The sequence below is a fragment of the Pseudorasbora parva genome, chromosome 11 (genome assembly GCF_024679245.1).
Source record: "Pseudorasbora parva isolate DD20220531a chromosome 11, ASM2467924v1, whole genome shotgun sequence".
Classification (NCBI taxonomy): Eukaryota; Metazoa; Chordata; class Actinopteri; order Cypriniformes; family Gobionidae; genus Pseudorasbora; species Pseudorasbora parva.
Genome location: NC_090182.1, coordinates 577009 through 649097, shown reverse-complemented (window position 1 = coordinate 649097; position 72089 = coordinate 577009). Strand labels below are relative to the sequence as shown.

General features: G+C 40.3%; 2 protein-coding genes across 2 annotated transcripts; both read left to right on the top strand.

The window, feature by feature from the left end:
• Positions 1–28593: 28593 nt before the first annotated feature.
• Positions 28594–47890, top strand: LOC137092919 (NLR family CARD domain-containing protein 3-like). Its single transcript, XM_067457464.1, has 9 exons — positions 28594–28673; positions 29078–29273; positions 29803–31630; positions 32856–33026; positions 38181–38354; positions 38569–38739; positions 45497–45670; positions 45764–45937; positions 47677–47890. Exons 2-9 carry the CDS (start codon positions 29093–29095, stop codon positions 47888–47890), a joined length of 3087 nt encoding a protein of 1028 aa, XP_067313565.1. The 5' UTR covers positions 28594–28673; positions 29078–29092.
• A 68-nt stretch (positions 47891–47958) lies between these two features.
• Positions 47959–51566, top strand: LOC137092502 (ribonuclease inhibitor-like). The gene is made up of 3 exons (XM_067456764.1): positions 47959–48117; positions 49170–49686; positions 51328–51566. Exons 1-2 carry the CDS (start codon positions 47960–47962, stop codon positions 49390–49392), a joined length of 381 nt encoding a protein of 126 aa, XP_067312865.1. The 5' UTR covers position 47959; the 3' UTR covers positions 49393–49686; positions 51328–51566.
• Positions 51567–72089: the final 20523 nt, after the last annotated feature.

Genomic DNA, 72089 nt, shown 5'->3' with positions numbered 1-72089 from the left:
CCGCCATTTTTAATTTTCCAAAAAACCTACTTTTTCGAACTCGTCCTAGACGGTTCGTCTGATTTGCTTGAAAATTTAACCAGATCATCTTCAGACCATGGTGACAAAAATTTATGGAATTCAAGTTGATTCTTCAAATCGTTTACGATAAATCTGCGAACAACTTTTACGTAGAGGTTGCAAAAGCACACCAAAGGCCATATCTCTGCAACGCTTTATCGTATTCAAACCAAACTTGGTACATGTTATCACAAGCATGACTTGAGGCAACATGCAGCGTTTCGGCGCAGTGCACCCTACTGGTCCGGAGATACAAAAAAGGGATATTTTGGCTTATAACTTCTAAACCATTTATCCAAAAATCATAAAATGTATCTCCTTAGATACGGGGAGTCATGTCGAGTCAACTGATATCCAAGTTTACTAGGTCTGCCTTTTTGGCTGTCGGCCATTTTGATTTATGTGCTAAAATGCTGTATTTTATGAACGCATGAACGGATTGTTACGAAACTTGGTATGGGTCATCAGCACGATGCCCTGAAGTAGCCTGAGAAGTTTCGAAACAGCGCCACCTAGTGGAGAATTTTTTTCCCCAAATGCTTATAACTTTGGCTGTGGTTGACATATTTGGATGGGAGTAACTTTTTTTGTCTCCTGAATCCTTGCCGAGTCCAACGATACCAGACTTGCCAGGTTTCGGCGTATGGTTTGCGCAGCGTTGTAATTTAGTGCTTAAAAAAACATTAGCTGATATCTTCAAAACCGCTAGTCCGATCGAGACGAAACCAGCCTCAGAAGTTCGGAAACATAGGTCGATAGATGTACGCTAATGCCCAAATCTCAAAATATTGATAGTAAGGGGTAGTAAAATCCAATCAAAGTCAGGTGTCAGTCATTTTTTACGTGTTTTTTCATGTAAATGTTTATAACTCCAAAACAAAATGAGATATTTTTACCAAACTCAACACGTATGTGTATGGGCTCATTCTGAGGACAAATAAAAAAAATGGTGGCACTGTGCCTCTTGGTGGCGCTATAATAGAACAAAACATGAAATTCCCATTGACTTCAATGCAGTATTAGGGAATAAAATGCTAATGTTACACTTAACAAATGCATTAGTGTATCATTACAAAACTCGGTATGTGTCTTCTGCTCCATGCCCTGAAGGTACTCAAAAAGTTTTCGGGCAGCGCCACCTTGTGGTCAAAAGTTGTAATAAGGTGTACAAAATGCTAATAACTTTTGATTAAATTAGCCTATTGTAATGAGACTGGTCACATTCAATGGCTCCTGCTGAGAACATAGATACCAATATTGTCCATATTTGGCAAACCTCTCTACCCTCTATCTTGTTATTGGTTAAAAACACTGCAACAAAGTTGAGCTATGATGCAAAATTGACTCTTGAGGCTGTATCTCTGCAATGCTTTGACATATTGACACCAAACTTTGAATGTGTCATTTCCACCTCAGTTTGACTACACCACATCAGTTTCGTAACAGTGCCACCTTTTGGTCGAAAATGATAAACCATTAAATCATTATTATTCACTGTATTTAAAATTGTACTGCTTTTTTGCCTAAAATCAACTTAATAAGTCTTTAATGGCTCATTGTTCCAGTTGGTCTTACACTCCCAGCTAGCTATGCTGGCATGTCTTAGGGTCTTCTTTTCGCTTGGCCCCCACAATTGCTGCTTGCAGCTATATTTATTATTATTCTTCTTCCGCTCACAAGTCTATGGCAGCCCATAGAACCGCTCGCGGGAACATGATGAAATCTGGCACACATATAAAGGACAGTCACAACTGTCAATATATCAAATTTTGAGTCTCTAACTCAATCCCTCTAGCGCCACCAACAGTCCAAAGTTGCGTTCATGTTTATGCTAATAACTCCTGAACTAAAAGGGCTAGAAACAAAATCCAAATTTTCTCTGACTCCTTGGCTCAAGCCGATTCGATTGCACCCTATGACGTCGTTTTGCGTCATAAAAATTACCCGCCATTTTTAATTTTAAAAAAAACCTACTTTTTCGAACTCATCCTAGACGGTTCGTCTGATTTGCACGAAAATTGAACCAGATCATCTTCAGACCATGGTGACAAAAAGTTATGGAATTCAAGTTGATTCTTCAAATCGTTTACGAAAAATGTGCGAACAAATTTTACGTAGAGGTTGCAAAAGCACACTAAAGGCCATATCTCTGCAACGCTTTATCGTATTCAAACCAAACTTGGTACATGTCATCACAAGCATGACCTGAGGCAACATGCAGCGTTTCGGCGCAGTGCACCCTACTGGTCCGGAGATACAAAAAAGGGCTATTTTGGCTTATAACTTCTAAACCATTTATCCAAAAATCATAAAATGTATCTCCTTAGATACGGGGAGTCATGTCAAGTCAACTGATATCCAAGTTTACTAGGTCTGCCTTTTTGGCTGTCGGCCATTTTGATTTATGTGCTAAAATGCTGTATTTTATGAACGCATGAACGGATTGTTACGAAACTTGGTATGGGTCATCAGCACAATGCCCTGAAGTAGCCTGAGAAGTTTCGAAACAGCGCCACCTAGTGGATATTTTTTTTCCCCAAATGCTTATAACTTTGGCTGTGGTTGACATATTTGGATGGGAGTAACTTTTTTTGTCTCCTGAATCCTTGCCGAGTCCAACGATATCAGACTTGCCAGGTTTCGGCGTATGGTTTGCGCAGCGTTGTAATTTAGTGCTTAAAAAACATTAGCTGATATCTTCAAAACCGCTAGTCCGATCGAGACGAAACCAGCCTCAGAAGTTCGAAAACATAGGTCTATAACTATATGCTAATGCCCAAATCTCAAAATATTGATAGTAAGGGGTAGTAAAATCCCATCAAAGTCAGGTGTCAGTCATTTTTTACGTGTTTTTTCATGTAAATGTTTATAACTCCAAAACAAAATGAGATATTTTTACCAAACTGGACACGTATGTGTATGGGCTCATTCTGAGGACAAATTAAAAAAATGGTGGCACTGTGCCTCTTGGTGGCGCTATAATAGAACAAAACATGAAATTCCCATTGACTTCAATGCAGTATTAGGGAATAAAATGCTAACGTTACACTTAACAAATGCATTAGTGTATCATTACAAAACTCGGTATGTGTCTTCTGCTCCATGCACTGAAGGTACTCAAAAAGTTTTCGGGCAGCGCCACCTTGTGGTCAAAAGTTGTAATAAGGTTTACAAAATGCTAATAACTTTTGATTAAATTAGCCTATTGTAATGAGACTGGTCACATTCAATGGCTCCTCCTGAGAACATAGATACCAATATTGTCCATATTTGGCAAACCTCTCTACCCTCTATCTTGTTATTGGTTAAAAACACTGCAACAGAGTTGAGCTATGTTGCAAAAATGACTCTTGAGGCTGTATCTCTGCAATGCTTTGACATATTGACACCAAACTTTGCATGTGTCATTTCCACCTCAGTCTGACTACACCACATCAGTTTCGTAACAGTGCCACCTTTTGGTCGAAAATGATAAACCATTAAATCATTATTATTCACTGTATTTAAAATTGTACTGCTTTTTTGCCTAAAATCAACTTAATAAGTCTTTAATGGCTCATTGTTCCAGTTGGTCTTATACTCCTAGCTAGCTATGCTGGCATGTCTTAGGGCAGGGCTATTCAAATCTTACCCTGGAGGGCCAATGCACTGCAGACTTTAGCTCCAACCCTGATCAAACACACCCACCTGTGATTTTCTAATGATCCTAAAGACATTGATTAGCATGTTCAGGTGTGTTTGATCAGGGTTTGAGCTAAACTCTGAACCGCATTGGCCCTCCAGGGTAAGATTTGAATAGCCCTGTCTTAGGGTCTTCATTTCGCTTGGCCCCGACAATTGCTGCTTGCAGCTATATTATTATGAATGATTTTATACTAAAACCACTGATTAGGTGCTAACATTCTCTGACTCTCTAAAACATAATCCAGCCCATTCACAGTCATGTTCTCCACCAGATTACATATATTGGATCAAAGTGCTATTGTCCTGTAATTCCCAGCTATCGATTAATCTTTTCCTGGCTTAACTATGGGAATTATTATGGCATGTTTCCATGATCTTGGTAGCCCATTTATCCATATTTTATTAAATAAGTCCAGGTCAGCTTTAATTATTATATCATCTGCATAATATTAGCATAATATCACATATTCCATCTTTTCCTTGTGCAGTTTGTAAAGCTCAGCATATTACTCTAAGTTCCTATAGCTCAAATGCAGCATCCAATGCTCCTCTCCCATCAGGTTGTGTATTATATATATATATTGATTTTGCTTTAACATTTCTTGTTTTTTCCTTCTATAATTCTCATCTAGATTTTCGTTACTATAAGCTTTTTTAAAGATGTAACTAATATAGCTGTTCTTTCTTCTCCAGTTATTATTACCGGTATATTTCTGGTTGTATAGATCTCAATCATCTTCACTAACATACCCCATACCTCACCCACGTCTGTTTCCTTACCTATAGAAGAACAATAAGCTTTCCAGTGTTTCTGTTCTGCCTGTGTAATTATTCTCCTAGCCTTTGCTTTCTCCTTCCGATATTCTTGAACTGCCTCTGGTGTCGATGTTCTTTTTAGTATTATAAACGCTTTATTTCTGTTTTTATTGCATTAGATCATTCCTTGTTCCACCATTGACCAACTTTCTCCCTTTTATTTCCTTGCCCCATACTATAACTCATCAGTTCTGTTTTACAGATGTCATTATATTTCTCCCATTCTGCTTTCTCAAATTTCCATCTGTTGAATTGTTGCCACACTCCTTTGCATTTCTAATCCTACCGTGCAGATAATTGGATAATGATCACTTCTGATTGTTGATTGCCCGAATATCTCCCATTGACATTTCAAGTAAAGAAGAATCCATGAGATCTAAATGAGATGTAAATGAGCCCTCTTGTCACTCCCATCAGGTGAGTACTGCACAATCTTTAGAGGCAATTTTCTATCTTTTGAGCGTATGTAAAATGCCTACCTTCAAATGGCCACAACTTCTCCAAATATTATCAGATTTCCATGCGTTACCCATCGTTTGAAAGCTTGGAGACTATTGTAAATTATAAAAGTCATTAGTCACTTTTGACCCCTAATGTCTGAATTGTTGCACACTGTTGCAAGACCTGGGAACCGGGGCTCACCCTACAGGAGGCCTAAAGCGGCCTAGATCCTGTCAACCAATGGTCGGAACCCTAGGTCACTCCCTCAGGGGACGCCATCTGAGGCGTGCTGAAACTCAGCGAGCCCTCCTAAGTCGGGCTGACAGTGGCTTGTCTGCTGGCTGATGAGGACTGGATATCTAGTCACTACCTGGGGACTCATCCCCAGGGAGGCCGTAAGGGGCCTGCTTATGACGAGGTTTCTGCTGCAGCCGAAACCTCGTCATAAGCAGGCTCCTTACGGCCTCCCTGGGGATGAGTCCCGCAGGGAGGCCTACTGAGGCCTACCACCTGATCCAGAGTTAACTGCCCGGACTGCCTCGGCTGGCGTCTCCCCGCCAGTCGGCCTTCTGTAGACGGTCCGTCCCAGCGGCCCGTAGAAGCCTTCTGTGACGGTGCAGTCTCCCAGGCAGCGCCTACCAGCGTGGACCTAAAACACAATACCCACAGCAGTGCACTCAGCATAAAACACTTTGGACCCTCTAAAGCGAGAGGAGTACAACTTACGCCACCTGCCTCCAGGGCGGCCGTCTGGTCGTCCAGCAGTCCGGCGTCCGCGCAAGGGCGTCAGCCGTGACAGTGTTTCGGCTCCAGGAGAGCATCCTACCAACCAATGCTTTCCGAAGGTTGCGAAGTACAGCTCGACCCGAGCCCTAAAAGGTGAAGCAGAAGTCATAGAGCAAAAAGTGAACGATATTGAACACACACAACCGGCCATTTCCTGAACCAAGCCTTGGGGCTGCCCAGAAGTGGCGGCCGCACTAGCTCTGGGGGGCGAGGCTAGCAAAACCAGTCTGACTGCGCACCGCGAAGAGACGCCTACCCCGTTCCCACGACCACTGGTTGAGTCGCGATTCAATCTGCTACACACCTTTTTGCATTAATAACAACCCCCAAATGCAGAAGGGGGGTGGGCATTGGCCGGACGACCCTACTGCGGGGAGGCCGGGTAGGGATACAAAGCTCCTGCGGGACTACCGACAGGAGTCCGGGGCAACTGACAAGGCAATATGCCACCGCGAGACGCCACCGCCATCCCATCAACAGCCTAGGCCAACTTGATGCACTAGCATCGGTCTGATAATCCCACAAACAACGGCACTAAAAAGGGCTGGGACAGACCTTACTGTAGTTCATGCGCTAGCCTAACCTCACATATTCATCTAGATATTTCACTAGCAGAGGTGCCAACGCTACCCAGAGGTGGCTACAGCTAAAAAGTTCGCCAGGAGAACATACATCAGTTTATATCGCCGCTACATGCCGCGGCATGTGCGGTGGCCTCTACTGCTCATATTACACATATCCAGAAGAGAAACATTTTTTTTTTTATACAAACATCGTTCTAGCCACCTTTACCGGGGAACTACAGGCCCACTTCTCCAACTGTTTCATTACTTCACTCTTTTGCAGACAAAACATTCCTCAGGGAAGCATAGAGTCCAAACATACAGCATTGAAAAGAAAAATGTTTGCCCTAAAAGGGGACTCACCCGCTGTCTTCAGTGCCTCATCGCTTCATGTAACATGCATGCTTCGGCGCACTAACCTGAGGGTGGGGCGCTCTCACACACCGGCCTGGCAGGCCGTCAGAGTCTCACATCCGCGGCCTGGTGTAAAGCGCGCCCGGGGAGAGAAAAAAAAACAACAGAAAACAAAGGAGGGGACACAACATCACTTCCGCGCCCTCGGGGGCGGAGACTCACCACCTCCCTTCCGGCGCTGGAAGCGGCTCTTCTCCCCGATGTCCCTCCTCCTGTTGTGGGTGTCCCGCCTCTTCTGCGTCCTACTCCTCCACGGAGGGGGCGCACGAGAGGCCACGCTGCTGCGTTGGCCCAGTCGATGATCCTCGGCTCTCGAAGGGCCAGGGACACCCTCCTGCCTGGGCGCCACCCCGGACCTCAGTGCAGGTATCTATCCCACTGCGCCTCCTTGTTCCATTTGCACTCTGTGGTCAAAGTCCGGAACTCGATGATGTAATTGGAGATGGGTCGGTTGCCTTGACGAAACTCAGTGAGCCTCTGCACCGCCTCACGGTCCACCACAGCGCGGTCGAAAACCAGTCTCATCTCCTCCGAGAGTGCAAGGAACAAGGTACAGCATTGATGTTGGTTTTCCCAAACCGCCGTTCTCCAAAGTGCCACACGTCCTGTCAGCAGATTAAGCACCAATGCCACTCTAGAATTCTCTGTGGAAAATGTTGTAGGCTGTAATGAAAAGAACAGTGAGCATCTGGTTAAGAAGATCTACACAGATCACACAACAAGTGCTGATCCGTGGCTCGTGCTGGCTGTTGAATGGGCGGTGGAGCGGGCGCAGTGGGCTGTCTCAGTTGTTGGATTTGAGTGGAGAGCTCGGACGCCTGCGCCACAAGAGCCTGAACCGTCTGAGCGGTGGCCGTCACCTGCTCATCCTGGTGATCCATTCTCTTGTTACTGGTTGTGAGGTACTCCTGCAGTTCTTCGACTCTGGCTGGATCCATTTTGTGGTCAGATCGTTCTGTCGCATACTGAAAGGAAACTGATAGATCCAATAGCGATTAACTCACAAACTGCACAATGTTCATCAGAAAGTCCGAAGACCAGAGAATAAACTCAGATCGAAGGAGGAAAAAGGGCAAAGTGAACAGGCAGTTCAGGGCATCAGAGAACAGGCAGACAGCAGGACAAAGTGGGATTGTGACGCAGGGAAGCAGCGGGCAGATGGGGAGGCAAGAATAGTGTCCAGAATAGAGTCCAGAACAGAGGCAATCTCCCGGGAGACAAGAAGGGAACACCAGGAACCGCAGGAAGCCTGCAACGAGCGCTGTAAGTGACACGTTAGACTTTTTTATCCCAGAACTATTTTGTGGCAGAAATGATGACACTGAGATACTCTCACTCTACAATCTTTCAACGTTGATATCTGATGTGTACTGTATAGGCTAGTGACAATGCTCTATATGAGTAGCGTGGGGGCTTTTTAGTTCATTCATTACTATATTAAAGGATGGTTCTTACTAGAGTCTAGTGCCCCCATTAATGTACTCTGACTTTAGGAGTCATACAGGCCTGGGAGTAAACACCCACTACTGGCCTAACTAACCTCTTACACTCCTTGCCATTATTTGGGATTTCCGCCTGGATTTGGCCTACTCAAATTGAAAAGCTTCCCATACACACATACAGTGGTCTAGGTTAAAAAAAACTTTGGTGTCATTTTACAGGAAATGGTGTCATTTTATGTAAAGTTACATTTTTTTTCCCATAAATTCTTTTTTGAAAGTGTGTAACTCAGGCCCTGCGTGCTCTAGGAACCTGCAGACAGTTTGGGCTATTTCCACTAAATTACAGAAAATAGTGGAAAAAAGAAGTTTGTCTGTGTCCTGTTGAATGTGTCACAGAGAGGCATGAAATCCCTCTCTAGAACTTTTTCTTTCATTGTTCCTGGTTGGTGGAACAATCTCCCGTCCTCCACACGCACAACAGAATCACTCGCTTCATTCAAAAGACAGGTAAAAACCCATTCCATGAGCACTTAATCTTACATTTAAAAAAAACCTTTCCTCCTCTATTTCTCCTTTATTCTTCCCTTTTCTGTTTTTTGCTACTATGAGCAGTATACAAATCTTGGTGTTTGGGGCACTTTTTGTGTTTCGTTGCCTCTTCTTGACGGATCGCTTCCTGTTCTCCTGAGTTGTAAGTCGCTTTGGATAAAAGCGTCTGCTAAAGGCATAAATGTAAAATGTGACAGATTTATTCAAATGGGTCTGAAGGGATCACCCCCCCCCCTTTCCCACCCCCTTCCACCGCCATATACAGGGATATAAATGCAATATTCCAATGTCATTAAATTAATTATACATGCTGGACACATCCCAAAACTGTCTGTAACTGTCCTAGAGCACACAGGGCCTGAGTTACACACTTTCAAAAATGATTTTATATATAAAAATCAAAAAGCGGCTAATTGTTTGGGGGGGTTATAACAGCTTAGACAACATATACTTATATGTTTATCACGTTTAGCAGTGTTTTATGTAACTTTAAAGGGTTTCCTGTAAAATGACACCAATATTATGAACCTAGACCACTGTATGTGTGTATGGGAAGCTTTTCAATTTGGGTAGGCCAAATCCTGTAATGGCACCAGAGTAATTCAGTGTAAATACATAACTTTGTGTAAAAGAAATGCCAAAGTGATGCATATCTCCAGAAAGTAGAGACTCTAAGCTTTCAAATGGTACCACATATGACATCATAGCTCCTCCACAGACATTTAAAATGGAAAATATATACATGACGATGTCATTCCCGTCCCTGTACGGGGTCCTCGGAGATTAAGAGGCTAAAGCATCCTCTCATAACAATCAAGTTTTTCAAAAATGTTCTGCCATTCATGTCAAATCTTGGCTAGAACCTGTTTTGCTTAGCTTTGATAGAGAATCTTCTGTTTTGAAAAAATGGCCCTTATGGGCAGGCAGCGAATCCTGAGTGGCTCAAAATGCCCCTCAGAATAAGCTACCACCTTTATTGCATTACACTATAGTAGGGGTGACCCTGAATACAACATACACCCATCCTGCAGCTCTTCTGTCAGAAGTTGATTCAAAATTGAATTTGCGCATATATAATGTATGCGACCAGTGTGAGATACCTGAGACGTGGCGCTGAGCTTCGCATCTGGTTTGAACCCCTGTAGGCATAATCGGCTTATGAACATGCATGTAAACACACTCAAGATTGTTCTTTTCCTCACTAGGCAGGGTTTTTATGTTTATTTATAAAAATATTATTTTATACATTTGTGTGGTTATCTGTATTTCGATCGCAGCTTTAAAATGTTATGAGAAAACATTTTTACCTATGTTTATCCACCACATTACCTTTTATTTAAACCAAATTAAGAAAGCCACTTCAGTTTGTCTGTCAGTTAGCAGGCAGTTTTGGTCACTTTATTAAAAGTTGTTTCTGTGTGCAGTGTGTAAATGAAAATAAAAATAGTTTAACCTGTTAAGCTGAATCCCAACTTTTGAAAAAATCCTAAGAAATGCATACTCAGACTAAAACACATACAGTTTGTGAATCCTTTGCACTAAAAGCATAATTATGGTCATTTGAAAGCATAAACCTGGCAGTTTACTGTAAAGTCTAAATGATAATATTTTTTTATAATCAAACATAGCTATAATAAGCTTCAAAGTTTTGTAAAGTTTTTAGAAATGTATTTGTATGAAATATCTTTATGAAAATAAAATGAAGTTGGCCTCGGAGGAATCTAGAAATGCTCTACAGCTAAAGCCACAAGTCTGACCATGTTATATTTCAGATCTGAAGACGATAAGTCTAAAACTCTGAATTTTATTAAATTTTGTTTCAAAGATTTTATCAAAGATTGTTTCATGTGATTTTATTTTGAGATATCTCTAAAATATCAATGTCTTCTCAGCTTTCATTCAGTGTATTGCCTCTATTGTTTAGAGGTGCAAACTGCCCCATTCAGTTTGTCTCCCCAGCACACATTCACACTTCTGCAGACTGGTTATGGCTCTAATTATTATTCTTTTGTCTGCATTATAATTACTAACGATTCTCTATTCAAACTGTTCTATTCAAACCTCATTTCTAAATCAAACCTCTCACTTTACCCTCACAGAGACTCTATCAAATGCATTTCGTCCAAATAAGCATTTCAGTAGTTTTACATTTAGAATATGTTCATAAAAATTAAGTATTTGCTCAGTGGCAGGTGTATCTAGGTCAAGCTAGCATGTTAGCTTAGCACACCAGCAAAACAACAATTTATAAGATTAAAATCATGTTTTATTCACAACTTACTTTATATCACTTTATACTTTATAAGTTGAGTGTTTTATATAACAATCTATGATCTTATGTAGCTTCGGATCAAAAAATCTGACAGAAAATACACAATGCTAAAAGCTATGTGGAATAGCATTGCATTATAAATATAATCTATTATGAAACCACCCAACATGGCATAAAGAACCCATATAACCCATTAACCCTCCTGCTGACTAGTGTCGTGCCCCTCCCAACCCATTCACACACACATAGATGATTCGACTATCAGTCGACTATAGAAATATTCGACAATTCTGATTCAAATGTGTAAATCCTTAGTCGGGGACACCCCTACACTATAGAAAAACTCTATCCCACAATTTCTGCTGCTCTAACGGCACTGCTGTGGTAATTAATGACTGCAACAAGTAAGGGTCTTGTTTTAAAGCAGTGGTTTTCAAACTTTTTTTAAAGCGACCCTCTTTTTTGTTTTTTTGTTGTCGCGACCCATATATAAGCTTACAACCATTTACATTCAAATAAGTCAAGCCAAGCATAACAATACTTGTATACAATGGGCCATTTGACTGTATTCTCCATTAAACCACTAGATGGCACAAATATTCAGCTCAGCACTTTTCCACACAACTGCTTTTGATCCTTGATGCGTTCGCAACGCAAAGTTGATTCTGCACTAATTTGATAGCTAGGCATATCTATGGGACGCTATTAACTGGTTAACTGTTAACCAACAAGACTTTTGAAAGAGAGAGATAAACAGGTAAGTCACGTATAAGTCACATTTGATTGCATTCATAATAATACCAGTAGGCTAAATAAAGCGAAATATTGTACTACAAACATAGGTTATTTGAGTTCCCCTCACTCCACAACAAATCCTTCAAATTTAACGGTATTCAGAACAGAAGGCTATAACTATATAAAGTCAAAACAAAATGCTAAACCATGATTTATTATAGGCTTTGGCTACTAAACTCGCGTCCCAATACTGATGGGAAAAAAAAACATCCTCTTCACATGCGCAAAAATGTGCTTGAGAAATTGCAGGTACACGCGGAACCCAACGCATATAGAGTGTGGCGCGGGTCTCGCGGAACCCAACGTATATAGAGTGTGGCGCGGGACTCGCGGAACCCAACGCATATAGAGTGCGGCGCGGGACTCGCGGAACCCAACGCATATAGAGTGCGGCGCGGGACTCGCGGAACCCAACGCATATAGAGTGCGGCGCGGGACTCGCGGAACCCAACACATATAGAGTGTGGCGCGGGACTCGCGGAACCCAACGCATATAGAGTGCGGCGCGGGACTCGCGGAACCCAACGCATATAGAGTGCGGCGCGGGACTCGCGTAACCCAACACATATAGAGTGTGGCGCGGGACTCGCGGAACCCAACGCATATAGAGTGTAGCGCAGGACTAGATTTGATGGCTGAGTGCGGGCGGTACTCGTGTGTGTGCGGATTTCGGGAGAACAAAACTATTTGTATGACTAGGCCTACAGCAAAAAAAAAATCTAAAAAGAAAACATCTAGAAACAAATAAAATGTTATCAGAGTATAACAAGTTTTTGCCGCGTTGTGCAATGTAACCAATATATTGGTTAAACAAAGCTGATACAACAAATGTTTTTTTCTAGAATGCAATGGCCAAACAGATGCATTTAAGAGAAAAATCCCTTCACCTCTCAAAAGAGTTTTTGTGCAGTGCTGAATTCTGTATGCTGACAAATCCTCTGATTATAACAAAGAAAGTTTAGACATATAAAAAAAGATTCATTGTGCAGTCATTTTTATTGATAACAGAGCTTTGTGAGATCGCGTTGAACTGAGATGGTAGCTTTTTTGGAATTACGAGAGCACTTTGCGCGTATTCTGCCACGCCAAACCACGCAGAAAAAAAAACGATTTATACTTGTATGCGGCCAGGAGCGGGACAAAACATGCATGTTGCGAGCGGGTCTCTATTTGGAAACACCTCAGGAGCAGTGCTCACGCTGAATGGCACGAAGTGTTGGCTACTACTGGCTGTTTAAACTGAGCTATGTAACTTTTTATATATTTGGTTGGCTATTTTATTTTGATAATGAACTGGCTGCGATGTCAAGTTTGCAATGCCATCACAGTTCGCATGTTGTGTGCGTGTGATCGAGGCGCCAGTGCGTAAGAGCAAAGGAAACAAATAAAATCTGTAATAGTCATACAGAAGAGAAGGACATTATTTAAAATAGCAAAAGTGTTTACTTACATATTGCTATAAAATAGCCTAAAGAAAACATTTGCTTTCTGTCTTCTGGGTGTCCGTTCCGTGAACTTGTTTGGAGGAGCGCTGAAACACTGAACACTGAAATTTTTTCAAAGTAAAAGCTCCAGGCCCCTGGACCGGACACCCAGCTAAGGGCATCCGGGGGGCGCCGGTAGGCAGGTTCCGGGACAGCCGGTGGCTTGCCTTGGGGCGGACCGCCAGCCCACTCCTGACTTCCAACTACGAGCTTTTTAACTGCAGCTACTTTAATATACGCTATTAGAGCTGGAATTACCGTGGCTGCTGGCAGACATGTTTCCAATGGGTCCTCGCTCATGGGTTTAGGATACAATCATTACAATTACAGGGCCTCGAAAGAAACCTGTATTGTTATTTTTCGTCACTACGTCTCCGTGTCGGATATGGGTAATTTGCCCGCCTGCTGCCTTCCTTGGATGTGGAAGCCATTTCTCAGACTCCCTCCCTGGAATCAAACACTGATTCCCCGTTGCCTGTGGTCACCATGGTAGGCGCCGAATGTAACATCGAAAGTTTATAGGGCAGACTTTTGAATGAGCCATCGCCGTCGCGGAGGGCCCGCAATTGGCTCAATTTATATAGAGCCGCGGCCAGGGGACTGACGGATGGGTTTTGGATCTGATAAATGCACGTGTCCCGACCCCCCAGAGGTCCAGATTGGCACCCTTTGCATTGCATTAGCTCTGGAATTGTCTCCGACCATGTGCACTTAGACCTGCATGGCTTAATCTTTGAGACAAGCATATGCTACTAGCAGGATCAACCAGGTAGCCCTCGGGAAAAAGAGAAGGAGACAGCCACTCATAGGGCGTGTGCGGAACCCTCCTCTCTGGTGGGGGGAGAGTGGGTTGCCCACTTGATTGAGGCCGTAACTGGGAAAGGTTGCTCTCTTTGTGAGGGCATGTGCGAAGCAGCTCCAAACCTTCGTTTCTGATGGACCGTCTGAGTCTGAGTCTGACCGGAAAGCACCCCTCGAGAGCACCCGGCGGCACACAGAGCCTCGCCCTTGTTCATCCAATTTCAACGTCTGATTTGTTGTGCCCTCTCCTCGACAAAACCCGGACGGCCGTTTTAAGTCCCAGGGAGGTGCCTGGCCTGCACCTTACTTTGGCAGGTCATTCCTGGAGGTCTCTAGCCCAACCCACAGCACACCTCTTTTACCAGGCTTTCCGGCTCGCAGTTCCCTGGGTCCTGGGTCAGGACGTCCAGTTTAACCCCTCTCCCGGACAAAAGCCTGACGGGTCATTTGGAGTCTGACTTTGCTCACGCTCACCTTCCAGAGAGGCCATTGACCCTCTCCTCGACAAAACCAGGATTGCCCATTTTGAGTCTGTCTTTGCTCGTGACCACCCCCTGGAGGGAGTCGCTGATCCAGCTGTGCCCAGGATGAGGCACCCTCCCTGGGCAGGCCATGGAGTTCTAATAGCCTGGAGCTTTTCACCGAGTTCAACTTTCTGACTCTGTTTATTTTCAAGAAGGCTTTTCCTCCAGGGACTTCTGATCTTTGTCTCGGGCCCCGGACAGTACGTCCTCTCCAGGGGGAGGGCCTGACCTGCTCGGATGTAAAATGTATTAGCGGGTCCTTACTGGAAGTCTCAGAAGGATCATGGAATAATGCTGAAAATTCAGCTTTGATTACAGGAATAAACTACATTATACAATATATTCAATTATTTTAAGTTTTAATATTATTTAGTGTGCTTCATTTATACAGCCCTTTTCACAAAACTGATTGTTTCAAAGCAGCTTGACAGTGATAATAGTAAATGAATGGAAGAAAGATTGTTGTGGCTGTACATCAGCTCTAGAAGAAAGTTATTGTCCAGGTAAAGTACATTACAGGTCAGTGGGAGTGTTCTTATAGAGCCTTTAATGAACACCATTAGGCCCAGGGGTTGATGCTGATCTTGCCCGCTTTACTGTATTCTCAACTTCTCTCCATGTAGGAGCATTGACTCTACATGACTCTGATTGTCAGATTAGGTCTTCCTCAGATGCTCCTCAAGGTCTTTCACAGGTGCTTTAAGGGTCCCGTTTTTTTCCTTGACAAAGAGGTTTTTGACAAACTTAAATGGTCCGTGTTCAAGGCTGTCCTGTTTCACTCTTTCTTCTTATGATGCTTCCTCAGACGCTCTGCTCTTCTCACTGTTGATTGATATTGCCCTGTAGTGCTCAAGACCTTTCCTTTCCTCTTCTTTAGCCTTCTTCCAATATCAGGATAAATAAATACTGATAAAAAAACAAAAGAAGTTACATTTATTTATTGTGACTGATTTCACTTGACAAGCACAACACAGCCGATGCACACAGAGGCTCTGTCCCAAATGGCTCCCTAAACAATCCCATCTTCTTACGAGTCCACACTTTCATCTGTCAAGTAAAATATGAGCTTGTGCAGTTCAGTCAGTCTGCTATTTTTTTCCAAGCATTACTCCTGATCGGAGACTTCTGTAAATATTGACTTTATACGTTGATTACGCTTCACCTAAGTCTGATGGTGCAACACAAAAATATTTAGTAGTGTGTAAGTTGTAACTTAGTGCTCATTTCCATCTAAACTAGGCTAATGTCACAGCCACGTTCTGTTTTGTTCATGGACTTTCAATGTGTTTTCATTTGTCACATGGTTCTTTGTTTTGTTTCCCGCCACTCATCAGTTCCCATGGTTACCATCATTAGTCTAGTTCTGTTCAGCTGTGTCTTGTTCATTATCTCGTTTCCGTTTGCTATTTAGTTCTCCCCTTTCTCTCAGTCCTTGTCTGATCTCTGTTATGTATCGTTGTGTGTACCTGTCAGCTTTGATTAAATTATCATTTGCTCTTTATTCATCTACCGTTGTCTTCCTGCCTACACACACCTGTGACAGCTAAGCTGTAACTTACACACAATTGGAGCAACCCGGCCCCTGAATGCAAGTCCAGGTTTTCTGTGTTCACTTTTATTTCCTGTTTTATTGTATACAAGTGTAAACCGCTCAGTAACCTTTTTATTTAAAGGCTTAATTTATGTCCCATATAGCGGTCTGTCGCAGTACAGCTACAAGCAGTATCAGTAATGTGTGGTGTGTGTGCGTGCGTGTGAGTGTGTGAGATAGTTATAGAAATGTGGTGACTGAAGAAAACAGCACCTTTGACCTAAAACCTCTTCCTGACACTTTCTGCTTCCCGTAGTGACGTGCGTGCTGTTTGCACACTTCATCGCAGCTGTAGTGAAATAAATGCAAAGTTTGTCAAATACACAGATATTTTTTAGAGACATAGTCATTCAATACTTTATATACAGATTAATACAGTGTCTGATTATAAAAGAGTAAAGTTCAATGTAAGCCTATACTATTTAAATACCAATGAAGTGGCATCTACGTTATCATCATGACTTTTATCATGAGACAATATAACATCACGACTACATGAAAGGAGCTTTTACTGATATATTTCATAATAGTTCTTCTTGTGTCCCTCCATCATCACCAGGATACTATTTTTTTGTGATCACACACAATATTTAAAAAATATAGAAACATAAATTGGTTAAATAAGCGACATTGTGCGGTTATATTTTTATTATACCTTAGGTGTGTTCATGCCATGCTAGAATTACAGTAATTATACGATTAAAACTTGAATAAATCATTCCTGTCCTCATCCACATCTGTTTTCTGAGCAATTTTCTACACTTCTGCACAGCTCATATCTGATCTCTTCTCTGGACGGCCACTGAATATCAGTCTGTATTTAAAGGCACGTACACCAATGATACAGGGACACACAGTCTTTTGGTTTCCAGGCCATGAAAATGTGGCCATTCAATGACTTCTCTTATGTCGGGAAATAAGATACAGCCATGACATCTAAAAAAAGGATTTTATTCCTGACTGAGCCTCAAAGGAGAAACCGCATTAATGTTTTTCTTGTTTAGGGAAGAAAACTGTTTTTGGGGATAGACTTCCAATTAATAAAAAGAAGCTGGCATGTAACAAAAATAATCAAACCACCCAATTGACTCCAAAGGTGTAGGAAACAAAGTAGTACCAGAATTACAAAATAAATAAATAAGAAGGCTCTTCAAAATGATAATCTCAAAAATAAATACAAGGTGTTTAAAACAACGGTAGGGGCTTGTATGTGCCCAAAGGAATACATAAAATACAGCATACATGAGAAATCTGCATATTTGACCACATGAATACATTACATACATTACACTTTAACCCCTTTTGTTTTTTGGTGGACAAAATTCAATTCTATTTTGCAGTCACAAAAATCTTTAACTTAAGAGAAATAACTTATTACCTTCTATTTGTGCAAGAGTCTTTAATGAGTAAAATTACAATGCCCAGTTAAATGAGTAACCTGATTGCTGTAACTCGAGTAGGCTTAATTTATTCAAGGCCTAATCGTTTACATTTCATTGATCTGGAACCCAGTGAGAAAGGGGAGGTGCAAGCTTTCCATTGTAATAAAACCACAAACAAATTGGCACAAGAGTTATCAAACTCCTCTCTGATACTGTCAGATTACATGGGATCCCATTGGAGAAGTTATTTTACTGGTAATGTAATGAAAGTTGTGTGTTATGTTAACCTCAGGCATTACCTCCACAAGGTTTATACTCCACAGAGATCCAAATGTTCAAGTGTTTGAATGGCACCATGAATGCCAATCCCCAAACAAACACTGATCTGGTGCTCTAAACACAAATCTGGCTTTTTTGAACAGTATTATTTAAAGAGATTCCCCCAGGGGAGCTGGGTGTGATAATGAACACAACAAAGCAGATTGTGTAAACGCAATTGCAACAGCAGCTTAAGGTGCAACTGTTAAAATTCAATAACAATAAATTAAGTGAATTTAAAAGAAATACTGAAAAGGTTTACACACAGAAGTCCTTCAACCAGGCCTTGAGAATCTGTTCTTGGGCTAATGGATGGACCTTACACAAACATCCTGAAATTACTTTAGATACTTTAATTGTACATCTGGCTTATTTTCTCTTATCTTGAGGACCAGATGACAAAATAAAAATAAAAATACTCTACCCTATTCTCCCCTAAACCTTAGAACAACACCACCACCACCACCACCACAGGTGTAACCTCGTTTATGTAATCTTTCAGAATGCTTTCGCTGTTAAACATTAAAGTCTTCAGATGGAAAAGCAGATAATGATGCAGAATCTCTTACCACAGACTGGACTCTGTACTAAAGATTGAATCATATCATGTGACAAACAGTCATAAAGGATCACACAGGTGAGTCTTTACAGCGATCTCAAACTGAAAGTGTTTCACAGACTGGGCCGTTTCTCAATATGCGTTATTACTTCTTATCTGTATTTGTGTTCTTTTTGCTTCTCAGATTCAAAGTTCACATTAAGTCAAGAACAGTTCAGTTCCCCTGATGTGTCCTTGATCTGCCCCTTTTATCGAGGATGCATGGAGAAGGGACTTTTGCGGACTTGAGACAAACCAATTTCCCAGAATGCATCTCGCACCAACCAACAAGTGTCAATAACATATGAGAACCTGCATAATTTAGAAATACTACCGTTAATATGTCACAATGTAGTTTTAAGAGTTCAGGCAAGTATGTATTTGGTTAAAGCTCAAATCTGTTACCTCGGCTTGTCATTCTGGCTTTTGCCGCTGGCTCTGATGTCCTTTGGTGGTTAAACATGAGATATAATTCATCTTGTGTAGATCTAATGAGTGATCTTTGGTCTCTTCAATATATAATTAGTTCCCTTGTAAATCTTTTTGGCTGAGGGCAAAGAGAAGTTTCATAACTTTATATTTTTAGGCTATTTAACTTTACCATTGTATCCTACTATAGCACTGACTTTGCTTGACTGAATTGTTAGCTTTATTTCGTATTGTATAGCTTCTTATACCTTTTACTTATTCTTTTATAATGGCTATTGATAAATAAAACTGACATTTAACAAAAAGATACTGGGTTGTATTATGTATATTTTGTTATAAGGAAGAATAATCATATATGTACATTTATTGCCTGAAAGACATATTCATGTTTAATATTTTTAATATGTAAAAAAAAAAAAAAAAAAGAGGCAGGGTTGTTTTATACTTTTTGTTATAAATATACATGGAGTGGCGCAATATGGCTGCCGTCGCATCATCCAGGTGGATGCTGCACATTGGTGGTGGTTGAGGAGGTTCCCCCGTTCTATGTAAAGCGCTTTGAGTGCCTTGAAAAAGCGCTATATAAATCGAACGCATTATTATTATTATTATTATTATTATTATTATTATTATTATTATTATTATAATGAATATACACAATTGCCTGATCCACATTTGTGTGACTATTAATGTGTTTATATGAAAATAATTCATTTGCAGAATCACCAGACTCGCTCCTCCTGCCCTCAGAGTTTTTTCTCTGAAGTGTAATTTGCAAAGTCCAAAGTTCATTTACTTTACTATTGAGAAACGGCTCTGGATTCTGTTCCTGTAGGACAAGACCGTCTGAACTCCTGAAAGTAAGCTTTAATACCTTTACACTTATTATGGGGAATATTTGGATTTCATATGAGTTAGTGGGATAACGATAATGTTTAAGTCATGACTTATGTTATAAAATGTGTCAAAAGTATAACAAACGATCAAGAAGTAACCATGAAAAAAAATTGTGGACATTAATTTTGTATAAATAAATAATGCTTTTTCTAAAAAGGTTTATTTCCAGTTGGGATTTCGTTTTGTGATGATGCGAATTTAAAAGTTTTCTTTAGACAATCTGGAATCAGGGCCAGTGTTATGAGATTTTGGTGGAGTATAGATAGTCAGACTTATACATACTGTATCGCGTGTGCACCTGGTAATGTTAGTTCACATCTCATTTGGTGGTTTACTTCCATGGCTGTAGCACAGATGCCCGGTCCTCTGTATTTGTCTGAGTTGCATATAATAAAGGTTGTGAAATAATTGTCCAATTATTAACTCTATTTTAGTGCTGCAATGATATTGCACAGCACAAGATCTTATTGTCTGAGCTTTAATTTTTTTGTCCCTGCTCGTCAGTGTCAAAATGTTTGAGATGAATGAAGTGTAATAGTTTCAGTGTCACATAGACTTTTGTTTAAACTACACATTTTCATAGCAGTTTCATAGCAGTTTATAATTTTTTAATTTTTTTATAGCAGATTATTTTAGTGCAGTCATTGAATGCATTAATTTTGCTTAAAGGCACAATATGTAAGATTTTTTTGATGAAAATACCCCTAAACCACTAGAACAATATCGTGTACTTCATCCCAAATGTTTCCAACAATGTTTAAATGCAGAGAAATCCTCTATTTTGACCAGTGTTACGGCCCGTTTTATTGCGTCGTACCCACCTTACCCTCGATATCCAGTTTTACTGTGGTAGAAACAATGGAAACACCAAAGATGCTTTTATATAACATTATATTGATTATATTTAATATATTAAATTAATTTAAGTTCATACAACAAGATTACTACAAATCATTTCAAACAAATTAGATTTTGATGGAAAAATGTAATTCAATTTCGTGGAAAAGTTTCCTTAATTTAATAAAGTTTGTTCACAGGTTTTTATTTTTTAATACAATTGTAGGCGGGCTTTATGTTCACAGAAGCTGGGCACAAATTCCAGTTAATGGTTATAAAGTATGATATAACATGTAAGTAGCTAAACTAAACACACTAAACATTCATATTTGACAGTTGTTTTAGAATAGAAATGTTAAACTATTGAAAATAGGCCTGTAATTGATGTGATTCATGTAATATAGTAATTAGCATTCATCAATGTGAGGTGAAATGAACATTAACAGAGCTCTTTTCATCATATTAGGAATGAGATTAATAATGAATGTGCACATATTGTGAATAAATGTAATAAACTGAGTTTCCAAGCTTTCAATCAATCAATCAGCTTTATTTTTATCGCGCTTTTACAATGACTATTGTTTCAAAGCAGCTTCACAGTGTTCAACAGGACAATATTGCAACAAAATTTTATTTGGCTGTGCAGTCATTCTGGAGAAAACAGTGATGTTATCAGCTTATTTTAATTTATCATAGAGAGACAATGTTGGCAGATCAGTATTATAGTTTATAGAATTAAATAAGACCTAATTAATTAATTTTATTTGAATATTTAGTTGAATAACTCTGATCATAATGTTAGTGTCCCCAACTGAGCAAGCCAAGCCAAAGGCGACCAAAGGAATCGAAACTCCATCAGGGCATGATGGAGAAAAATAAACCTTAGAGAAACCACACTCAATTCTCCTCTGGCCTATTAACACACCATGGAGGATTATTATTCTGGACACCGCACAGCTCAGAAATCATTAGATCGGAATATTCAAAATTTCAGGGTATCCCGGAAGAGACGGGTTTATTTAGGATGGGGCGTCGATTACACAAGAGTATGAAAACATGAAAGATCGGAGTTATTGCGCCGGAGATGGGTTTACTGAGATTGACGTGCCAATGAGACAAATTCAGAGGAGACACCAATTGACACGGCTCAGCAGACACTCCAGGATGTGTTGGTCATGTCCACACACAGGTCCACCATCTGATCCGGACACGCCCCACACACACACATACATGCACGCGCACACACACACACACATACACACACACACACACACACACACACACACCATGCAATCCGGACCCACTGCAGTAAACCTCGGGATAAACAGAGAGACTAACATTAGCGTGGATGCCGTTCTTCTTATGATGTAACGAGTACATCAGGTGTTATGGGAAGTGTTCCCGGTTCCGGCTGACCTAGTTAATGCAGCCTAACAATCAGTCAATTGATCTGAATAATGAGAGTTAATAATGTTCTATGTGTATGCCATAGTAAAGAGATGTGTTTTTAGTCTAAATTTAAACTGACAGAGTGTGTCTGCTTCCCGAACAATGCTAGGAAGACTATTCCAGAGTTTAGGAGCTAAATAGGAAAAGGATCGACCGCCTGCAGTTGATTTAGATATTCTAGGTATGATCAACTGGCCAGAGTTTAGAGACCGCAATAGCCTTTCCTCATAGCCTTCAGTAAATTAACTTGTCTAAGAAACGGATTTATAAAACATAAATATCAGCTGACCCGTCATAGGTATGGAAGCTACATCATATATATTGAAATATTAAAAGTAGTGTAGGAAATGGCAAATGTAAATGATATCATTTTAATTTTGCACCAAGTGTTGCACATATGTATGGGGAAATATACATTTAAATAAAGAAATCCATTGCCAGTTTAAATACTGAATTACCATTTTTGCATATTACATTTATCAAATAAATAAATAAAGTAGTCAAATAGTTCCAACAGATTTTGCTCTGATACCAAAATTGTTACAGAGAAGCGTAAAGTTGTAATGGTAGCGTGACATCCCTGATTGCACCAGATTTGAAAAAAAATGAATCATTCTAGAATTACTGGGCTGATTTTGTAGGGGAGTGAATACATAGAACATAATAAACATATTACAAGCATAGATACATACAATAGAAGAAAGACAATATTGAAATAAGCAGGTCTTTGTTTTCAGGTAAATATAATAAATATATTTAATTATTCTTATTGTTTAGCTGAACATTGGTCATTAGTAGTTATTTCTCCTCCTCATGTATCCCAGGTGACAAAATGCTCATATATGCTCCAGAAATTTAATCTGTGACCTCAAAATATTTTTGGGAGCATTTGTGTATAAATTAATCTACTACACTGGACACCACGACAAAGAAACATAAACATCCTCATATTTTAACCATTATTATGAACTAGAGTTAGTGAACAAGTGTTAAAAAGATCATCCACTGTTGCTGTTCCTCAGTCAATCCAAAGTAAAATTTAATGACAGTTTATGGTCACTTTGAAGACATTTAAATCATATATTAATATTTAACATTAGCCTGACAAGCCAGACCTACATCCAGATGTTTGGTCTGGAAACTCCCCATTGACGGCTCATTCCGAGGGGCAGGATAAACGACTGTCTTTCAAACTCCCTCTGCACGCGATAGGATAGCGCTACAACCAACCAGAGCAACAAAGATGAAGCAGAGCTCGTTGATGATTAAACATTCACCGTATCCGGTCGGCAAAACTCTGAACACATCTTCAATTCTTCAGAATGACTTCAGTGCCGCTCTTTGTTCTTTTCTCAGAGAAAAGCGCTTCCAGAGTCGCGGTCAAAGCTGATTCGAAAGACTGCCGTTCGCCAGTTACTCTAGACACGATGTGTTTGGCCCGACCAGAGTTTGGCTTTTACAGCTCAGAAGGGTATTGAGAGTTGCTAGACGACACTCGCGGCAGATTAGATTTGCTGCCGCTAGGGGGCGTCTAGATTTCTAGTCTAATTTAACATGGCTGTAGTATATTTTATTTTTCTTATTGTTTAGCTGAACATTCATTCACTGGTCATTAGTTGTTATTTTTCCTCCTCGTTTTATTTATTTATTTATTTATTTATTTATTTGTTTGTTTGTTTGTTTGTTTGTTTATTTATTTATTTATTTATTTATTTATTTATTTATTTATTTATTTATTTATTTATTTATTTATTTATTTATTTATTTATTTATTTGTTTGTTTGTTTGTTTGTTTGTTTGTTTAAAGGGACAGTGCATATTGATGAACATAAATGTAAATATGCCAAATTTAGCCCAGAGGCTCTGAACTCTGATGATATTAATCTCAGGGACTCATTGTCATGTCCAGGTCATGCTGAGCATCTGATGGTCTTCAGCGACACAAAGATCCAGCGCTGAGCTGTTTTCAGAGGCAGTTTCTCTGCAGTAATGTCAGAGGAGCGAGGAAAGGACGCTCTCTCTAAGATGAGTCTCTCAGAGGAACAGAGGTAAGACTGCCACTGGGTTCACTCAATCATTTTAAACACTACTAGAGCTTCAGGTTTGTCCTGTAAAGAGCAAAGCCTGACCAACAACGAGTGTTTCTCTCACTATTGCCGTGTCAAATGCTCTGCAAAACAATGGAGAACTTCCTATAAATGTTTAAGATTGTCACAGGTTAAAATGTCTTAACTGGTTTCATATTTAGTTTACAGGAACATTTATCACAGTTAAATATGTTTAATGCACCATAAATGTAAAGTCCTCCTGTTCAAACCCAGATTGAAGTGTATTGTATTACGGTTTAAAGGTGCACATTAGTGGATAGTAAATGTGAATAATTTGGAAACTTTAATCAGAACAAGTCAAATAGACTTGTCAAACAGAGCTTTATACACTCTAAAAAATGCTGGGTTAAAAACAACCCAAGTTGGGTTGAAACTGCACCGACCCAACAATTGGGTTGTTTTAACCCAATGGTTGAGTTGTTTTAACCCAGTGGTTGGGTTAAATGTTGCTTAAGACAACCCAATTGCTGGGTAAGAACAACTCAACCATTGGGTTAAAACAACCCAATTGTTGGGTCGGTGCAGTTTCAACCCAACTTGGGTTGTTTTTAACCCAGCATTTTTTAGAGTGTAGACAATATCACAGTTAATATCTAACTAATGTACAGAGCTTCTGCCATGACTGGTGATGTTTTGAGACTGTGAACAAATTACTTTAACAAAATTGTCACTTTTTACAATCTAAATAAGTATTTGTGGGTATTTGTAAAATAAATGTAAAAGGGTTTCTTCTTTCTCAGCCTCTCATTTACTGCACACAGTTCACTTATATATAGATATAGATACTAGATGAGATTTCAGTTTTAGTATTTTACATATATTAGTCTGTACATTAGTCATCTGGTTATCTGGTTTTTATTTGTTTTTTTATTTGGTCAGTTATTCAGGTCTTGGATCGGGAATTAATTAGTGTTAATCTGGGCTTAATTAAACATGAACCCTGAAGTATCTCCTGTTGTGATGTGTTTTATCTTTCTGCTCTGTTTCATTAGTGTAAGATCAGGCTCACATGTGTCCAGCTCTGTGTCTCTGAAGAGTGACTGGTCAAAAGAAGGTAAACCACCAGACTTCAGTGAGAGAAAACCATCAACTAACAAAAGGTATTTCATGTGTTTCTGATTGTTGGAATATTTCACCAAATATGTATCTTGAAACTTTATTGCTCAAATATTATAATGTATATAATTTTAATGTTTTGCTGATTCAATTGGAACAATATTTGATATTCACAGATGAAAATAGATACAATTATACATTTGTATATAATGTACATAATTATATATTTGTATCCAAATAATAATAATAAAAAATCTGTATTAAAAATCTGTATATTTTCTCATCTATTACCACCCACTGCTACTTATACCAATGACAGAAATAAACACAGTTATAATAGCAAAATATGAGGGAGAGCATTGCTATAGTGTGATGACATTGTGTTGCAATAGAGGTAGCACATTAAAGTTAATACCTAATAAAAACTAGTTGGCACTAGGGCTGGACCAGAATATTCGGTCAGTGGGTTGGTATTCAATTTTCAATTTTGGGATTCGAATATTCGTGGGTTTTTTTGTTTGTTCTTTTCACACACCTGGCATCCCCCTTGAAACGGTTCTCATTAACACTTGCATATGTTTACACTATAACATTCTCTCTCTCTCTCTCTCTCTCTCTCTCTCTCTCTCTCTCTCTCTCTCTCTCTCTCTCTCTATAATTTTTTATTTTTTTTACAATTATTTTATAGCCTAGAAGAAGCGGGTTGCTTGATTGGTGGGTTCATTAGCCTATTATTCTTAATGAGAAACACAACAACAAAACAGTTCAATGACAAACTCACTTAAATAGACGCTTTTACATTTCTCTTTGAAATAAAATCTTGCGTGATCGTAATGATATGATTTTTACTACTATAATATATCAAAACGATGGTGCCGCGGTGGGAAGTGAAGTCACCGGTGTTATGCCTGAACACTGATAGCACCAACTATCCCAGCAAACCCATTACCTATTATCATCAATCTAAATGAATCTACTGCAAAACATGGGAGCTTGTTACTGGGACGTTACTGGGACGCTTTTGAGTCCGTTCTCAGAGCACATAAGCCCTGCCCACTTGTCCAGATTCCTGCCTTTATCAGAGAGAAATAATGTCAAACGGCTTTGTATCAATATCAACGATATTGCCTCATCCTATATATATCATTTATGAAAAACATTTTAATATATGGTACATAGTCGATATACCGCCCAGCCCTAAAGCCCATTTAATTTTGGTACGCCATCGGTTAGGGATGGACATTTTTGTCAATTTTTCATTTCGAGTACTGATAGATTTTAATAGGGGTGTAACGATTCGTTTTAACAACGATTCGATTCGGTTGAAATAAAAAAGTCACACTGATTTAAATTTTTGGCTAAAAAGTTACTGAATTGTTTTCAAGTCACTGAATCGTTTCGGATCATATCGTTCTAAATGAACCAATATCCTCCTTAAATAGTATCGACAACTTCAAATCGCGATACGAATCGAATCATCGTTAAACGAATCGTTACACCCCTAGATTTTAACAAATGAGTACTTGTTTTATCAATAATCGGCTAAAAAAATATTGCGTTATCGGATAATACCATCTACCCGTTCCCCGTCCCCGCCAGAGACAATACAGCCGACATACACCATAAACAGCTTGCGATTCAGTACGTGTCATTTAATGAATGAAATGTTAAAGGTTGTTTTTTCTTATCATAGTTGTTCTTACACTAATAAAAAGCATTAGCTTAAAGCTGCAGACCATAACTTTTTGCATTCAAGCGGTTAATAAACAGAACTGCATGCGTCTTGTGGAAGAACATTGCAGCCGGATCTACTTCTCTCTGTTTTTGTCTATGGCGAGTCACGCAGAGACTGTGCTCATCCGCAGCAGCTCCTACCAGTCTGGTCTGAAATAGTCCCAATATAAACACTTGAACACCAAAAAAGTTACGGACAGCAGCTTTAAAGTTTTTACGTTAATGTTGTTAATAATTTCCACACTGCTCTTATCTAGTGTCTGAAGTGTTTCAGATCTGTCAAATTAAACAGAATCCATTTTAAGTTCATGGTGAGGATTGTAGGGATGATCAATGTTGATTTTCATGCTAATGTCACATAGCAAAGTGTCTTGCCTGTTTTTTTCATAAGGTCAGATGTTTCTCTTTCTCTCTTTCTTTACTGGTCAATGTCAAGCTACAATATCTGTCTTCAGCTAGTCAGCTTGATGCTTTCCATCTAAACTGCTTATATCTCTTAATCCTAGTAGTGAATGTTTTATGAGCAGTAGGGTAAACATATTCATCCACACAGTAACAGAGCTGAAGCACAGCCAAAACAATGTTCTTCCTCAAAATGCATGTTTTTTTAACTACTAGAGGAACAAAACGCTAAAATGTAAAAGGGTTTCCTCTATTTCTTAGCCTTTCACTTTCAGATAGATAGATAGATAGATAGATAGATAGATAGATAGATAGATAGATAGATAGATAGATAGATAGATAGATAGATAGATAGATAGATAGATAGATAGATGGATGGATGGATAGATAGATAGATAGATAGATAGATAGATAGATAGATAGATAGATAGATAGATAGATAGATAGATAGATAGATAGATAGATAGATAGATAGATAGATAGATAGATAGATAGATAGTCTGCATACATTAGTCTGTACGTTAGTCATCTGGTGTTTGTTTACTCCTAAGATTTCATTAGTTTTAATTTGATCAGTTATTCGGGTCTCAGATCAGGAATTAGTTTGTGTTAAACTGGGCTTAATTAAACATGAACCCTGAAGTATCTCCTGTAGTGACGTGTTTTATCTTTCTGCTCTGTGTCATTAGTGTAAGATCAGGCTCACCTGTGTCCAGCTCTGTGTCTCTGAAGAGTGACTGGTCAAAAGAAGGTGAACCACCAGACTTCAGTGAGAGAAAACCATCAACTAACAAAAGGTATTTCATGAGTTTCTGATTGTTGGTCACACACTGTTAGAGAATATTTTGCCAAATATTTATCATGAAACTTTATAGATTCGTTCCAATTTAGAAACAGCAGTGTTATTAAAAAATCTAAATGGAGCATCAGCAAAAAGTTTGAAATTATTTAATTTGAATTATAATTACATTTTTTGTAGTGTGCAAAAAAATTCAATGTTGGTGTGCTGATATAACTGTTGCTCAACATAACAAAATACCCATCGTCAGTGCAGAATTCATAATATATTTATATTTAATAAGATACACCATAAACTTAAAGAGCTAATGTTTTCTCCTTTTAAAAATGTTTGAAAATATTTTGTATTGGCTAACAGGCTTCAGCGTAAGACATTAGACTTAGACGTTCAGACTCACAGGAAACATAAGAGTTTCAAACACAATCTCCTCGGGATCTTCAAGGTAGGAAAACACATTTTCATACATGTTTATATTTATAACAAACTGAACGACATTTCTTAATTTTAAGAACCAATAAAATAATAATCTAAATCTCTTTTTTGAAAACATGTTATTTTTTTACTTTTGTGTGTTAAACATCAGCCAACTGACATGTTTGGTTTTTAACTGGTTTATTTTACAAATGTTTAATCAATGAGTAAATATCAATCAACCAATCAAAACTTTTATTCAGGACACACATGGTCCAAAAAACACAACAAACATAAAACCAATACAGTAATACCAATACAAACACATAAGAAGAAAAAAAATCACATTTATATACATAAATAGTTCTGACCAAATATGGATGTGGATCTGGTTAAATTGTGTTCTGTCTCTTATTTTTCTTGCTTTGTTTGTAGGATCTTGAGGGCAAAATGTTCTCATTTCTGAAGAGTGAATTGGAAAAGTTTAAGAAAATATTACAAAAAGAGAACACAGAATCCTTTGTGAAGGACTTTAATGAGAATAGATGCAGTATCAAAGCAGCAGCTCTTGATCTCACACTACATTACCTGAGAGAGATGAAGCAAGATGAAGCTGCTGAGGCTCTAGAAGGTAAGAGACTCATGGCCATCTGTCAGATCGACACTTACTATATCAGTTTCAGTTTATTAGAGGATAACCCCTTGAGATGAAACATCTCGTTTTCAAGTGGGTCCTCAAAATAACATCAGACAATTACACACTCACACACACAAAAACTCTTCCACAAAATCAACCACCCCAATCAGTCCCCCCTCTGACCACAACATATTCATATAAACAGCATGAAGTAATTTCAAAAACAAAATATTACAGGAGAGAACCATATTTGATAAAGTCACCAGGACAAACAGATAGATACATATAACCCAAGTATACATAATAATAATAATAATAATAATAATAATAATAATAATAATAATAATAATAATAATAAATTTAAAAATAAAAACAAAAACAAAAAAAACATATATAATTCATCTTATATAGGAAAACATTTACAATGATCACATGATTGTAAATAAGCTAACAGAGCTGACTTATATAAATGTAGGAGAGAAGACTAAGACTAAAACTATCTGTTTTCTGTTCCTGTGTTTAGATGAGCTGTTCTTTATTCATCAGCTAAAGTGTGGCCTCAAGAAGAAGTACCAATGTGTGTTTGAAGGAATTGCGAAACAAGGTGACTCCACACTTCTGAATAACATCTACACAGATCTCTATATCACTCAGGGTGGCAGTGAACAGGTCAACACTGAACATGAGGTCAGACAGATTGAAGTTGCTTCCAGGCGTCATCAATCACAAGAGATACAGGTTGAATGCACAGATTTGTTTCAAGCATCTGAACAAGACGAGGAGATCCAAACTGTTCTGACAAAAGGAGTTGCTGGCATCGGGAAATCAGTCTCTGTGCAAAAGTTTGTTCTGGACTGGGCTGAAGGAAAAGAGAATCAAGATATCAGCTTCATATTTCCTCTTCCATTCAGAGAGATGAACTTAAAGGAGAAAGAAGAACTAAGTTTGATGGACGTTATAACTCAATTTTTCCCAGAGACAAAAGGACTGAACCTTACAAGAAGGAATCAGTTTAAAGTCCTGTTCATCCTTGATGGATTGGACGAATGTCGCCTTCCTCTGAAGTTTGACTGTAATGAGACGTGGCGTGATGTATCGGCACCAGCATCTCTGGATGTTCTCCTGACGAACCTCATGAAGGGAAATCTGCTTCCTTCTGCTCTCATCTGGATCACCACCAGACCAGCCGCTGCCAGTAAGATTCCTCCTGAGTGTATCGACCGGCTGACAGAGATACGAGGATTCAGTGATGAACAAAAGGAAGAGTACTTCAAAAAAAGATTCACGGATCAGAATCAGGCCAACACAATCATTGATCATGTTAAAAAATCAAAGAGTCTCTTTATCATGTGCCACATCCCAGTCTTCTGCTGGATTTCAGTCACTGTTCTCCAGAACATTCTGGAGGAGAAGAGAAATAATGATGTGAAAAACACTCATGCTGATGAGATCTCTCAAACACCGCAGGAATCAAACACTGAAGACACTCCCAAGACTCTGACACAAATGTACACACACTTTCTCCGCTTTCAGATCCAGCAGAGCCGCCGGAAGTATAATGGAGAATACACACCAGATATTTCCTGGGATAAAGACGCCATCCTTTCACTGGGGAAACTAGCATTTCATCAGCTGGAAAGAAGCAACCTGATCTTCTATGACACAGACCTGGAAGCCTGTGGTATTGATGTCTATAAGGCATCAGTGTACTCAGGCATGTGTACCCAGATTTTTAAGGAGGAAACAGGGATCACTCTTGGCACCATGTACTGCTTTGTTCACTTGAGCATTCAAGAGTTTATCGCAGCCCTTTATGCACATCTGTTTCTAGACATCAACAAGACAAGTGTGTTTGATCATGAGTCTACAGAACAGGAAAACACCAATGAAACCATGATTGATTTTCTCAAGACTGCAGTGGACAAGGCGCTCAAGAGTGACAATGGACACCTGGACCTTTTCCTTCGCTTCCTTCTCGGTTTGTCACTCCAGTCCAGCCGACGACTCTTACGAGGACTGATAACACAGCAAGACGACAGTGACCAGAGCAACAAGGAAATAGTTCAGTACATCAAGCAGAAATTAGAAGATAATCTGCCTGCAGAGAGATCCATCAATCTGTTCTACTGTCTGAATGAACTGAACGACCAAACTCTGGTGAAAGAGATTCAGACCCAGCTTAGCAAAGGAAGTCTCTCATCTGACCTTTCACCTGCCCAGTGGTCTGCTTTGGTCTTTGTGTTGTTGACCTCAGAGGAAGAGCTGGAGGAGTTTGAGCTTCAGAAATTCAAGAAATCAGACGAGTGTCTCATTAGATTATCAGCAGTCATCAAAACCTCCAGAAGAGCTCTGTAAGTCAAATCATTTTTTGTTATGTTTTGGTTCCAGGCTATAACAGACACACACACACACACACACACACACACACACACACACACACACACACACACACACACACACACACACACACACACACACACACACACACACTGCCCCTAAACCTACCCATAACAGGAAACATTCTGCATTTTTACTCTCTAAAAAAATCATCCTGTATGTTTTACAAGCATTTTAAAAACTGGGGACATGGGTAATGTCCTCATATTTCACCCTCTCCTTGTAATACCTAAGTCATACCCAGGTCATTATACACCTTTGTGGCCTCATAAAACATGCCCCCCCCCCAATTGAATTTATAATTACATTCATTAACCTTAATTATAAATGTAACTACATAAATTAATTACAGATGTGATTACATGCAGCTAATTTATAAAATGTAAGTACAATATAAAAAACATGTATGTATACAACAAGTGCATTGTATGAAATTATTAATTTAAATCTAAGTACACAGTAGTTAATAATTCTCCCACCTGTTCCCTCTTGATTTCTTCCCTTTATAAGCTCCTTGTGTGTGTCAGTCTTTGTCTGATCCTTGTATTGTCTACGTCTCCGGTTTCCCCGTGATTCCTTTTGGTATGTTTGAGTCTTTGAATTATGTTTTACGATTATGTGTTTTTCCCCTCGTGGTTTTTTGTATTTGTATTTGTTTTATTTTTATAATAAATGATCATTTATCGGCACTTGAGTCCTCGCACAATTTTCCTCTGTGTTGAACGTGACATATAAATGCCATATTTACCTGTGGGAAATATACAGAAATTGAATATCAAACATTTTAGAATCTTTAATGCATAAATAATAAATTAAACATAGATGAATCATTATAAAAGCTAACATTGTCTTTGTTCCATTTGTTCTTTGATTAACATTAATGAAAGACAGCATTAGCCACTACCGTCCATTCAATTCACATGTATTTGTATAGCACTTTTCACAATACATATTGTTTCAAAACAGATTGACAGAAAATACATGCATCTACATTGCAATTTAGAGTGATTTGTTATCAGAGGAGATTGTGTCGAATTATGGATTTCAGAATAGTGCATATACACAGTTAGCTAACAATGTATTAATAAACAATGTAATAGTGTAAGACAAATATATTTAATATTTGTATTTTTAAAAATGTTACAACTAATTCTGTGATGTAATTTATTTGTCTTTTAGGCTAAATGATTGTAACTTAACAGACAAAAGCTGTTCAGCTCTGGCTACAGTTCTTGGATCGGATTCCAATCTGAAAGAGATGAACATGAACAATAATAATCTGCAGGATTCAGGAGTGAAGCTGCTCTGCTCTGGACTGAAGAATATAACATGTGAATTAGAGATACTGAGGTAAGTTGTGATACAACAGAAGATATTTTTTACATGTTCTTTACTTTTAAATTAATTTCATTCGTGACAACTCTCAGAATAGGTTTTATCATGTCTTTGAATTTGGCAATGATAATGTGTTTGATCTTGGCTAGATCTGCTACACTGCTGCTGTTGATTATTGCTGCTGCTGCAGAGCAAGTATGTACTTGCTACTGCTAATAGATACACAGACACACTGATGTGATCATGTAAAATACATTGCATCCAGAGAGTATATCACTGTTTTTATTTCTTCAAAAACTGATTAAATTCATTATTATCCTTAAAATTCTGCAAACAATACCCCATAATGACAGCATGAAAGAAGTTTGTTTGAAATCTTTGTAAATTTATTTAGAATAAAAAATATATAAAAGTCACATGTACACAAGTATTCACAGCCTTTGTTATCTTGGCTGTGAGCTTAGAGTTGTTGTCCTGTTGGAAGATGAACCTTCACGCCAGTCTGAAGTCCAGAGTGCTCTGGAGCAGGTTTTCATCAAGGATGTCTCTGTCCATTGCTATTCATCTTTCCCTTAATCCTGCCTAGTTTCCCAGTTCCTACCGGTAAAACACATCCCCACAGCATGATGATGCCACCACCATGCTTCACTGTAGGTATGGTATTGGCCAGGTGATGAGTGGTGCCTGGTTTCCTCTAGACATGACGTTTGCCATTTAGGCCAAGAGTGTAATGTTTTATCTGAAGTTCCTTGATTTCACCACTAGATGCCGTTATTTCTACCTAGGTTAATTCTCCTTGATTTAAATTATTGTAATGCTCTCACCTGTGTTGAATCACACCTAATGAAAAACCTTATTTAAGGCCTCACAGCCTTTTGTTCTAGTTAAGTACTGATGTTAGCCTCACCATTGTCATGCCTAAGACTTTTTTCTGCTTTCTGCTTTGTTTTTGGATGCTGGAGTAAAGAGGAGTAAAGAGGCAAAGATTAAGACTCCGATATTTTACTGTCTTTAATACCTCTGGCTTTGGGTTCAACCTCCTTCAGTGGTTAAGTGGTTAGCGTCACCGACACACACACTGGAGACCCCGGCTCGATCCCCAGTTGGATCGTAACAAAGAGTTCAATCTTTGTTTCATCAGACCAGAGGTTTTTTTCCTCTCTCATGGTCTGAGAGTCCTTCACGTGCCTTTTGGCAAACTCCAGGCTGGCTGTCATGTGCCGTTTCCTGAGTAGTAGCTTCCATTTGGCCACTCTCTCATTCAGGCCTGATTGGTTTAGAGCTGCAGACATGGCTGTTCTTTTGGAAGGTTCTCCTCTCTGCACAGAGAAATGCTGGAGCTCTGTCAGACCTGACTAAGGCTCTTCTTCCCTGATTACTTAGTTTTGTGGAGTGGCCAGCTCTAGGAAGAGTCCTGGTGGCTCCAAGCATCTTCGATTGGGACCTTCAATGCTGCAGAAATGTTTCTGTTCCCTTCCCCAGATCTGTGACTCAGTACAATCCTGTCTCGGAGGTCTGCAGTCAATTCCTTGAACTTCATGGCTTGGTTTGTTCTTTGACATGCACTGTTAACTGTGGGACCTTATATAGACAGGTGTGTGCGTTTCCAAATCATGTCCAATCAGCTGAATTTACCACAGGTGAACTGCAATCTAGTTGTAGAAACAAATCATAAGGATGATCAGTCAAAACAGGATCACCTGAGTTCAATTTTGAGTTTTTTTTTAATTTTATTTTTATGCAAAGATTTCAAACAAAAAATAATAATAATGTTGTCGTTATTGGGTATTGTTTGTAGAATTTTGATGAAAATGAATTTAATCAGTTTTGGAATAAGGCTTTAACATACAATGTGGAAAAATGAAGCACTCTGAAAACTTTCCGGATGCACTGAATGCTGCTTCTGTTGCACAAATAGGCATTCATAAATCCAGTTGCAGATAAAGACAGGTTTAGCAGAGGGAGGTGGAGCGTTTCAGTAGAACTATGAAATGCAGGGATAGCCTACTGCTACCAATGAACCAGACTATTTAAATGTTGAGCAAGCAATCTCATTGGCTGCAGGATCAGCAGAGGCTAATCAGCTTGTGTCATGGTGTGATATAGATCTGATCCCATTTGGACAATGGGAGCATAGTTTATGATCCTGCCAGGAAATCATATAAACAGATGCTTGACATAGTGCATCATCAGGGATTACGGCTCGCCTTGAGAGCATTCAGAACTTAACCAGTGCAAAGTTTGTTCATTGAAACCAATGAAACATTGCTTTAAAATAGCTGACTGATGCTGTCACTCCAATATGCTGTTAATTGGATAGGTGCTCTTAACGTGCTCGGCTCGGCTCGTAGTTACGATCATTTTTAAGCATGTTTAAAAAGTTCGGGGAGTCGGCCTGATTTTTACCAGGATATGACTGTACCCTATTGCCCAATCATGCACAAGCACATGAAATAGGCTCAATCTATGAGTATTATTAGCTCAGTGGCTGCAAGCATACAGCGTACACACACACACACACACACACACACACACACACACACACACACACACACACACACACACACACACACACACACTCAAACACAGTCTTTCTCTCTCATGCGCACCCTTCTCTCTCCCTCTGGTTGTTTCGTTTGAAAGGAATGGCTACTGTTCTCTGCTTTTCAACAAATCCTTTGCACACATTTTTTCTTTATTTTTTTGTATCTGATGAAGATAGCAGCAATATTGAAAGCTTGTGTAATCGCAGCCGGCTCACGGTGCAAACAGTCGTGCCGTGTACCAGCTGATTTGATGCGATGATCAAATTAAATGACTCGTAGCGTCTGCAATATCTCACGACCTCCCGAGTGTCTGAATTCGCACAGTGTACGCCTGCCTTAAGTATCATCAGCGTCCGGCGTGATATTGGATGTTCCGCTTTTCATCTGCTGAGTCTTGCATTGCAGCCGTGGTGCGGCTTGGACTTCTGCGCCGACCCCGGTGTGTCCACAGAAGTGCTCGGAAAACTGTTTGCCTCCTGCATTATGCTGCAGCGATCCCTCCATCTGGTCTTTGGGAAATGACTTTTACAAGAAGAACATTTCCAACAAAGATCATTTGATTTCAAAAAGACTTTATTCAAATTAACAAAGCCGAGTTTCCCCTGCAGGAGACAACTCCAGTTCTTTGGTTTACCTAGCATATATACATAGCTGCTTTCCCAAAATGGTAACAACCTTCAGCTAGTTTTCCAGTTGGTTTCCTGGTTCACACGTCACCACATTCCAAGATCTTTTTCTGTCCATCATGCATCTTCTATATGTCATTTTCAAGCACGTTGTCAAGGTCTCCATGAACTTAATACAGGGCAAACACAACCTCAGCAAACAGCCAATATCTAATAGTGTCTTATATACAGCTTATTTTACATTAAGTTCAATAATAAAAATCTTCTACATCTTCAGCTGTCATGCCTCGAAGACGTCATCAGGACACTGTTGAATTGGGAATATGTGGCAATAGAGCCTCTAGTGCTGGGAGAAATAATACATATATATATATATATATATATATATATATATATATATATATATATATATATATATATATATATATATATATATATATATATATATATATATATATATAGAATGTAGGCCTATGCATGTGTGTATGTGTATCACTTTAGTTTTGGTTCTAATTCTCTCTATTCACTTTTGACTTTTGCATCAAACTTCTAATTACTGTTCAGGTATATCAAGATGTAGAATATGGTCACTCATTATAAGGCGTTATGTGCTATATGAGTTCTAATAAACAGCATATATAGTGATATACAAGCAAATAGTTATTAACTGTGTTTTGCGCGCGTGAGTTACTATTGCCATTGGCAGCTGACAAACAGCGACAAACTCAGAGAAAGAAAATACAGGCATCTGCCAGAAGTCCTCCACCGCACTAGCCCACGCTTGTGTTCGTGCTTGTTTGCACCACCTGTAGGCTATACCGCGATGTGTGAACGCGTTCATGTGATTGGCTTATAAATTAACAATCCCCCACGTGGGGTGTGTTCTTGGGATTGGCTAAAACAAGGGCGATATCTGATTGGTTGCTGATCATTTCCTGTTTAAAAAGGGCATTTATGTGTCGAGACAAGTCAGGGGAGTCTCAAAATTCACACACAAATGCAGTGAAGTTCACAAACCGCAAGCAGTTTGTAAATCAAGGTAAATTTGTGTGCATCAGAAATACATTTCTGAATCTTGCCCTGTGCATTTCTGAATCTTGCCCTGTGCATTTCTGAATCTTGCCCTGTGCATTTCTGAATCTTGAGCGCATTTTTAAATTTTCTTTCCATTTCTGAATTTTGTGTGTATTTATGAATTTTGTGTGCATTTATGAATTTTGTGTGCATTTGTGAATCTTCTGTGCTTTTTAAATTTTGTGTGTGCATTTGTGAATTGTTTGTGTGTGCATTTATTAATCTTGTGTGTGCATATGTGAATGTAGTGTGTGTATTTATCTTTATTGAGACTGATTTAGCTCCATACTCTCTGCTCTCTCTATCTCTGCTAATGTAGGTTAAGATTCTGTGATATGACAGTATGGCGTTTATTAATGATGCATTTAACTCGCACATGAACTGAACATGGATTTGAGTCATTTTCTCTTTCTGTCTTCAGTCTTAGTGTCTGCAGTATTACAGAGGAACAGTGTCTGATGATTTCGATGAATCTCAGCTCTAGTTACGGCTCTAGTTTAGAGTCAGAATTCAGATCAGTCTGTTAGAGCTGGTGAACCTGACACAGAAAGGAGGACGAGATCTGTTAGTGATCACTAATCTGAAGATTATATGTGACAGGATTCGTGTGTTTTATTGTTTTTTAGGGATCTGTGTATCTTTGATTCTGCTTTCAGCTTTGCAGATGGTCTAGACTAAACACTTCCTGTAGTTCTTTGAGTGTTTTACTGTGGAGGAATTATGGCCATTATAGGTCCTTCCACAGTTTCTCTATGGGTCCTTTGTGGACTTTTATTGTGTGGCCATTATTAAAGTTCTCTTTTGTCTTTTTGTTTTACTCCATATTAAATTGTAATTCTTCACTTTAAGGATTTATTTTGTTCTGGTGATGTTCAGAATAACTGATTAATCAGCCAAATGCGACATTTTCCTCTCTGTTGTAGAATCTCTAACTGCAGTGTAACAGAAGAAGGTTATAAAGCTCTGGCTTCAGCTCTGAGATCAAACCCTTCACACCTGATAGAGCTGGATCTCACAGGAAATGATCCTGGACCATCAGGAGTGAAGGAGCTCCATGATTTACTACAGGATCCAAACTCTCAGCTGAAGACACTGAGGTGAGACAGGATCAAATCATTTACAAAACAAATGATAGAAATATTATTTCAGTAAAACAATAAGCTGTTCAGTCTGTTGTTGCGTCGCAGTTGACAGTGATTTGAAGACGAATATCATATAAATGGTTTTCCTCAGCACCAGCGGCTGGATGTGTTCATTACAGCAGGTTTAGTTGAGAACTGAACTGAGTCTGCTTCATCTTCCCTTCTGCAGGTTTGTGAGTCCTGCTGCAGATGAAGCCTGTCAGTATGTGAAGAGCGTTGTGGGTATAAACCCGTTACTCCAGAGAGAGCTGAATCTGAGTGAACATGATCTAGGAGACACACGAGTGAATCAGCTCTCTGCTCTACTGAAGGATAAACACTGCCAACTCAACACACTGACGTGAGGATTGATCATTTATAATCTTACTCTACTCTTAAAGGTGTCATGTACTGGCTCAGAAACATCATAACTAATCAGTAATAGGCTCTTTTCTACACTGGTTTTGAGGCTCTCTCCTTATGGTTTTGATGGGCGTGTCACTGGAGACTAAATTAAATTAAGATTTGCATATTTAATGAGCTGTCGGTTCTCATGAGGGATTGATTTGAAAGCGGCACCAGAATAATTATCTGACAGGGCTCAGTCTCAAAACGTCTTTATCAAACAAACACAATGATTTATCTCTCCACTCGCGATTGATTGTTTTTATTACTTGGCCCGCCAGATCGGTGGACATAATTGCAAACCACACACACACACACACATACACACACACACACACACACACACACACACACACACACACACACACACACACACACACACACACAAACACTGCCCCTAAACCTACCCATCACAGGAAACATTCTGCATTTTTACTTTCTCAAAAAAACTCCTTCTGTGTGATTTATAAGATGTTTTCCTCATGGAGACCTAAAAATGTCCCCACAAGGACAAGGATTTTGGATATTGCCATCTTTGACATTTTGTCCCCATAATGTAGGGATTACCAGGCCCCACACACACACACACACACACACACTTGCAAGCGCTCTTCAAACATCATCTTCAAAACACACAGCGCCGGGACGTTGGGCTTTTGTGAGTCCAGCGTGCTAAAGGTATGTTCTGTTACACACGTACACATAATCAAAATGATCTGTAACAATGCAGTACTATCGCATATAAAAACATTGTTCACAAACGATTATCTTGCCATCTTCAGCGTGTTTATTGTTGTGTTTATTGTTGTTTATTGTTTATTGCGTTTAGCTGCATGAGTCGGTGGGCGGGGCTACAGAAACAGCAGGTGGGCGGGGCTACAGAAACAGCAGGTGGGTGGGGCTACAGAAACAGCAGGTGGGTGGGGCTACAGAAACAGCAGGTGGGCGGGGCTACAGAAACAGCAGGTGGGTGGGGCTACAGAAACAGCAGGTGGGCGGGGCTATAGAAACAGCAGGTGGGTGGGGCTACAGAAACAGCAGGTGGGCGGGGCTACAGAAACAGCAGGTGGGCGGGGCTACAGAAACAGCAGGTGGGCGGGGCTACAGAAACAGGCGTACACATTTATCTGTAGAGGCGGAGTTTCCTCTTCTAATACGTCATTATTTGAGAGCCTCGTTTTCTGGGCCTGGTGTCTATAAAAGCTTTTCTTTGACTAATAAGGAAGTTTTCATCTCTGAAACTTACAGGATTTTCTTATATTACCATGAGCTTTTATAACAAAGGCTCAAGGGAAAGTTGATTTCTCAATTCATCACCCCTTTAATACTAATGTTACTGGAGCTGATATAATATTTCCTGACCTGAGCCTGATCTGATCTGGTGAAACGATGATGATCTCACTTCCTCTGTCTGTTTTATTTGCTTATGAAGATGATCTGACTTTACAGAATAAAGACTTCTCAAGTCACATCATTTAAAGCTCGGCACTCTTTGGTGTGACAGCAGTGAGTGTGTGTGTGTGTGTGTGAGTGTGTGTGTGTGTGTGTAACACGGCAATGAAATGGACCTGAAACTTTTACAGTCTCTGCTGGGACATCATCGGAGCACGCCCGTCAGAGGCTATAATAGATGTGCCACATGTGTATCAGACCATACTGTGTGTGTGTGTGTGTGTGTGTGTGTGTGTGTGTGTGTGTGTGTGTGTGTGTGTGTGTGTGTGTGTGTGTGTGTGTGTGTGTGTCAAGCTCTCTCTGTTTCTCTGCTAGGAGTTAGTTTGGCTAAAACATTCTCTTTTTTCTCTACACTCTTTCTGACAAGTGAAAAGAAAACGAACCAAAGAAAATGAGGGATTTACCAAACAAGCGTTGTGTGTCTCCGTGTTCACGTCCTATTTACATTTACATTTACATTTATGCATTTAGCAGACGCTTTTATCCAAAGCGACTTACAACTCAGGAGAACAGGAAGCGATCCGTCAAGAAGAGGCAACGAAACACAAAAAGTGCCCTAAATACTAAGATGTGTACACTGCTTAGAGTAGCAAAGACCAGAAAAGGAAAGAAGAAAGGACAAATAGAGGGGGAATTTTTTTTTTTTTTTTTTTTTTTTTTTTAATGTAAGATTAAGTGCTCATGGAAGAGATGAGTTTTTACCTGTCTTTTGAACGAAGTGAGTGATTCTGTTGTGCGTATGGAGGACGGAAGATCGTTCCACCAACCCGGAACAATGAAAGAAAAAGTTCGAGAGAGGGATTTCATGCCTCTCTGTGATGGTACCACAAGCCTTCGCTCATTAGCTGAGCGAAGGCTTCTGGTGGGTGTGTAGACGCGTAGGAGTGAGTCGAAGTATGCGGGTGCTGCGCTTGTGGAAGATCCATAAGCAAGAGTCAGGGCTTTGAATTTGATCCGGGCAGCGAGTGGTAGCCAATGCAGAGAGATGAATAGAGGTGTGACATGAGCCCTTTTGGGCTCATTGAATACAAGACGTGCTGCAGCGTTCTGGATCATTTGCAACGGTTTGATTGCACAAGATGGAAGTCCAGCCAGAAGCGCGTTGCAATAGTCAAGTCTAGAAATGACCAGGGCTTGGACAAGAAGCTGTGTTGCATGCTCCGTAAGGAACGGTCTGATTTTCCTGATATTGTGCAATGCAAACCTGCATGACCGAGCCGTCTTCGAGATGTGGTCTTTGAAGGACAGCTGGTCATCAAAGATTACTCCAAGATTTCTGACCGACCCCGAAGGAGTAATCAGAGATGAACCTAGCTGGATGGTAAAATCGTGTTGTATGGTGGGGTTAGCAGGGAAAACAAGCAGCTCAGTCTTTGCTAGATTGAGCTGCAGGTGATGTTTTTTCATCCATGCCGAGATGTCCGCCAGACAGTTTGAGATTCGTGCAGCTACTGTGGGATCATCTGGTTGAAATGAGAGGTAGAGCTGTGTGTCATCAGCATAGCAATGATAAGAGAGACCATGTGCCTGAATGATGGGTCCCAGTGATGTAGTGTAAATGGAGAAGAGGAGAGGTCCAAGCACTGAGCCCTGAGGAACCCCCGTGGTCAGTTGATGTGTTTTGGATACCTCTCCTCTCCAGGCAACCTTAAAAGACCTACCTGTGAGATAGGACTCAAACCAGTGGAGTGGAGTCCCTGTGATGCCCAGTGATGAGAGGGTGGACAGAAGAATCTGATGATTCACAGTGTCAAAGGCAGCAGACAGATCAAGGAGGATGAGGACCGATGATTTAGATGCAGCTTTAGCCAGCCGCAGGGCTTCAGTAACTGACAATAATGCCGTCTCAGTTGAGTGGCCCTTTTTGAAGCCTGACTGGTTTACGTCCAGTTGATTAGACTGTGAGAGGAAAGATGAGACCTGGTTGAAAACAACTCTTTCAAGTGTTTTCGCAATGAATGGTAGGAGAGAAACAGGTCTGTAGTTCTCTACAAGTGATGTGTCTAATGTGGGTTTTTTAAGCAGTGGGGTTACCCGAGCCTGCTTGAATGTGGTGGGGAAGATGCCGGTGGAGAGAGATGTGTTGATGATGTGTGTGAGTGCTGGTAAGAGTGTAGGGGAGATGGCTTGTAGGAGATGTGAGGGGATGGGATCTAGAGGGCAGGTAGTGGGATGGCTGGAGAGGAGAAGCTTAGATACTTCGTCCTCAGTGAGTGTAGAGAAGGAGGAGAGAAGATGTTTGGCTGTGGAAGTGGCTGATTCAAAAGTGTGTCTGTGTGGAGGTGTGAACTGACTGCTGATGAGTGTGGTTTTGTTTGTGAAAAAATTGGCAAGATCGTCTGCAGAAAGAGAGGTGGTGGGAGGTGGTGGAGGGGGACAGAGGAGAGAGGTGAAAGTTCTGAAAAGTGTGCGTGAGTCTGAGGTGGTGTTGATTTTGTTGTGGAAATATGCGGATTTAGCTGTATGGACGTCCTGTGAGAAGGAAATGAGCAGAGATTGGTACTTACTCAGGTCAGATGGGTCGTTTGATTTGCGCCATTTTCTCTCTGCTGCCCTAAGTTTGGTCCGGTGTTCACGAAGAACATCAGATAACCAAGGGTTAGAGGGAGTAGCGCGAGCTGGCCTAGAAGACAGAGGGCAGATAGTATCTAGACAAGTGGTTAAAGTGGAACATAAAGTGTCTGTTGCAGTGTTGACATCCATAGAGGAGAATTGTGTGGGTGACGGAAGAGAGGATGACACAACGGAGGAGAGGTGAGAGGGAGAAAGAGAACGCAGGTTTCGTCTGAAACTAACTGGTAGAGGAGGTGGAAGCATAAGAGTAGTGAGATGTATATTAAATGTGATGAAGTAGTGATCCGAGAAGTGTAAGGGTTTGACCAAAGTGTTTTCTGTAGTGCAGTTGCGTATGTAGATGAGGTCAAGTTGGTTGCCAGATTTGTGTGTGTGTGAGGTAGTAAGAAGTTTGAGATCGAATGAGGATAGAAGGGAGTGAAAATCTGTAGCATACGGTTTGTCCAGGTGGATGTTGAAATCACCAAGGATTACAAGTGGGCTGCCGTCCTCAGGGAATGAGGATAGCAGCACATCTAGTTCCTCAACAAATGTGCCCAATTGACCTGGAGGGCGGTAAATGACTACAAGATGGATTTTAGCAGGAGCTGTAACTGTAATAGCATGGTATTCAAATGAGATGTTATTACAGAGAGAGGTGTGGGTTGAGTATTTCCAATTGTTTGTGATAAGAAAACCTGTACCTCCACCTCTGCCAGTGTGGCGAGGGGTGTGTGAGAAGGAGAAATTGTTAGAGAGAGCAGCAGGTGTTGCTGAGTCTTCTGGACGGATCCAGGTCTCAGTCAAGGCCAAGATATTCAGATTGGAATGAGTGGCGAAGGCTGGAATGAAGTCAGCTTTGTTTACAGCTGACTGACAATTCCATAGACCCAGAGAAAAGGAGGGAGGGATATTAGTAGAGGAAGGAATAAGACGCAGATTAGCAGTGTTGCGCTGCCGTCTGCGTCTGATAGTGGAGCGAGGGGTAGAAATAGTGGGTATGTATTGAAAGCACATTGTGAGAAGAGAGAGAGAAGGAGAAAGAGGATAGAGAAATAAATAAATACTTAAGTGCGTTCTCGGTGTTCGTTCTACGGTGGAGTCGATCGTAGGTCGAGTCGAAAACGAATGTCTTTACACTTGTCGGTCTTCACACGAGGCGGCTGAACACGAGGGCTGAACGCTCCCGCTGACGCTACCGCGACAGCGCTGACACGTTTATTAAATACACACTGATCACTGCTTGAGGGATAGCAGGTGTGGACGCTTTTATAATTATCCCAAAGATTAATCAACGCAACGGTCTGCCAACGACTCAAATCGAAACCAAACTATCACTCACTACCTGTGCTAAAAGCCAACAATTATTATTTAATAACGGCTGGTGATTGCGTACAGCGCGCTTCAAACTGCCCTGGTTAAAGTGCAATTTGTGAGTAGCTCATGGAACAAAGTTATGAATAAAAAGAATAAGTGCAGAAACGAAAATGTATCTTCCTTCTAGTAATTAAAACGCCAAGCAATACAGCAAATACAGAGTATTTCGGATAGACTTACTTGCGATTCGAGCTCCTTCTCTGACCGACGCGCTTCTCCTAATGGCCGGCTAACTTGCTCGGCTTTAAATATACAGTCCGCCCTTATAATTATCCCAAAGATTAATCAACGCAACGGTCTGCCAACGACTCAAATCGAAACCAAACTATCACTCACTACCTGTGCTAAAAGCCAACAATTATTATTTAATAACGGCTGGTGATTGCGTACAGCGCGCTTCAAACTGCCCTGGTTAAAGTGCAATTTGTGAGTAGCTCACGGAACAAAGTTATGAATAAAAAGAATAAGTGCAGAAACGAAAATGTATCTTCCTTCTAGTAATTAAAACGCCAAGCAATACAGCAAATACAGAGTATTTCGGATAGACTTACTTGCGATTCGAGCTCCTTCTCTGACCGACGCGCTTCTCCTAATGGCCGGCTAACTTGCTCGGCTTTAAATATACAGTCCGCCCTTATAATTATCCCAAAGATTAATCAACGCAACGGTCTGCCAACGACTCAAATCGAAACCAAACTATCACTCACTACCTGTGCTAAAAGCCAACAATTATTATTTAATATATATATATAAATGCAGTCCATTTAATAACGGCTGGTGATTGCGTACAGCGCGCTTCAAACTGCCCTGGTTAAAGTGCAATTTGTGAGTAGCTCACGGAACAAAGTTATGAATAAAAAGAATAAGTGCAGAAACGAAAATGTATCTTCCTTCTAGTAATTAAAACGTCAAGCAATACAGCAAATACAGAGTATTTCGGATAGACTTACTTGCGATTCGAGCTCCTTCTCTGACCGACGCTCTTCTCCTGTGAGTAGCCACGTCCTATGGCTGAATCAGACACACATCAGTATTGCTTTGTTTGTTTGGGGGAAGAACACACTGCCCTTATGTTGGAACAGGCCGAGTGTGAGCATTGGGAATTGTTCACAGTTAAAATGTTATGCGCTCGTCTTGCTTACTTCCAATGACCAGCACACACTATTCCATGGGGCTCGTGAATGGATCCGGCTGAGGGCGAGAGACGGGCCTTTCCCTATCACTCACTCGATCTCTCTCCTGGTTTGACAATTTGAAACAAAAAGCCTGCTGTAGCTCTTCAATAAGATGATCATCACAGATCTGAGTTATTTTCCTCTTTCTGTCTTCAGTCTGAGAGGATGCAGTATTACAGAGAAACAGATTCTCATCCTGACTTCAGCTCTGAAATCAAACCCATCACACCTGAGAGAGCTGGACCTGAGCGGGAATAAACTAGGAGACTCTGGAGTGAAGCGCTTATGTGCCGTACTGAAGGATTCACACTGTAAACTGGAGAGATTGAGGTCAGTCACATTCACAGACAAGAAAGAAAAAGTGTTTTGATATTTGAATGAAACAGAATAAAGAGTTTGTTTTTCTCATTTCTCCTAATGTAGGTTAAGAGACTGTGGTATGAAAGATGAAGGTTGTTCTGCTGTGACTTCAGCTCTGAAATCAAACCCATCACACCTGAGAGAGCTGGACCTGAGCGGGAATAAACTAGGAGACTCTGGAGTGAGAAACCTCAGAGATCTACTGATGAACCCACAATCACAGCTGGAGAAACTACAGTTAGTATCATTATACTGTACAGTTACAGTGAGATTACAGTTCACTGTTTAGCTCAAGTCACATCATTTATACCGCAGCATTGCATCTTCTGGCCTTTGCCATTGGTCACAAGTACAATTCAGTTTTTAACTAATAAATAATTACATTTCAAGTGTTTGAAACAATGAACTGATTGTGTGAGTCTGGGTAAGATGACCCCCGGGGTAAGATGACCCGCCACCTTAATGTTTTTCTCCTGACCGTAGACGAGACAAAATCTCATCTCAGCACTTTTGATAAATGCCTACGCTATTTTTAATATTTTAATTTCATCTGAATATCAACATTTGTGAGGTTTTGAGGTTAATTTCTCTCATTTTGTGTCTGGACAATATTTATCAGTGACATTATATTATGTTGAATACCAAAGTTTGTGTCTATTTGTTAATGAGGGATTTGTGGACTCATTCATGTTTTTATATTTGTGGAGTTACAGTTATAGTTTTTATTTTGAAGTAAAAAGATCAAATTAGAAGTGTTTCTATGACACATCTTCAGTTAAAATATGAGCTATTAAATATGTAAATATTCATACGCCTGTACATTCGTCACAGAATAATTTTACCTTTCAGATGAATCTCTTTTACTGGGATTCTGCTTTGTCTCTCATCGGTTATTCAATTATTAAACTAAATTGTCAAAATGTCATTTTAAATAGAATAGCTGATTTAGTATTTTACATTAAAGGTGCACTATGTGGTATTTTTGCAGTAAAATATCCAAAAACCACTAGGTCAGTGTTATATATTTTGTTCAGTTGAGTACTTACAATGTCCAAAATGTTTCCAACTATTTGTAAATTGTGAGAAAAATGCTATTTTAACTGAGGACCGGGACGTTTCGTGATAGCGTCTGAGGAAGTCGCCTGTCAATGGCGTCATATCTGCGCTACCCTCGGTTTTATTCTGCAGAAGCGCTTTTCTCTTAGCAGTGTGAACATGTCACAGCAGCGCCGAGCGAACGCACAGAGGAACGTCATAACATCATTTTAAACACACTTAAATGTGTCTAATATGATAAACAGAGCTGCTGGCTTTACCTTATAGTCATGACCAGAAAAAGTGGAGGCGACTGTGTCCCGTCCCGTCATAATAAAAGTCCCAGTGTTCATGAGCCGTGTGTTTGTATAACAATCACTCCAGCGGCCGTGCTCAGCTCCACAACACTCGCTCCTGCTCTGCATTACAATTGCATTAACATTAATAACCGCATCCATGAACATGATTTCTGCCCGAGTCCCATTTTCCACCGGCTGTGAGGTGAAGACCACATTTCTCAAGATACTGCGCTCACACTTGGCGTCATCAAACTACGCCTTTGTTTTGAATAGGCGCCCTCCAGTGGACGGAAAGTTGCATAGGGCACCTTTAATGAAACTTTAATATATGTATAAATATTATTAAGAGTTATATGAGAGTTTGTGGGGCTGAGGCATCATATCCTGCACATGCTAAACTTCTCTTTAAATATGTTAAACTTTAACAGTAAATCCACATTGTCCTGAAGGGCGGCGTCTTCTCCATCTTACCCTACATGTTGATCTGCAGAAATATCATGAGATTTACATCTGCTGCAGAACTAGTGTGACACGATTACAAGCTGAATATGGAAACTATAGACTAAATGACAGACTATATGCTGTAGCTCTTCAATAAGATGATCATCACAGATCTGAGTCATTTTCTCTTTCTGTCTTCAGTCTGAGTGTGTGCAGTATTACAGAGAAACAGAGTCTCATCCTGACTTCAGCTCTGAAATCAAACCCATCACACCTGAGAGAGCTGGACCTGAGCTGGAATAATCTAGGAGACTCTGGAGTGAAGCCCTTATGTGCCGTACTGAAGGATTCACACTGTAAACTGGAGAGATTGAGGTCAGTCACATTCACAGACAAGAAAGAAAAAGTGTTTTGATATTTGAATGAAACAGAATAAAGAGGTTGTTTTCCTCATTTCTCCTAATGTAGGTTAAAATACTGTGGTATGACAGATGAAGGTTTTTCTGCTGTGACTTCAGCTCTGAAATCAAACCCATCACACCTGAGAGAGCTGAACCTGAGTGGGAATAAACTAGGAGACTGTGGAGTGAGAAACCTCAGTGATCTACTGATGAACCCACAATCACAGCTGGAGAAACTACAGTTAGTATCATTATACTGTACAGTTACAGTGAGATTACAGTTCACTGTTTAGCTCAAGTCACATCATTTATACCGCAGCATTGCATCTTCTGGCCTTTGCCATTGGTCACAAGTACAATTCAGTTTTTAACTAATAAATAATTACATTTCAAGTGTTTGAAACAATGAACTGATTGTGTGAGTCTGGGTAAGATGACCCCGGGGTAAGATGACCCGCCACCTTAATGTTTTTCACCTGACCGCAGACGAGACAAAATCTCATCTCAGCACTTTTGATGAATGCCTACGCTATTTTTAATATTTTAATTTCATCTGAATATCAACATTTGTGAGGTTTTGAGGTTAATTTCTCTCATTTTGTGTCTGGAAAATATTTATCAGTGACATTGTATTATGTTGAATACCAAAGTTTGTGTCTATTTGTTAATGAGGGATTTGTGGACTCATTCATGTTTTTATATTTGTGGAGTTACAGTTATAGTTTTTATTTTGAAGTAAAAAGATCAAATTAGAAGTGTTTCTATGACACATCTTCAGTTAAAATATGAGCTATTAAATATGTAAATATTCATACGCCTGTACATTCGTCACAGAATAATTTTACCTTTCAGATGAATCTCTTTTACTGGTATTCTGCTTTGTCTCTCATCGGTTATTCAATTATTAAACTAAATTGTCAAAATGTCATTTTAAATAGAATAGCTGATTTAGTATTTTACATTAATGACACTTTAATATATGTATAAATATTATTAAGAGTTATATGAGCGTTTATGGGGCTGAGGCATCATATCCTGCAGATGCTAAACTTCTCTTTAAATATGTTAAACTTTAACAGTAAATCCACATTGTCCTGAAGGGCAGCGTCTTCTCCATCTTACCCTACATGTTGATCTGCAGAAATATCATGAGATTTACATCTGCTGCAGAACTAGTGTGACACGATTACAAGCTGAATATGGAAACTATAGACTAAATGACAGACTATATGCTGTAGCTCTTCAATAAGATGATCATCACAGATCTGAGTCATTTTCTCTTGCTGTCTTCAGTCTGAGAGGATGCAGTATTACAGAGGAACAGAGTCTCATCCTGACTTCAGCTCTGAAATCAAACCCATCACACCTGAGAGAGCTGGACCTGAGCTGGAATACACTAGGAGACTCTGGAGTGAAGCCCTTATGTGCCGTACTGAAGGATTCACACTGTAAACTGGAGAGATTGAGGTCAGTCACATTCACAGACAAGAAAGAAAAAGTGCTTAAATCATTTTAACAGTTTAAACTAAGACACTTTATACTCAATATCTCATGAAGAGCCTGAGTTCACATTATATCTGTTTAAAATTCTTCATCTTAATGATTTGTTTGTGAGATAATCTCTCTTCCTCTGTTTGTGTCTTTCTAGTCTACAGAGCTGTGGCATTACAGACGTTTCTTCTTTATCTCAGTCTTTGACTAACTCTAAAGCTCTGCAGTTTTTAAAAGAGCTTGATCTGAGAGGCAATAAGATCGGAGACTCAAAGCAGCGGCTCAGAGACGAGCTACGAGACTCAAACTGTGTCCTGAGGTGAGGAAACATCATTGTGATATTAAAGAGAGCTTCATTTACCTCTGATATGAGGACAAACCTTTCAGATATTCAGGAAAGGAAATTATCATTGAGCTTTATTACAACAAAGGGTTTGTGTGAGAACAAAATGTAAAGTTGATTAAAATGTTTAACAGAAAGGAGGAAAGAGAACAAAAGCACACAGCCACAGCTTTACACACAACACCTGCTTTATTACCTGTGTCAGTAATAGAGAATCATTTCAGTTTGAACATAGACTTGGTCAGATTGTAGGAAAACGCTGCTAAAATCAGTTCAGCTTCAGCTACAGCCGTCCAGCCTCACATGAGAAATGTCTCTGTCTCGAGTGTGTTTTTACTGTGACTAGCAACACGTCACACACTTTACACACACTTTACTGTCAGTGATTTACTAAGAGCTCTACAAACATGTGTAAACTAGAGGACAAACGGCTTTAACTAGTGGAAGTTTAACTGACAGGTTTGAGCTGAAGATAACATTTGTGTTTGATCGCTGTGGTTTATTCCACACGCCGTACACTCATTAGCATGAGTTTCTCCTTTACAGAGACTCAATAGGAGTTGCAGGTCCTTCTGCAGTCACACACACACACACACACACATGTTTGTTTTTGTGAATTGTGGGGACATTCCATAGGCGTAATGGATTTTATACTGTACAAACCGTATTGTCTATCCCCTTACACTGCCCCTATCCCTAAACCTACCCATCACAGGAAACATTCTGCATTTTTACTTTTTCAAAAAAACTCATCCTGTATGATTTATAAGCATTTTGAAAAGTGGGGACATGGGGTAATGTCCTGATATGTCACCATTTTGTGTAATACCTGTGTCATACACATGTTATTATACACATTTTTGTCCTGATATGTCACAAAAACAAGCACACACGCACACACACACACACACACACATGCACACACGCACAAACACACAAACACACACACACACACACACTCACACTCACACACTCAAACACACACAAAACACGTGCACACACACACACACACACACACACACACACACACACACGCACACATGCACACACGCACACACACTCAAACACACACACAATAACACGCGCGCACACACACACACACACACACACACACACACACACACACACACACACACACACACACACACACTCAAACACACACACAATAACACGCGCACACACACACACACACACACACACACACAAACACACTCAAACACACACACAAAACACGCGCACACACACACACACACACACACACACGCACACACAAACACACTCAAACACACACACAAAACATGCGCACACACACACACACACACACACACACACACTCAAACACACACACAAAACACGCGCACACACACACACACACACTCAAACACACACACAAAACACGCGCACACACTCACACACATGAACCCCATTCATGTTTTATATCTAGAGTATTTAATGCACAAACACTGATTGAGGAATATCTCTGCAGGATAATGTAAAGCAGTGATTAATCTGATTACAGGAATTTAATGACACTTCTTTTTACTCATTGAAATATAAATAATTCACACTTTGTTCCACTGAACACTGATTGCTTTCTCTTCTGGTTCCTCCTTACAGCATAGATGAAGATCAATCACCAAACGTCTCTGAGGGATCGATTACATCATGGTTTAAATCTCTGAAGCGGTCATGAGAGGATCAGAAACCATCAGCTGATCACAGAAGAGCTTCACTACTGTGTCTATGAGGAGAAATAAATGTGTGATTAATGTGTAAATGTGTTTATACAGCTGGAAGAGACTCAGACTTTACGGTTAAATAAAGCAGCGTGTGTGTTAGCATGCGTATCAGAAACATGTGATATTGAGGATTAATGTTGGTTTAGTGTTCAGCCAAATGATGGTTTTGTTTTATGTAAAGGAGGAACAGAGGAAGAGCTCAGATGAGTCTGTCAGCAGAAATCTTCAGGCTCTTCAGTATCAGGCCTACAAATATAATAATGTTTGATTCAACTCATCCGTAACATTTACATTTATGCATTTAGCAGACGCTTTTATCTAAAGCGACTTACAACTCAGGAGAATAGGAAGCGATCCGTCAAGAAGAGGCAACGAAACACAAAAAGTGCCCTAAATACCAAGATTTGTACACTGCTCAGAGTAGCAAAGACCAGAAAAGGAAAGAAGAAGGAGAAATAGAGGGGGAAAGAATTTTTTTTTTATTTATTTTTTTTTTTTTTAAATGTAAGATTAAGTACTCATGGAAGAGATGAGTTTTTACCTGTCTTTTGAATGAAGCGAGTGATTCAGTTGTGCGTATGGAGGACGGAAGATCGTTCCACCAACCAGGAACAATGAAAGAAAAAGTTCTAGAGAGAGGGATTTCATGCCTCTCTGTGATGGTACCACAAGCCTTCGCTCATTAGCTGAGCGAAGGCTTCTGGTGGGTGTGTAGACGCGTAGGAGTGAGTCGAAGTATGCGGGTGCTGCGCTTGTGGAAGATCCATAAGCAAGAGTCAGGGCTTTGAATTTGATCCGGGCAGCGAGTGGTAGCCAATGCAGAGAGATGAATAGAGGTGTGACATGAGCCCTTTTGGGCTCATTGAATACAAGACGTGCTGCAGCGTTCTGGATCATTTGCAACGGTTTGATTGCACAAGATGGAAGTCCAGCCAGAAGCGCATTGCAATAGTCAAGTCTAGAAATGACCAGGGCTTGGACAAGAAGCTGTGTTGCATGCTCCGTAAGGAACGGTCTGATTTTCCTGATGTTGTGCAATGCAAACCTGCATGACCGAGCCGTCTTCGAGATGTGGTCTTTATTACTCCAAGATTTCTGACCGACCCTGAAGGAGTAATCAAAGATGAACCTAGCTGGATGGTAAAATCATGTTGTATGGTGGGGTTAGCAGGGAAAACAAGCAGCTCAGTCTTTGCTAGATTGAGCTGCAGGTGATGTTTTTTCATCCATGCCGAGATGTCCGCCAGACAGTTTGAGATTCGTGCAGCTACTGTGGGATCATCTGGTTGAAATGAGAGGTAGAGCTGTGTGTCATCAGCATAGCAATGATATGAGAGGCCATGTGCCTGAATAATGGGTCCCAATGATGTAGTGTAAATGGAGAAGAGGAGAGGTCCAAGCACTGAGCCCTGAGGAACCCCCGTGGTCAGTTGATGTGTTTTGGATACCTCTCCTCTCCAGGCAAACTTAAAAGACCTACCTGTGAGATAGGACTCAAACCAGTGGAGTGGAGTCCCTGTGATGCCCAGTGATGAGAGGGTGGACAGAAGAATCTGATGATTCACAGTGTCAAAGGCAGCAGATAGATCAAGGAGGATGAGGACTGATGATTTGGATGCAGCTTTAGCCAGCCACAGGGCTTCAGTAACTGACAGTAATGCCGTCTCAGTTGAGTGGCCCTTTTTGAAGCCTGACTGGTTTTTGTCCAGTTGATTAGTCTGTGAGAGGAAAGATGAGACCTGGTTGAAAACAACTCTTTCAAGTGTTTTCGCAATGAATGGTAGGAGAGAAACAGGTCTGTAGTTCTCTACAAGTGATGTGTTTAATGTGGGTTTAAGCAGTGGGGTTACCCGAGCCTGCTTGAATGTGGTAGGGAAGATGCCGGTGGAGAGAGATGTGTTGATGATGTGTGTGAGTGCTGGTAAGAGTGTAGGGGAGATGGCTTGTAGGAGATGTGAGGGGATGGGATCTAGAGGGCAGGTAGTGGGATGGCTGGAGAGGAGAAGCTTAGATACTTCGTCCTCAGTGAGTGTAGAGAAGGAGGAGAGAAGATGTTTGGCTGTGGATGTGGCTGATTCAAAAGTGTGTGTGTGTGGAGGTGTGAACTGACTGCTGATGAGTGTGGTTTTGTTTGTGAAAAAATTGGCAAGATCGTCTGCAGAAAGAGAGGTGGTGGGAGGTGGTGGAGGGGGACAGAGCAGAGAGGTGAAAGTTCTGAAAAGTGTGCGTGAGTCTGAGGTGCTGTTGATTTTGTTGTGGAAATATGCGGATTTAGCTGTATGGACGTCCTGTGAGAAGGAAATGAGCAGAGATTGGTACTTACTCAGGTCAGATGGGTCGTTTGATTAGCGCCATTTTCTCTCTGCTGCTCTAAGTTTGGTCCGGTGTTCACGAAGAACATCCGATAACCAAGGGTTAGAGGGAGTAGCGCGAGCTGGCCTAGAAGACAGAGGGCAGATAGTATCTAGACAAGAGGTTAAAGTGGAACATAAAGTGTCTGTTGCAGTGTTGACATCCATAGAGGAGAATTGTGTGGATGACGGAAGAGAGGATGACACAACGTAGGAGAGGTGAGAGGGAGAAAGAGAACGCAGGTTTCGTCTGAAACTAACTGGTAGAGGAGGTGGAAGCGTATGAGTAGTGAGATGTAGATTAAATGTGATGAAGTAATGATCAGAGAAGTGTAAGGGTTTGACCAAAGTGTTTTCTGTAGTGCAGTTGCGTATGTAGATGAGGTCAAGTTGGTTGCCAGATTTGTGTGTGTGTGAGGTAGTAAGAGGTTTGAGATCGAATGAGGATAGAAGGGAGTGAAAATCTGTAGCATACGGTTTGTCCAGGTGGATGTTGAAATCACCAAGTATTACAAGTGGCCTGCCATCCTCAGGGAATGAGGATAGCAGCACATCTAGTTGTTCAACAAAGGTGCCCAATTGACCTGGAGGGCGGTAAATGACTACAAGATGGATTTTAGCAGGAGCTGTAACTGTAATAGCATGGTATTCAAATGAGATGTTATTACAGAGAGAGGTGTGGGTTGAGTATTTCCAATTGTTTGTGATAAGGAAACCTGTGCCTCCACCTCTGCCAGTGTGGCGAGGGGTGTGTGAGAAGGAGAAATTATGAGAGAGAGCAGCAGAAGTTGCTGAGTCTTCTGGACGGATCCAGGTCTCAGTCAAGGCCAAGATATTCAGATTGGAATGAGTGGCGAAGGCTGGAATGAAGTCAGCATTGTTTACAGCTGACTGACAGTTCCATAGACCCAGAGAAAAGGAGGGAGGAATATTAGTAGAGGAAGGAATAGGACGCAGATTAGCAGTGTTGCGCTGCCGTCTGCGTCTGATAATCCGTAAGGATTACAATGTTTCTGATCATAAATGTGATTGTCAAGTATAGCAGTTAAATGTGTCATATGATATAAATCTAAAATGTGCATGGTAAATTGTGTATATTTTTATTGATCTCATATTTTATACAAAATGAAGATAGACCTGACCTGTTGAAGATATACTGCATTCATCCCTCCTGGGCTGGTGCTGCTCTTCTCTCTAGTAATTTGGCGGATAGTCTTAGAGCTAAACCTTGACTCACTGGGGCCCAGGCCAGGAAGCAGACAAACTGGCTAAACCAACCGTCTGCTAGCTGTCTCACGTCACCAAAGTCAGCTAAATCCCAGCACATAGAGACTCTTTCACCTAGATATTATCATATGGAGACTGTGTCTGTTCCCCGAATTAGTAAATACAAAAAAACATCAAAACCATTCAACAGTAAAAATTTAATTGATGTCCAACAAATAAACAACAGATATAATACGGATGAACAATTGATAAAGCTTGGGTTGCTGAATGTTCGATCTTTCGCCAAAAACGCTTGTTGTCAATGATATGATTATAGATCATAACTTAGATGTGCTGTGTTTGACAGAAACCTGGCTAAAACCTGACGATTACATTACTTTAAATGAGTGCACCCCCCGAGATTATTGTTATAAACATGAGCCACGTCTGAAAGGTAAAGGGGGAGGTGTTGCTGTAATTTATAATAATATTTTCAGTATTACTCAGAAGGCTAGTTTCAAATATAATTCCTTTGAAGTTTTGGTGCTTTATGTAACGCTGTGTAGTGTAACTGATAAATCCCGTCTGACATTTGTGTTGGCTACTGTATACAGGCCACCAGGGCACAATACAGACTTTATCAGAGAATTTGCTGGTTTTGTATTGGAGTTAGTATTAGCTGTAGATAAAGTACTAATTGTTGGGGATTTTAATATCCACGTAGACAATGAAAAAGACGCATTGGGATTGGCATTTAGAGACATTCTAAACTCTATTGGAGTTAGACAACACGTATCGGGACCCACTCATCGCCTTAATCATACTTTAGATCTAATAATGTCATATGGAATAAATGTTGATACTGTTAAAATTCTGCAGCAGAGCGATGACATCTCAGATCATTACCTAATATCATGTATACTTAATTTACCTAAGGCTGCAAAGCCATCCCCTCGCTTCAAATATGGCAGGACGATAACCGTTGCGACTAAAGATTGCTTTGTGCATAATCTTCCTCATCAGTTCCATCTCCTCAGCATTACAGATAGCCAAGAGGAACTTGATGCTGCAACAGAAACTATTGACTCTCTCTTTACTAGCACTTTAGACATAGTTGCTCCCCGGCGCTTAAAGAAGATTAAAGCAAATAATCCAACGCCGTGGTACAACGAGCACACTCGGGCCCTTAAAACAGCAGCCAGAAAAATGGAGCGCAGCTGGAAGAAAACAAAACTGGAGGTTTTTCGCAATTTGTGGAAAGAGAGCATGATTGCATAGAAAGGCCATAAAACTGCTAGATCTGCTTATTTCTCAACTCTTTTAGAAGAAAACAAACACAACCCTAAGTATTTATTCTATACAGTAGCTAAATTATCAAAAAATAAAGCTTCAACTTCTGACGTTTGTAAACAACACAGCAGTAATGACTTTATGAACTTCTTTACTAGTAAGATTGATAATATTAGGAATAAAATTATAACCATGCACTCGTCTACTACAGTATCACTTCAGACAGAGCGCTGTAGTGTCACTGAGGAAAAATTACACTCATTCACTACTATAGGAGGACACACACACACACACACACACACACACACACACACACACACACACAGCTATAGGAGAACACACACGAGAACACACACACACACACACACACACACACACACACACACACACACACACACACACACACTGCTATAGGAGGAGAAGAATTGGCTAAACTTGTAAAATCATCAAAATCAACAACATGTATGCTTGACCCTATACTGACTAGGCTATTAAAAGAGATACTTCCAGAGGTCATAGATCCTCTGCTTAATATCATTAATTCATCTTTGACATTAGGATATGTAGCGAAAACTTTTAAGTTGGCTATAATTAAACCACTTATTAAAAAAACGCAACTTGATCCTAAAGAATTAGTCAATTACAGGCAAGGGCGTAGATTTAGTTCGAACATTGGGGGGGGGGTTTGTTTATTTATATATATATATATATATATATATATATATATATATATATATATATATATATATATATATATATATATATATATATATAGCAGGTGCTTTTTATGTGAAATACCTGCTTGATTTAGCTTGATTGATGTGTACTCCTGACTAGTAATGGGCAATATGAACGAAATGCAATATAAACTATACAAAATTGGCTTACAATAGAGATTTTTACACAATAATAAACTTATTCTGAAGCAATATTCTCAACAGTGTTCAATCAGCTTTGACATATTTTGAATCTGCATATTTGTGATATTTTTACCTTTTATAAAGGGCATTTTTACCCAAATCTTATTAAATATACGCTATTCTTCAGGTTTCATATTGCATTCTAAAATTGTATCTATACATTAAATAAAATAAGACACTATAGGGCTGTTACCAGTCAAATTAAACAATTTACACTGAAAAATTACAACACTAGCATTAAATAGCATTAAATAATGTTATGAGATTTGTATTTTTGTATAAACAAAAGAAATGTTGAAAAGTATATGAAACTAAACCAACAGTAGGTGGCAGCAGTTGGGTCTTAAAGGGCTAGTTCACCCAAAAATGAAATGACTACTTGGTTCCTGATCGATTGCTCAGGTCTGTCTGCCTGCTGCTGCTGCCACCACAGTGTTTGTAGCTCTGTATAGCTGTGTTTGAATCTCTATTTGATATTTTTTTTTTTTGTAATTTACACTGCTAAATATAACTTACTCATCACCATATAGTGTTTAATATAGCCTATCAATTTAAATTTGACATTACTAGCTTTTAATCTAAATCACTACGACACGTTAGCTTTTCGCTAGCCTGGTAGCTTTCCATCCCAGCATCCGGGTCTCCTGTTTTCTGAGTTCTTTGACAACTGTGGTGAGTTGGATTATTAAAAAGACTCCATCAGACAACTGTGGTAAGTTTTGGATTCATCAACAAATACGGTAAGCCATGTCTTCTTCTCCTGTCATTGTAACTTGCACTGCATGCTACATGTTTAGCATATCTATCTCCGTTGGTGAACAGGGCTTCACATGTGATAAATGTAAGGAATTAATCAGGCTGACGGAGAATATTTCAGATTTAGAGACACGCATCCAAGCTTTATGTGAGAGTAGTGAGAATGTAACAGCTTTAGATACTGCTTTGGATGCGACTAGCTTAGTGAACACTCATTGTTTGGTTCCGGCTGAGCCCGCGCAGCAGGGCTGGGTGACGATGAGAAAGCATAGTCGCGGATCAAAAAACCACTCTTCCGTTCCGATTAGAACATCAAACAGGTTCTCCCCACTCAGTGACGCACCCACTGAGGATCCTGTTGAAAGTGCCCTAGTTATTGGCGATTCTATTACACGGAACGTGAAAATAGAGACACCAGCCACCATAGTCACATGTTTACCGGGAGCCAGAGCGCCTAACATCAAAGCAAATTTAAAAGTGCTGGCTAAAGCTAATCGTAAATTCTCTAAGATTATTATTCACGTTGGCACTAATGATGTTCGACTTCGCCAGTCGGAGATCACCAAAATTAACATTAAAGAGGTGTGTAAACTCGCAAGTATGATGTCAAAAGCCGTATTTTTCTCTGGTCCTCTCCCTGCCAAAAGGAGTGATGAAATAGTTAGCAGATTATCATCACTCAATGGCTGGTTGTCTAAGTGGTGTCTGCAAAATAACATAGGGTTCATAGACAATTGGAAAAGTTTTTGGGGCAGACCTGACCTGTTGAAGATAGACGGCATTCATCCCTCCTGGGCTGGTGCTGCTCTTCTCTCTAGTAATTTGGCAGATAGTCTTAGAGATAAACCTTGACTCACTGGGTCCCAGGTCAGAAAGCAGACAAACTGGCTAAACCAACCGTCTGCTAGCTGTCTCACATCACCAAAGTCAGCTAAATCCCAGCACATAGAGAATATTTCGCCTAGATATTATCATATAGAGACTGTGTCTGTTCCCCAAATTAGTAAATACAAAAAACCATCAGAACCATTCAACAGTAAAAATTTAATTGATGTCCAACAAATAAACAACAGATATAATACGGATGAACAATTGATAAAGCTTGGGTTGCTGAATATTCGATCCCTTTCGCCAAAAACGCTTATTGTTTATGATATGATTATTATTATTATTACTTTTATTTGAGACAGGGACAGTGCACAATAAAAGCATTAGCCTTGTTTATAAAAAGGAGAGATGCATTGCACCGGGTTTTAGCAAATTGCTATTTTCCACCCGTAGTCCCTGGGCAGGTAGAAATAGAAACAGACAATAAATTAACAGTTACTAAAATAGTTGTGCAAAATATCCATTACAACATCATTAAAACAATGTACCCCCTCCCACCACCCTTTCTAAATAAATATTTTAATTTCTTCAAGGAAGTAGCAGCATGCTGTTTCTGTTGAATGTTTTTTCCTAAAGCCAAACTGCATAGAATGTAAAAAAGCACCGGAATCAAGGTGAGCAATTAGTTGTTCTGCTACAACCTTTTCAATAACCTTTGAAATGGCTGGCAGGATGCTAATAGGTCGATAGTTACTAACTTCCAGTTTGTCACCAGATTTATGTACAGGGGTTACTATAGCAATTTTCAGGGCACTGGGAAAAATACTCTCATTGATAGATGTGTTTATTATTTTAGTTAAAGCTGAAGTGATTGATTCTTTATGATTTTTCAAAAAGACAGTATCAAGACCATAGATGTCTTTAGCTTTGCTATTTGACAGGGTTGAGAGGACCTTTCCAACCATTACATAGTTTGTTGGTGTTAAACGAAAGGCAGAATCATCACAAACTAAGAGATGCTGAGGGTAAACCTGTAGAAATTTAAAATTTAAACAGAATTTAAAAAATAATTATTAAAATTTGTAGCAATAGCTAAGCAGTCATCTTTATTATTTCCATTTATTTTAAGCTGTATGCTGTCATATTTGGGCTTTTCCTTTCCTGATAATTTATCAATGCTTTTCCATAATCTTTTACTGTTCCCTTTGGCATCTCTAATAATTTCAAGAAAGAAGTCTGCTTTTGCCTTTCTAAGTTACATTATGACTTTATTCCTCAGGCCTTTATATATTACATGATCAGTAGTCAATCCAGATTTTATAAAAAAATTTAGGGAGGCATCTCTTTTTTTCATTAAGTCCCAAAGATTGCTATTTAACCAAGGCAGAATTTTTTTTTTGCATTAGATTTCCTGACCATTGTTTTTGTATATTTTATTAAAATATCTTTAAAAGCTAACATTAGATCATTGCATGCTTGTTCACAGGATTTTTTTTCTATAGTGTCGTTCCAATTTTTTTGTTTTATTTCATTTTCAATAAATACTAGATCTTTCTTTTGGAATAAAAGATATAATGGGGTTATTTTTCAGTGAAATTTGATTCCTATACCGTGATCGAATTAACTTTCTAGCAACTAAAGTAAAATTATGATCTGACAAACCAGTAATCAAGTTGTAAGTTTTAGTTATCCTTTCTGGTTTATTTGTAAAAATTAGATCCAGTAGGGTTTGAGAAGATTTTGTTATTCTTGTGGGTTTATTTATCATTTGTATCATCTGATGTATTTTGGCAATTTCCTTGAGCTTTTTCCTGCGTGATTTGTCAAGCCAATTTAAATTGAAATCACCCATAAGTATAACTTCCTTCCCTTCATGTTGTTTAAGGATATCTGATAAATTTTCACAAAAAAAAACAACACTTGTAGCAGATGGAGGTTGATAGACTGAAAAAACAACAAATAACATTTAGGGGATAGAGTAATATTGACCCCAACACACTCCAACGAATTTTCATAAATATCAATTTGTTTGTTTTGAATGTTCTCTTTAACATAAATCAACCCCCCCCCACCTTTCCCTTTACACCTGTCTCGTCTGTATATCTTATAACCTGGGAAATTAAATACAGATAAAGGAGTTGTAGGAGTTAGCCAAGTTTCTGTGAGACACAAGTAATCGAGGTTTGAGTCTATTAATAAATGTTCAAGTTGCTCAGTCTTTAAAATTATGCTATGTATATTTAAATGACCCCCAAAGATGCCTTTTGGTTTTGTTTTCGGGTTCAGCAGTATGCTCGCGTGGTTTACAGTCTGAAAGAGTTTTGTTTGCTGTTGTTTGAGGCACACAGTGATAGTCTGTGAAGCACTTGTCTCAGTAGGCCTACATGATCCAGCCTTTATCAGCATTTGAGTAATATGTTGAGACACAGGGTTTATCGGAGAATTTTTACCTCGTGAATTTTTACCTCGTGAATTTTTACTAGGATTATAGATCATAACTTAGATGTGCTGTGTTTGACAGAAACCTGGCTAAAACCTGACGATTACATTACTTTAAATGAGTGCACCCCCCGAGATTACTGTTACAAACATGAGCCACGTCTGAAAGGTAAAGGGGGAGGTGTTGCTGTAATTTATAATAATATTTTCAGTATTACTCAGAAGTCTAGTTTCAAATATAATTCCTTTGAAGTTTTGGTGCTTTATGTAACGCTGTGTAGTGTAAATGATAAATCCCGTCTGACATTTGTGTTGGCTACTGTATACAGGCCACCAGGGCACAATACAGACTTTATCAAAGAATTTGCTGGTTTTGTATCGGAGTTAGTATTAGCTGTAGATAAAGTACTAATTGTTGGTGATTTTAATATCCACGTAGACAATGAAAAAGACGCATTGGGATTGGCATTTAGAGACATTCTAAACTCTATTGGAGTTAGACAACACGTATCGGGACCCACTCATCGCCTTAATCATACTTTAGATCTAATAATGTCCCATGAAATAAATGTTGATACTGTTAAAATTCTGAAGCAGAGCGATGACATCTCAGATCATTACCTAATATCATGTATACTTAATTTACCTAAGGCTGCAAAGCCATCCCCTCGCTTCAAATATGGCAGGACGATAACCGTTGCGACTAAAGATTGCTTTGTGCATAATCTTCCTCATCAGTTCCATCTCCTCAGCATTACAGATAGCCAAGAGGAACTTGATGCTGCAACAGAAACTGTTGATTCTCTCTTTACTAGCACTTTAGACATAGTTGCTCCCCGGCGCTTAAAGAAGATTAAAGCAAATAATCCAACGCCGTGGTACAACGAGCACACTCGGGCCCTTAAAACAGCAGCCAGAAAAATGGAGCGCAGCTGGAAGAATACAAAACTGGAGGTTTATCGCAATTTGTGGAAAGAGAGCATGATTGCATACAGAAAGGCCATAAAAACTGCTAGATCTGCTTATTTCTCAACTCTTTTAGAAGAAAACAAACACAACCCTAAGTATTTATTCGATACAGTGGCTAAATTATCAAAAAATAAAGCTTCAGCTTCTGATGTTTGTAAACAACACAACAGTAATGACTTTATGAACTTCTTTACTAGTAAGATTGATAATATTAGGAATAAGATTATAACCATGCAGCCGTCTATTACAGTATCACTTCAGACAGAGCATTGTAGGGTCACTGAGGAAAAATTACACTCATTCACTACTATAGGAGGAGACACACACACACACACACACACACACACACACACACACACACACACACACACACACACACACACACACACTCATCCACTGCTATAGGAGGAGACACACACACACACACACACACTCATCCACTGCTATAGGAGGAGACACACACACACACACACACTCATCCACTGCTATAGGAGACACACACACACTTATCCACTGCTACAGGAGGACACACACACACACACATACACACACACACACACACACACACACACACACACACATTCACTACTATAGGAGAACACACACACACACACACACACACACACACAAACACACTCATTCACTACTATAGGAGGAGAAGAATTGGCGGTAACACTTTAGAATACTGTTTCTTACATAATGCATAACTAATAAAGAGTTACTGCAGTACTAATGAATAATTCTTCATTAACACTCAAGTCACTAATATTAACTACTAAGGAATGAGTGTTAACTAATCAATATGTAATAGCATTTTTTAATTGTGTTAAGTATCAATTAGTTAATCAGTAACTATTCAATTCAGTTATGCCTCCTTAAGAACTACTATTAAGTAACTACTAATTCAGCTTCACAAGGAATAACTATTAAGTAACTACTAATTAACAGTGATGCACAGTATCAGATCAAGGCCCTTTCTTCTTCTTTAGTACTAATGTTGTTAGATAAATGTACTACTGTTATGTGTACTATATGTAAATATTCATTTACATTAACTCGCAAATGTGCCAATTAATGTTTCTGTCTGTGTGTGTCCCCACGCTATAATGTTGCAGTTCTTGCAGCATTAAATCAGAGAAAACAATTCTAGTGAAAGAGTACACAAATTCATGAGTGCACATGCAGAGTGCACAAAATGTGAGCGCACACGCAATTTCTGTGAGTCCAGTTTTGTGCGAGAGAATGGATTGAGATTCCGCTTGTAAGCAGAGATTCTTTACTTGATGTGCTCTCGCGGTACAATATTAATACTACATTAATGAGGATGTTGATGATTTATGTAAGTATTGTCTGCAACCAGAAGTTCAGGACGGAACCCCATCCCCAATCTAAGTGCCTTGCCATCATGGCTCAGGCATTTTATGTTTATGTGATACCAAATGATTTCTGTATTTAAGGCAATGACTGAGGGGAAAATGAGAATACAGGGAACCTATGAATCATTAAAAAAGAATTACCAAATAGTTCTCAAGTAGTTACTTAGAACCTGGAACAGTATTCTAAAGTGAAAACAAACCCATTCATAATTATTGAAGAATTACCAAATAGTTAATAGTTAAATAATTAAGCCTAACTACCATTAATACAGAACTAATAAAGGAAATTTGACCCTCTATTCTAAAGTGAAAGTTTTATCCTCATTAATTATGACACTTATTGAATGATATTTAAGTTTACTAACCAGAATAAGCCACTAATTAAGCCTGGTTACCATTAATACAGTACTAATAAAGGAAATTTGACCCTCTATTCTAAAGATAAGTTCTTATTGTTTAGCAGTTATGTGTATTTTTATGTGTGGTTCTACGTGAATCTAATACGTAAAACATTAAAGCAATAAACATTCTGCTGCACACTCAGTTCAAAGGATTTACATTAAACAAACTACACCTTAAAACCCTAAAATGAATAAGATTTCTGTAATCATTTAACCATTATTTATGAAGTAATACTTATGTTGCTTGCCATGGGCCACAATGACTAGAAAGTACACCAAAACGCAACATAAATTCACAAAAGACACTATTTTAATTTGTTCGGTGTAATCCACATCTTTAGAATCCATACGAGGAACTTCTTTATCCCGCGTTCTCCATCTTTCTCTTCAATAACGACCGTAAACAAATCCCGCGCTCCATCTTTCTCTTCAACAGCGACCGTAAACAAATCCCGCGCTCCGTCTTTCTCTTCAACAGCGACCGTAAACAAATCCCGCGCTCCGTCTTTCTCTTCAACAGCGACCGTAAACAAATCCCGCGCTGGTTAGGAATTCAAACATTGCGTTTTACAGCAGTGATATCAAACGCTCATTGGCTCTCGCCTGCTTCGTCACAGATTGCGACAAGCCATGTTTTAGTTTTAGTCTGTGGTGAATGAGAAACGCGCGCGCCTTCAAATAGTGGGATTAAGTTTAAATTAAATAACTTAAATCCTCTGTAACGTTACCTCATACAAAACTATATCACCAGAGAGGAATGCGACTGCAACACATCGTCACTCGGACTACTATTGGTACCGCTTTTGACATTTTCACAATAAAGAAATGATTGTGATTACACTTTTGTTAGTTATGTTTTCTTTATATATTTTCACTTTAAAAAAATCATTATGTGGATGTTTAGAGGTTTGAGTGAGATTAGGGGCTCAAAATATAATTGTAATGCTAGATTGCCCATTAACCCATTAAGTTGTATTGTCATTTTTACATTTTACATTTACATTTTACATTTAATCATTTAGCAGATGCTTTTATCCAAAGCGACTTACAAAAAAGGGTAGAGCAATAGAAGCATCGAAACAAATAAGGCCAACAACCTGTAAGAGCTGTAAGAAATCTCAATTAATTAGCACAGTACACAACATTTTTTTTATTTTTTTTTATTTTTTATAGCCAGCTACAACAAATACTCACGTACGGAAAATACAGAACACTGGATTTTGATAGCTATGATAACAACCCATTAGGACTAAGGCTGTTGCCCCAGCTGTTGTCGTTAATGCAGATTCAGTGGCCCAATGGGTTGGTTTTGTATGGCATTCTAGCTAAACGTGCAGCAATAGCCATCGACAGCAAAAACTCACGTACGCAAAATACAGAACACTGGATTTTGATATTTATGATAACTATGTAACATACCCGCCTGAAGGCACAAATCCGGATGAGAGACGTAGATATGATCCAGGAGTGTGCGCTTTTTGGTCGTTGCTGTGGTGATCAGTAAGTGCTATTCTGTATTGGTCAAGTGCAATAGGAAAAGTGCAATTGGAAAAGATGTGTCTTAAGATGTTTTTTAAAAATGGCTACAGACTCGGCAGCACGAATTGAGATCGGCAGGTCATTCCACCAGGTGAGAACGGTCCAGGAAAATGTCCGTGAGAGCGATTTCATGCCTCTTTGGGATGGAACCACGAGACGCCGCTCATTCGCAGAACGCAAGCTTCTGGAGGGTGTGTAAGTCTGAGCAAGTGAGTTTAGGTATATTGGTGCAGAGCCAGTGGTTGTTTTGTAGGCGAGAACTAGTGCCTTGAATTTGATGCGAGCAGCCATTGGCAACCAGTGCAGTTTGATGAAGAGAGGCGTAACATGCGCTCTCTTCGGCTCATTAAAGACCACTCTCACCGCTGCATTCTGGATCAGCTGCAAGGGTTTGATAGTGCATGCTGGAAGGCCAGCCAGAAGAGCATTACAATAATCCAGTCTGGAGAGAACAAGAGCTTGAACCAGGAGTTGTGCAGCCTGTTCTGATAGGAAGGGTCTAATCTTTCTAATGTTGTATAAAGCAAATCTGAAGGACCGGGCTTTTGCAGTAATGTGGTCAGTGAAGTTTAACTGGTCATCAATCACAACTCCAAGGTTCCTGGCTGTCCTTGATGGAGTTATGGTCGATGAACCAAGCTGAATGGAGACATTTTGATGAAGTGCTGGGTTGGTTGAGAAAACAAGTAATTCTGTCTTTGCAAGATTGAGTTTAAGATGATGCTCTTTCATCCAGTCAGAAATGTCTGTCAGACAGGCAGCGATACGAACACTGACTGTAGGATCATCTGGTTTAAATGAGAAGTAGAGTTGAGTGTCATCAGCATAGCAGTGATAGGAAAAGCCATGTTTCTGAATGACGGAACCTAATGATGACATGTAGATGGAGAAAAGAAGTGGTCCAAGGACTGAGCCCTGGGGAACCCCAGTAGCTAGATGATGTGACTTAGACACTTCACCTCTCCATGACACCCTGTAGGACCTACCAGAGAGGTAAGACCTGAACCACTGGAGGGCAGTTCCTGAGATCCCTGTCTTCTTAAGTGTTGACAGGAGGATCTGGTGGTTAACTGTGTCAAAAGCAGCAGACAGATCCAGCAGAATGAGCACCGAGGATTTGGAAGCTGCTTTTGCCAGTCTCAGTGCCTCAGTTACCGAGAGCAAGGCAGTCTCAGTTGAATGGCCGCTTTTGAAGCCGGATTGGTTGTTGTCTAGGAGGTTGTCCCTTTCAAGAAACCTAGAGAGTTGATTGAACACAACTCGCTCAAGGGTCTTTGCAATGAAAGGCAGAAGGGATACCGGTCGGTAGTTTTCTAAAAGTGCTGGATTCAGAGAGGGTTTCTTAAGCAGTGGGGTTACCCGAGCCTGCTTAAATGCTGTGGGAAAGGTTCCCGTGTGAAGAGAAGTGTTGACAATGTGAGTGAGTGCAGGAGTGATTGAAGAAGAAATAGCCTGAAGGAGGTGAGTGGGTATAGGATCAAGTGGACAGGTAGTAGGGTGATTGGAAAGGATAAGTTTAGAAATATCTGCCTCGGAGAGCGGAGAGAAGGATGGAAGAGTGTTTGTGTTAGTTGTTGAGATGTGCTTGTCAGTTTGTGATGAGGAGAACTGTTTGCTGATGAGAGATGTTTTGTTTGTGAAAAATGATGCAAAGTCATCAGCTGTAAGATTTGATGAAGGAGGGGGAGGAGGAGGACAAAGGAGAGAGGAGAATGTTTTAAAGAGTTTGCGAGAATCAGAGCATTTGTTGATTTTGTTGTGGTAGTATGTTGTTTTAGCAGTGGAGACATTTGTAGAGAAAGAAGAGAGAAGAGACTGATACAAGGTAAGGTCAGTAGAGTTTTTAGATTTCCGCCATTTCCTCTCTGCCGCCCTGAGTCTAGAGCGATTTTCACGGAGAACATCAGACAGCCAGGGGGCAGATGGGGTGGGGCGGGCTGGTCTGGATGAAAGGGGGCAAAAACTGTCTAAGGAGGATGTTAGAGTGGAGCAAAGAGTGTTGGTAGCACTGTTAGTGTCCAGTGCTGAGAACTGAGCAGGTGGAGGGAGTGAAGATGAAACCATAGTGGATAGGCGAGAGGGAGAGGGTGAGCATAGATTACGCCGAAAGGTAATCTGTGTAGGAGTACGTGTTGTATCAGGAGTCAGTATGAGGTTAAGAGTGATGAGAAAGTGGTCTGAGGTCTGTAATGAAGTAACTAAAGTGTTGTCCGTGGAGCAGTTGCGTGTGTATACGAGGTCTAATTGGTTACCTGATCTGTGAGTAGCCGTAGTAGATACTAACTTAAGGTCAAATGAAGTCAGTAGAGTGCTGAAGTCTGCAGCTAGGTGTTTATCAAGATGGATGTTGAAGTCACCAAGCAGAATCAGTGGAGTGCCATCCTCAGGGAAGCTAGAAATTAACACATCCAACTCCTCCACAAAGTTACCGAGGTGACCTGGAGGACGATAGACGACTACCACATGGATTTTAACAGGGTGAGTAATAGTGATTGAGTGCGATTCAAATGAACTAGCCGGTAGAGATGGTAATGGATCAAATTTCCAATCATTTGAGATAAGCAAACCAGTACCCCCACCCCTCCCAATAGGCCGAGGAGTGTGTGAAAAAGTATAATTGGTTGAGAGGGAGAGAGTAAAGTAGCAGAGGATGTTAGGATATAGCGCAAATTATTAGGATTGCGGCGTCTCGTGCGTACAGAGCGTGAATTACGAGTGCTATTAGTTATAGTTGAGATTTGAAAGCACATGGTGAATACAGATCAGAGAAAAGGCCAGATCGGAATTAGAAAAGAACCGAACACAAATAATGAAAGGAAGATGATACTCAAGTGCCTTGTCGGGGTCCTTGCTCGCAAGGAGTTGCACAGGGAAGAGTTGAAGTCTTTACACTCGTCGGTCTTCACACAAGGAGGGCTTCACACTGCCGCTGCCGTGGACTATCACGCTATTTACACTCACCTGAGTATCATTATTGAAAGCAGCTGGGAACGCCCCCAACAAACTCACTCCCAACGTGGCAATGACCAAACAAATGCTAACTCAACAAATGCTAACTCCCACACACACCGCAAGAATACACCAAAACTACTAATACACACCACTGCACTACACTGCACTTTTTAGTCTCTGTTAAATTGCTATGTTTGTGTTTAGGAAGTAACATGTATCTATAAAATGGTAAAAGGAAAATTGTAAATTTGTATATGATATAAAATATATTTTATGTATTTTGAGGTAAAAACACCTTTGTTTAAATGTTGCCAATACGTTCATTTTGTACCTTTCACTATTTATCCAAATAGACAAAAAATATGTTTTGTGTCTGTAGAAACTGCTTATTAACTTATATAAATTACTACCATAATTGAGGATAAAACTTTCACTTTCACAATTTCCTTTATTAGTACTGTATTAATGGTAGTTGGGCTTAATTATTGACTTATTGTGGTCAATAAACTTAAATATCATTCAATAAGTGTCATAATTAATGAGGATAAAACTTTCACTTTAGAATAGACGGTCAAATTTTCTTTATTAGTTCTGTATTAATGGTAGTTAGGCTTAATTATTTAACTATTAACTATTTGGTAATTCTTCAATAATTATGAATGGGGTTGTTTCCACTTTAGAATACTGTTCCAGGTTCTAAGTAACTCCTTGAGAACTATTTGGTAATTCTTTTTTAATGACTCATAGGTTCCCTGTATTCTCATTTTCCCCTCAGTCATTGCCTTAAATACAGAAATCATTTGGTATCACATAAACATAAAATGCCTGAGCCATGATGGCAAGGCACTTCGATTGGGGATGGGGTTCCGTTCTGAACTTCTGGTTGCAGACAATACTTACATAAATCATCAACATCCTCATTAATGTAGTATTAATATTGTACCGCGAGAGCACATCAAGTTTACAAGCAACGAATCTCTGCTTACAAGATGAATCTCAATCCATTCTCTCGCACAAATCTGGACTCACAGAAATTGCGTGTGCGCTCACATTTTGTGCACTCTGCATGTGCACTCATGAGTCTCTGTACTCTTTCACTAGAATTGTTTTCTCTGATTTAATGCTGCAAGAACTGCAACATTATAGCGTGGGGACACACACAGACAGAAACATTAATCGGCACATTTGCGAGTGAATGTAAATGTATATTTACATATAGTACACATAACAGTAGTACATTTATCCAACAACATTAGTACTAAAGAAGAAGAAAGGGCCTTGATCTGATACTGTGCATCACTGTTAATTAGTAGTTACTTAATAGTTATTCCTCGTGAAGCTGAATTAGTAGTTACTTAATAGTAGTTCTTAAGGAGGCATAACTGAATAGAATAGTTACTGATTAACTAATTGATACTTAACACAATTAAAAAATGCTATTACATATTGATTAGTTAACACTCATTCCTTAGTAGTTAATATTAGTGACTTGAGTGTTAATGAAGAATTATTCATTAGTACTGCAGTAACTCTATTAGTTATGCATTAAGTAAGAAACTGTCACGTCACAGACAAGGGAAAATGGTGCGAGGACTCATGTGCAGGAGAATGACAATTTATTTTCAAAAACAAAACATAAACTCAAAACAACAACTCACGAGGGGGAAAAACACATAATAGAATAATATAAATACAAACTTAAACAAACCAACAGAATCAAGGGGAGGACGGAAGACGCAGACATTACACAAGGATCCAACACAGACTGACAAACACAAGGAGCTTATAAGGGGAAGAAATCAAGAGGGAACAGATGGGAGAAATCAACACTAATCAGATAACAAGGGGGAGGGATCTGACAATGACTCATGCTCAACATAACAAACCCACATGTGCACACAAGACAGGACAGGCATGTGACATTACCCCCTCCTTAAGGAGCGGCTACCAGACGCTCCACTAGGGACGGGCGGGACAGACCAGGGAGGGACAGACCAGGGCGGGACAGAAGAGATACACCAGGGCGGGGCGGGAGGGAGGGACAGACCAGGGCGGAACAGACCATGGGGGCACAGGAGGGACAGACCAGGGCGGAACGGGAGGGACAGACCAGGGGGGCACGGGAGGGACAGACCAGGGGGGCACGGGAGGGACAGACCAGGGGGGCACGGGAGGGACAGACCAGGGGGGCACGGGAGGGACAGACCAGGGGGGCACGGGAGGGACAGACCAGGGGGGCACGGGAGGGACAGACCAGGGGGGCACGGGAGGGACAGGCCAGGGGGGCACGGGAGGGACAGGCCAGGGGGGCACGGGAGGGACAGACCAGGGAGGGGTAAACAAGGGAGGAACGAGGAAAACAAAAAGTTCAGGAGGCCATGGTGGCCCACAAAGTTCGAATGGCCAGGGCAGCCCGCCGAGTTCGGGAGGCCCGTAGAGTTCAAGCGGCCGGGGAGGCCCATAGAGTTCAGGCAGCCAGGGCGGCGCGGGTAGAGCAGGGCGCCAGGGAGGCGCGGTCAGTGCAGGGGGCGCCAGGGAGGCGCGGAGAGAGCAGGACGCCTCAGGGGCGCAGGAGAGCAGGACGCCTCAGGGGCGCAGGGAGAGCAGGACGCCTCAGGGGCGCAGGGAGAGCAGGACGCCTCAGGGGCGCAGGGAGAGCAGGACGCCTCAGGGGCGCAGGGAGAGCAGGACGCCTCAGGGGCGCAGGGAGAGCAGGACGCCTCAGGGGCGCAGGGAGAGCAGGACGCCTCAGGGGCGCAGGAAGAGCAGGACGCCTCAGGGGCGCAGGGAGAGCAGGACGCCTGAGGGGCGCAGGGAGAGCAGGACGCCTCAGGGGCGCAGGGAGAGCAGGACGCCTCAGCGGCGCAGGCAGGGCGTCGGGGAAACTTCTCCAGTCCAGCAGTATTCACCGGCACAGGGACCACCGGAACACGATCCACCGGAACACAATCCACCGGCACAGGAACCACCGGCACAGGGACCACGATCCACCGGCACAGGGACCACCGGAACACGATCCGCCGGCACAGGGACCACCGGAACACGATCCACCGGCACAGGGACCACCGGAACACGATCCGCCGGCACAGGGACCACCAGAACACGATCCGCCGGCACAGGGACCACCGGAACACGATAAGCCGGCATTGGGACCACCGGAACACGATCCGCTGGAACTGGGACCACCGGAGTGGTGGATGACACCCTGTGCTTCTCCCAAGCATGCAGGACTGCAACCACAAAGCCTCCCATTACAGCCCTCCAGGCCATGTCTGGACTCGGGATTCCCGGACTCGGGACCCCCGGAACTGGTACCGAGGGAGACCTTCTCTGCTGAGTCCTCATAGTATGGTTGGATCCTTCTGTCACGTCACAGACAAGGGAAAATGGTGCGAGGACTCATGTGCAGGAGAATGACAATTTATTTTCAAAAACAAAACATAAACTCAAAACAACAACCCACGAGGGGGAAAAACACATAATAGAATAATATAAATACAAACTTAAACAAACCAACAGAATCAAGGGGAGGACGGAAGACGCAGACATTACACAAGGATCCAACACAGACTGACAAACACAAGGAGCTTATAAGGGGAAGAAATCAAGAGGG

Bases quoted from the DNA above. Each gene is read 5' to 3' on its own strand.
- LOC137092919 (XM_067457464.1), top strand. From the start codon at position 29,093: ATGTTCTCATTTCTGAAGAGTGAATTGGAAAAGTTTAAGAAAATATTA. The intron at 29,274-29,802 runs GTAAGAGACTCA...TCCTGTGTTTAG, and splicing joins AGCTGCTGAGGCTCTAGAAG to ATGAGCTGTTCTTTATTCAT. The intron at 38,355-38,568 runs GTGAGACAGGAT...TCCCTTCTGCAG, and splicing joins TCTCAGCTGAAGACACTGAG to GTTTGTGAGTCCTGCTGCAG.
- LOC137092502 (XM_067456764.1), top strand. From the start codon at position 47,960: ATGACAGATGAAGGTTTTTCTGCTGTGACTTCAGCTCTGAAATCAAAC. The intron at 48,118-49,169 runs GTTAGTATCATT...TGCTGTCTTCAG, and splicing joins TCACAGCTGGAGAAACTACA to TCTGAGAGGATGCAGTATTA.